The following is a 71603-nucleotide window of genomic DNA, read 5'->3' as shown; positions in this document are numbered from 1 at the left end:
AGAAATTTAAAGTGGCTAGCTCCACCAACTTACAATGCAAGAGTACCTGATGGGGAGGGGGAGAAAATCAGTCATAGGAGGAATGTGCATACTATACACACACAAATACACAAACAGACAGTGCCGCAAGCTGGGATTCAACTCTGCAAAGGCTACTGATACCAGTGGGCTGACTCAGTTTCATGCACCCGAATCCCTGTCTGTAAGGCAGTCCCACCATTCCGGGGATAAAGAGCAAGAAAAGGGCACAGCCAGCAAAAGCCCTGGCTGCAACAACCACCAAACCAGGAATAATCAACAATCACTGACTCTAAACAGATAAAAAAAGATGGGTGGTGGTGGGGGGGGGGGGGTGGTGGAAGGGAGGCTAGCTAGGTGATAAGTGAAGCCAGGTGGGTGGGAAAAGTAAAGTGCTGGAGAGGAAGGAATCTGATAAGAGAGGAGAGGAGAGTGGATCACATTAGAAAGGGAAGGAGGAGAGGGGATCCGGGGAGGTGATAGGCAGGTGAGAAGAGGCAAGAGGCTAGAATGGGGAATAGAAGAGAGGGGAGGGGACACTGCCTAACAAATCATAAACTCAATTTAGTATTAGTAGCCAGAGGCTGCAAGTAACTGGGAGACAGTTAAATACAGGTCCAGTGCAGAGCACGAGATGAGAACCAGCTTTGAACTGACACCACAGACAATTAGGAGACAGTTAGATAAAGCTAGAGTGCAGAGCATGAGGTGAGAAGCAGCTTAGAACTGACACTACAAGCAATGAAGAGACAAATAAATACAGATCCAGTGCAGAGCACGAGGTGAGAAACAGCTCCCAATCGTTTTTAGTAACAATTCCCTAGAGAAATAAGGTCAAAGGCCGCTTTAGCACATCAACTCTGATAACCTTTTATTCATCTGCTGGAAATAGCCAGTTTGACATTACCACCCTCTCATTTCCCACTAGCCCACCAGGGCCCCTGTTCCCCATGCTCCCTTCAGTGTCAGAGGATGGGAACAGGAGCCCAATTATTCCATGGTGACCAACTGATCCTAACAGAGTCTTTTACCGTACCCTTCCAGCCATTCCCTATGTACTTGTTTAAATACCTTCAAAACATTGTCGTTTCTTCTGCACACTAGTGTGGGCACATGGCCAAGTGGTCATGAAGGTCGTGAGTTTGAGCCCCAGCCGAGGCAACGTGTTGTGTCCTTGAGCAAGGCACTTAATCACACATTGCTCTGCGACGACACTGGTGCCAAGCTGTATGGGTCCTAATGCCCTTCCCTTGGACAACATCGGTGTCGTGGAGAGGGGAGACTTGCAACATGGGCAACTGCCTGTCTTCCATACAACCTTGCCCAGGCCTGCGCCCTGGAGAGTGAAGACTTTCCAGGCACAGACCCATGGTCTCGCAAGACTGACGAATGCCTTTACTTTATTACCATGTACCATTTCATGGGCAATCAAGGTCTTCCCACCACCATGATTATTCAGAGGTAGTTTGCCATTGGATGGTGATCCCAGCCATTATCAATACTCTTCATAGAATGACTGCCTGGTGTCAGTGGTCGCATAACCAGGATCTGTGATATGCACCAGCTGCTCATATGACCATCCACCACCTGTTCCATGGCTTCGGGGGGGGGGGGGGTGGAAGATGTCCCATGCCAGGGAAAAGACTGTGGCTACTCACCATATTTATGCTCCCTGGTGATTTTACAATTGTCTGTAAGAACACTCAGGTTCCAAAACTCCAGAGGATGAAAATCCTGGTCTATTCAGTCTCTCCAGTTCACCCAAGCCCTCCAGTCCCAGTAACATTCTCATAAATCTTACTTGCACCCTTTCCAATTTAGTGATATCATCCCTGTAACACTATCTTCTGATTCACTTAAGAAAAAAAAAATGACTACTCTGTAGCATCTAAATAGATGAATTAGGAACATTAAAGGGAATGGCTGAGGGGTAGGAGGAGATACGTCTCAGCCAAAGAAAATATAAGGCCCTCGTCCTTTCCGCGAGCCTGCAGGTCACCCTTGGCAATGCGTAGCATCTGCTGAGTCCCCTGATCAGGGTCACATGAAACTGTGGGACCAGGAGGTGGATGGTTGTGTGGGCAACCAGCATGCATCACATCCTGAATGTGTGACCACTGACCCCAGGCAGACAATCTCTGGAGTGCACTGATAATGAACTGGGGTCACCTGTCTCGTAAAGACACTGCCCAGAAGAGAATGGCAGACCGCTTCTGTAGAAAAATTTGCCAACAGCCATGGTCATGATCGCCCACATCATAGCACCTAATGAACAAATGGGAACAGATAATTGTTAGGAAAAGCTTCCCATCCAACTTCAAAAGGGAATATTTGCAAACAACAGACTAAATGCCTACAAGAAAACGAATCTCAGGTTAGTATATGGTGACACATCTGTACTTCACTTTGACAAAACATTGGCAACATAAGTCTACACTACTGCTATTCTCACAGTCTATGAGCAAAGTCCAATCCATCACTGCATCCATAGTAACAGCTGCTCAATAAGTGCTGACAGTCCCACCACAGAGTGATGCAGTACCAAAAACAGGCCACTCGGCCCCAAATGCAAACCCTTCTGACTATCTACACCCATCTCTCTTCTTGAGTTCCACTTGTGTTCTATGCAACTTTTCAACTTTTACTTTCATTCTAAACATAGTTCGCTCCATCATGGACACTAGCCTCCATAGTATCTAGGACCTCTTCAAGGAATGATGCCTCAAAAAGGCAGCATCATAAAGGGCCCACTTCATCCAAGACATCCCTTGTTCTCAATTCACAGCTTTGTTTCTCTCTATTACGTATTGAATTGCAAACTTAAAAGTTCATAACATGTGCCAGTGATATTAAACCTGATTCTGAATTCAGGAACAAACTGAGATTAGCCAAGAGGCTTCCAGGCAAACTCAGCATTATAGTTCATGAACCAGACACACAACAAAGAAACATTAAATCTCCCTCCATAGACTGCGCCTGACTTGCTGTGCACTTTGAACGTCCAGAGAATTTGCCGCTTTAAAAGGTTTTTCTTTAGCATCGAGGTCATATGAGTCAAGCATTGTTTTCAGATTCTGGACAGCGTAAACAAAGAAAGATTGCATCAGGAAAGCGGGGCATTTCACCCACAAATAGTAAGTGACCTATTACAAAAGGTTCGCTTGCGGCAAGCACGCAAAGCTATTAACTAGTCAGGCTTTTTCAGCTCTGAAAAGTTACTGCAACCTGAAAATTCTAACATTTTCTCACTTCACCCCCACCCAAACCAAACTCCCTCCGTCTCAGCGAGAATTGTTAGCACCCCCCCCCCATAAATTGTTGGGCAGAGATGGGTGGATGCGTTTAAAGAGAACTTTAGGAATGGGAGTGCTCAGAGGATGGGGGAGGAAAAGAGTAACAGTGTGTGTGGAAGCGTGGTGGAGCGGAAGGCCAACACTGTGTTGCGTTCTCAAGGACAGCATCTTTGATCAGAACAGCTTCCTGATTTTTTTCCAGTCCGGGACAGTTTGGAAGGAAACTTATTCCACTGTCAACTCAAGGCCACGGTGGAGTTAGATGGCACAGGCTCTGCCAAGGTGACACCTGTCAACACTTGCAATCACACCTCGGTGCCTACGCAGAGCTTGCACATTTCCTGCGGGTATTGCAGCTTATCCCCACATCCACAGTTCCTCAAACTTACCATGAGCCCAATGAACCATCAAAAAAGTGTTATCATTTTATTTTCTTAAACAACCTGGAGCCTATTCCTTCTCACAGCAAAATCCCAACACTCATTTCCATAAGACATGGGAACAGAATTAGGCTCTTTGGGACAATGAGTTTGCTCCATCTTTCGATAATGGCTGATATCTTTTTCCTTCCAACCACATTTTCCTGCCACCTCCACATAATCTTCAATACCCTTATTAGTTAAGAACCTATCAGTCTCCACTTTAAATATACTCAATGACTCGGCCTCCACAGCCGTCTGTGGCAATGAATTCCACAGATTCACCACTCTCTGGCTATTTCAGGAACATCTTTTTCCTCTCTGCCACTGCACTTCTAAATGGTCCATGAATTCAGGAAGACAACCTTGTTATTCATCCTCTGCACCATTTAAGTTTTTGTAGCTAAACTTTATGTCTTGCACTACATTGCTGTGAAAGAACAAATTTCAAGACATATGTCAGTGATAATAAACCCGACTTCGCTGGGCTCCGACTCCACTACTGACCCTCACACCCACTAGAGACCACGGCATCCTTTCCTCCCCACTAACCTCATGTCTCAGCACTACAGGTCTGACCCCGACACACACTCTCTCTCCACCGTCCCTACACCATGACTAGTCTCAGTGCATATCCCACCAACATCACCCCTCCAGTCCATCGGCACTGTTGAGCTCCGTTCTCATTCGATCACCCTCCCCTCCTACCACCAGAAACACAGTACCAATGGGTTGCTCCTCCCCTCCCTCCACTCAGTACCGCAGACTCCCCATCCCCTGAGTTCTCTACTTCTTCTTTCCCCTCACTCACTCGGTACCTCCCTGCCTTATGCCCGATTAACATGTCGGGGCTCGGGCCTCCCTTTCCCCTCACTTACTCGGGACGGCGGGACTCCAGGCCTCCCTTTCCCCTCACTCGGGACGGCGAAGCTCCAGGCCTCCCTTTCCCCTCCCTCCCTCACTCACTCACTCGGGACGACGGGGCTCTGGGCCTCCCTTTCCCCTCACTCGGGACGGCGAAGCTCCAGGCCTCCCTTTCCCCTCCCTCAATCACTCACTCACTCGGGACGGTGGGGCTCTGGGCCTCCCTTTCCCCTTACTTACTCACTCGGGACGGCGGGGCTCCGGGCCTCCCTTCCCCCTCACTCACTCGGGACGGCGGGATTCCAGGCCCCCCTTTCCCCTCACTCACTCACTCGGTACGGCGGGGCTCCGGGCCCTCTTTTCTCTCTCTTTCTCTTGGCGTCCCTCTTCCACCCGCGAACCTGACTCAACAAAACCAAAATGGCGCCGGGGGCCCGCCCTCCGACCCCGGAAGCAGACGCCGCCTGACCTTCTCACAGACTCCTCCCCCATCATAACGCCGAAAAAAATCCACTCACCGCCCTCGGGAAGGCTGAAGCGTGTCAGCGAGGAAGTAAATTAAACTTCCTCCCGGTACCCGTTACCCAACGCTCTTCCCCCCCGCCCCCTTCCCCGGCTCTCTGAGGGGCTTCTTTACCTCAGGCCCCGCCCCTCCACAAGATGGCGGCCTCCACCGCCTCCCCTCGCGGGTGCCTACAGCCCTCCTCCTCCATTTACCTTCACTCCGCCTCCACCGCAGTCACTCCCTCTGGCTCCTCCTCTTTCACCCGCCCGCTACTCTTTGCTACCGCAACTTCCCCTCCTCTGATTCCCGGGCTTGAAGGCCGCTCGCCGCCGACTGGGACCCTCTTGCGCCGCTGGGGCGGAAGTGACGTCGGTCTGGAACCGTTATTCGCCCCCCCCAGAAAAAAACGTAGCCTAATGTACCACGATTTTATCTTACATCCTGAAACCTTCTTACTATTTGAAATGCTATTTGGGCTGCGGTTCGGGCGCTTGCGCGATGGAAAATATCCCATCCCATTTATTAGATTAAACAGTTCAGAGTGGCGGGAAAACAAACAAAATGGCTGCGGCCAGAGGCGGAGGGAAGGTGTTCCGGCGTTTTCCCCGCTCGGCATGTGCGGGAAGGGCTGGCATTTGGGCGTCCGGGGCGTACGGTAGGGAAGGAGACGGCGTTGTCTTTTATGATTAACATAAAAGAAGAGTAGAGGTAGTGGAGTGAGGGAGTATAGTGGGAGGAAAGAAGCTCCCAGTCATTACTGCAAGATGGCGGCGGCGCGGATCGGGCGGGCGCAATCGACGCAGGAACGAAGGGTGGAGAGTAAATCTTGTGGTTCTCCGGCTGATGTGGGGCGGGCGAGCTTGTACTGCAGATAAATGAATTATTGTTGTCACATCTACCAAGTTACAGTGAAAAAGCTTGCCCTCAATAATAAAAAATTAGTTCATTGAACCATGTATTGAGTTGGTACAGGGTAACACAATGACAACGCAGAAAAAAGCATAAGATTCACAAATTAATGGAGGAACTCGGTCAGGCAGCGTCTCTAAAAGAATAAACGATGTTTCATATCGAGACAATCAGGAAGGGTTTAATGTGTTGTATTTAATATAAAGATAGTACAGTTTATTCTTGTAAATATTTTATTATGAATAATGTTAATTTCTTTTGAAAGAAGTGTGTAACAGCTACACAGTCCATTGCAGCCAGGCGATAAAGAGCTGAAAGAATAAAGAGGTCGATTATAAGATCATGAGTTCATCGGGTTTATTATCGCTGTAGAGTATATAGCGCTACTGCACAGACGCAGGCCCTTCAGCCCATCTGGACTGTGCCAAACTTATTCTACCTACTCCCATCGATCCACATCAGGACTATAGCCCTCCATACCTGTCCCGTCCTAGTACTTACCCAAACTTCTCGTAAACTTTGCAAATGAACCTGTGCCAACCATTTCTACTGGCACTGCCCTCTGAGTAACAAAATTGCTCCTCAGGGTCCCCTTAAATACTTAACAAACATGCCCTCTTCGGATTGCTACCAACAGGCAGGAGGTACAGGAGCCTGATGACGCACACTCAAGTGATCCAGGAATGGCTTCTTCCCCTCTGCCATCAGATTCCTAAATGGGATTGAACCCATGAAAACTTTGTCGCTACCTTTTTGCACTACTCATTTACCTTCAAATAATTTTAAATATATGTGTATATACACAGTTGCAAGAAAATATTTGTGAACCTTTGGAATTACCTGGTTTTCTGAATTCATTACTCATAAAGTGCGGTCTGATTTTCATTGAAGTCCCAATAATAGACAAGCACAATCTGCCTAAACTGACAACACACAAACAATTGTACTTCTCATCAATACTGAGCACACCATTAAATCAATCACAGTCTGGGTCAAAATAAAACTCTGGGGTTATGCCTTTTGCAAAAGCTATCTGGAGTCAGGTGTTCGAATCACCGAGATGAGATTGCAGATGTGGGTTGTAGAGGTGCCCTGCCCTGTAAGACACACAAAGTCAGGTTACTGACAGAGCCTGCCCTTCTCAAGAAAGATCTGCTTATGTGCACCGTGCCTTGATCATAACAACTTTCAGAGGACCTTGGAAGAATTGTAGAGATGCATGAAGCTGGAAAAAGCTTCGAAAGCATTTCTAAAGACCTGAGTGTTCATCAGTCCACAGCAAGAGAAACTGTGTACAAATGTTGGATATTCAGTATTGTTGCTGCTCTCCTTAGGAGTGGGCATCCTGCAAAGATCGCACCAAGAGCACAATGTGCAATGCTGATGGAGGTGAAAAATGACCCAAGGGTAACAGCGAAAGACCTGCAGAAATCCAGAACTTGCTGAAGTCTCTTCATGTGTACATTATAAGAAGAACACTGAACAAGAATGATGTTCTTGGAAGGAAACCACTGCTCTACAAAAAAAACATTGCTAAAGACCACCTGGATGTTCCACAGCACTTCTGGGACAATGTTCAATGGCAGATCAGACAAAAGTTGAACTTTTTGGCGGAAATGCACACCACTACGTTTGGAGAAAAAAGAGTCATTGCACACCAAATATTAAAAAAACCTCATCCCCACTGTGAAGCATGGTGGAAGGAGCATCATGGTTTGGGGCTGCTTTGCTGCCTTAGGGTTTGGACAGCTTGCAATCATTGAGAGAACAATGAATTCAAATTTGTATCAAGACATTTTATAGAGGAATGTCTGGGTAGCAGTCTGTCACCTGAAGCACAATAGAAGCTGCATGATGCAACAAGACAATGATCCAAAACACAAGAGTAAATCAACAACAGAGTGGTTTAAAAAGAAGAAAATTTGTGTTTTGGAATGGCTAAGTTGGAGTACAGACCTTCCCAATTGATGAACTGAAACAGTTTTGTATTGAGAAATGGTCTAAAGTTCCTCCTCACTTGTGCAAGTCTGTTCAGCAGCTACTGGAAATGTTTGGTGGAGATTATTGCTGCTAAAGGAGGTTCTTCCAGTTATTAAACACAAGGGTTCACATCCTTTTTCCAGCCTGGACTGTGAATGATTAAACAATGTGCTCAATTAAGATATGAAATTGTTTGTGTACTTTTAGGCAGATTGCGTTTTTAGTACTTCAGTACGTGATTGTACTTTTAGTTTAGGCAAATTGTGTTGTCTATTATTGTGACTTAGATGAAGGTCAGACCACATTTTATGTGTAATTAATGCAGAAAACCAGGTAATTGCAAAGGGTTCACAAACTGTGTATATATACTGTTATTGCAATATACAGCTGCCGTATAACAAATTTCACGACATATGCCAGTGATATTAAGTCTGATTCTGAAACCTTTCACCTTTAACCCAGGATCTCTTGCGTCTGCTTGCATTTACCAACCTATTCCCCTCATCATTTTATCAAATCTCCCTTCCTCCTCCTGTGCTCTAGAGAATAAAGTCCTGTTCAAGTTTGCCCCCTAAAGGCTGATTTATACTTGTGTGTCAACTCGACACCGTAACCTACGTAAGAGACCTATGCGCGTTGTGAGCATTTATACTTGTGTGTCTGCATCGCTCTGCAATTTGCGAACATCACGCATGCGCACACACCTGTCCGTGCAAGGCTTCATGGACATGGTAGTCTTTCTCAGGGTAAACAAGAAGTGAGCATCTTTTTTCGTAAAAGCGAAATGTGTCCTCCATAATTTCGGAGGTCTGTAAAGCTTTATGGAAAGCATTGCAGCCAGAGTTCCTTCCCTGCCCTTCAGTCACCGAATGGGAAGCTATTGCAGTGTAGGAGGAAAAGTGATGCTACCAAGTGGACCAATCACAGTTGTTCGATCTGTGTTGCCGCGATGCGTAGTTACATTTTGGGAGAGGTGCGCGTCAGGCTACAGCGTAGGGATCCGCATAGGCACTGCGTAGGGTTCGCGGCCTCACTGCACCCACGGCATCGAGTTGACACAGAAGTATAAATCAGCCTTATCTCAGGCCCTCAAGACCTAACAACATCCTTGTTAACATTCTTTTTGTGATGACATGAAGTTCATTGTTTTGCATCAGGGCAAAGCCATAAAATTACCATAAATTACAAAATAAATAAATATTGTATCGCCAGCAAAGTCACCAGAGAGACACTGAAGCTAGTGGAGATAGGAGTGTTTCGTTCAACAAAATGAGACACTAATGGAGGAAGAGTACACTGGAGAGGATGCTTCCAATTGTGCGAGAGACTGGGACCAGAGTACTGTGCAAAATGTCATACACACATTTGTCAACATGGAGCGGAGTGCAAGTTTGTAAATCCGGCGGGAGCAAAAGATGTTGGGAATGGTGAGAGTGGTGCTGTGGGACAGGTGGCAGAGAAGGAGTGCCAGGGACGGGGAGAGGGGGGTGGCATGGGTGTAGTTGATCATTACAGAATGCCTCTCTTCCCCTTTTCCCAACCATGACTCCCCTCTTCCTGCCCCCTTCCCACTCTCAGTCCACAATGGAACTTTTTATGAAGGGCTATCTTATAGAAGTGTTTAACGTGTACGGTAACAGTCTTTTCCCTGGGTAGACAAGTCCTAAATGATGGGGCGTAGGGTTAGCGCAGGGGCTCTCAACCTGGGTCCATGGACCCCTTAGTTAATGGTAGGGGTCCATGCCATAGAAAAGGTTGGGAGCCCATGATTTAGGGTGAGCTATAGCTAGGTGCCAAAGACTTTTACACAGTACTGCAGTAATTTTATATATTGCTACAAAAAAACACAACCTTGGACTCACTTTACACCGCATGCTGTCGGAGCAGTGCTGCCAGGATAATGAAGGACACAACCTACCCAGCCAACACACATTTTGTCCCTCTTCCCTCTGGGAGAAGGCTCGGGAGCTTGAAGACTCGTATGGCCAGATTTGAGAACAGCTTCTTTCCAACTGTGATAAGACTGCTGAACGGATCCTGACCCGGATCTGGGCCGTACCCTTCAAATATCCGGACCCGCCTCTCGGTTTTTTTGCACTACCTTACTTTCCCTTTTCTATTTTCTAGTTATGATTTATAATTTAAATTTTTAATATTTACTATCGATTTGTACTCCAGAGAGCACGAAGAGCAGAATCAAATATCGCTGTGATGATTGTACGCTCTAGTATCAATTGTTTGGCGACAATAAAGTATAAATTAGATTTCATGATATATGTGAGTGATGATAAACCTGATTTTGATATGGGTCTCTATTGTGGACTGAGAGTGGGAAGGTTCCTCTCCTTACAGGCAGCCACTAAACAAAGAGACCCCAAAAGAACCCATTAAAAATAAAGAAATGCTAAAATATGCAGAGAGAGAGAGAAAAAAGCACGAATCGTGTGAACAATAAAAGGAAGCAAATAGCATTCAGAACTGAAGTTTTACGAAAGACGTGAAGCCAGGTACCACTGCCGTCGGAGCAGGCCACCGCCCCAGTTCAGCTCTCCGTTTCTAAACTCCCCCAACATAGGAAGCATCCTCTCCAAATCCACTCGGTCAACATTCGATAGGTTTCAATGAGATTCCCCCTCACTACGATAAGACTTCCATTCCCGGAACACAAAACACAAAAAGGTTTTCCAAAACACGGGTACAATCCCTATAAACTAAAAAGACCTACCAACAAGCTGAGACAAACAAGTTGGTCCGACACAGAAACTGAAGCTGGAGGAATGGGCTATAGTTCAGCCCGTCTTTCTTCCACAATTCTTCTTGATGTTGCTCACCCCATTCCTGATAAGCCTGAACAGCTCTCTGCATTTACACCCTTCCTCTCCCACATGATATTTCCGCAGATATATCCTTTCAACACAAGTGGTCTAAAAGCATTTTTTGGATACATACAGTAGATCTTAGCTTCCTCCCGACTATTAACATATTGTGCCATGTGGTATGGCTTGGGCGATCATGGTGACTATGTTTGCTTTTGGTAAATTTTTCCTCCAGAAGTACAGTATTTTGCAGTTGCTTTCTGCTGGGCAGTGTCTTTACCAGGCAGGTGACCCCAGTCATCGTCAACGCTCTTCAGAGATTGTCTGCCTGGGGTCAGTGGTCACATATCCAGGTGATTCTGCACCAGCTGCTCATGCGACCATCCACCACCGACTCCCATGGTTTCACGTGCCCCTGATCCGGTGGGGAGGGAGAAGGATAAGCAGGTGCTACACCTTGCCCAAGGGTGGCCTGTGGGGAAAGAGAGGGAGAGAAGAAGGTTTACACCTTCTTTGGTAGAGACGCATCTCCACCCCGCCAGCCATCCCAACCTTAAGCACATTATCCACCCATTCTGCAGGCTTCTTTGAACTAATGAGGTGATTCTTCCCGTGAGATGGCAACGTGTTAGGACTTTTGCCTTATGTCTTTTCTTTAATGTCTTCTTCATACTCGCAGATCAATGTGATACATTAAGAACTTGGGGTACTGCGGATCTACTCCATCAGGCTTGTTGGTGGAGGAGCCCACTTGTTGCGGCCGTGTTACTGCCTACTACAGGAAGGTATCGGAGTCGGTGCGCGAAGGCAGTGTGCTGTCTGACTGTGAGTGATCGGCCTGCATATTTATCATGCGATTGCAAGACCCTGTTGGGCAATCGATAATGTAAAATGCTGCAAGTCCGTTTCCCTTGCCTATTGGCACGACAGGCAGCGAGGGAGCTGCACGGCCTTGGCTGTGGCGAGGATTAGGCCTCAAGCTGTGGGCTTGCCTGTTGCTGCAGTCCAGGAAAGGGATGCCTGAGGCGGTGTAGCTCGGCATCCATGCTGCGTTGGGAGCTGGCCCCACCTGTTGGTGCTGCCCTCCAGTGTTCAATCGGTGGAATGACAAGCTAGCTCGCATGCACGCATACGTACATTCGTCTGCGGACTTTTGAGAACTGCTTGTTCTGTCTGATAACACCCACACACCATCGATTTACAGGACATATCAATTAGGAAATAGGGATATATTATATTTTTTGTGTGACTGTATGTTTATGAGCTGTGTATGACTGTTGGTACTGTGTTTTTCACCTTGCCCCGGAGGGACACTGTTTTGTTCGGGTGTATTGATGGCTATTCATGTATGGTTGAATGATCATTACTCTTGAACCTGAACTAAGCAACTGAAGAGTCAGCATGTCCTTTTGAACCAACCCATTGTCTTATACGGCATCTGTCTCTGAACAGCGATAATGCAGGTGTTGTGGGTTTCCACAGGCACAGCGTCTGCTCGTGGGCTGCTCGTGGGACCACCAGACTCAAAAATGGTCACTTTCCCCAAGCAGTAAGGCTGGTCAACACCTCCACCACCACTTCATCATTTCCAGCCAGTCATCTTATGTAAAGCCTAGCCTCATTTTATAGAGTTAGAAAAGTACAGCACAGAAACAGGCCCTTTGGCCCATCTAGTCCAAAATTGCCGACTCCTACTCCCATTGACCTTCACCGGGACCATAGGCCTCCATACCCCTACCTTCCGTGTATCCATCCAAACTTTGCTTAAACGTTGAAATCAAGCTCACATGCACTACTTGTGCTGGCAGCTCGTTCTCACAACCCACTGAGTGAAGATGTTCCCCTTAAACTTTTCACCTTTCACCCTTAACCCTTGACCTCTAGTTGTAGCCCCACTCAACCTCAGTGGAAAAAACCTGCTTGCATTTACCCTATCTATACACCTCATAATTTTGTAGATCCCTATCAAATCTCCACTCATTCTTCTACATTTCCCCGATTGACGGAGGTTGAAGTCAATGAGAGCGGCAGCCGGGCGGGTGTTTGGCGCAGTCTGCCTGCGTTTGACCGGTCTTCCTCGCCCTCTGGCTAGCTGCTGTCAGAGGAAAGTCCATGTGGGATCCACATGGCCAGGATTGACTGGTGAGGCCATGGACTCGTTCTGGGGGACTTTGAGCTTCACGTTGCCTGTGCTTTTGAATTCCGATTACCCTTTTGTTGTTACTTGAAACAGTTTGATCGGGGTGATCGATGCGGACCGGGGCTCTTCGGCAGAGAGTGGCCTGCAGAGGACGAGCGGCCCTAGTGATGCCTGGTTTGAAGTTTGATATTCCACATGATGTTGCTTGTTTTTTGCCGTTTGTGCAATTTGTTCTCTTTTCGTGCGTTCGGTGTTTGATGTTTTCTTGAAAGAGTCCCTCGGAGTTTCTTCATTTCTGTGGGAAGGCGAATCGCAGCGTTGTGCTCTGTATACGTACACTGGTAATGAGTATACTCTGAATCGCCGATGAAGGTCAGCGTGTCAAACGCCGTTTAAACGGCCCTGTCCGCGCGTGACACTGCTTTCACTTGTCATCACGGCTCAGTACGGCAACTGCTCTGCCCGCAACCGCGAGAAACAGCGCGGGGTTGTGGACCCAGCCCAACACATGATGGGATCCAGCTCCCCACTCCATGGACTCTGTCTGCACTTCTTGCTGTCTCGGTAAAGCAGCCAGTGTAATCAAAAACCCCACCCACCCCAGACGTTCTCTCTTCTCCCCCCTCCCATCGGGCAGAAGATGCAAAAGCCTGAAAGTACATCCCACCAGGCTGAAGGACAGCTTCTACCCCACCATTATCAGACCCTTGACCTCACAATCTACCTCATCTTGATCTTGACCTTCATCATATACCTTCATTGTACTTTCTCTGCAGCTGTTACACTTTATTCTGCACTCTGTTATCATTTGACCTTGTTCTATCTCAGTGCAATGTGTAATGGTTTGCTCTGTATGAGCAGTATGCAGGACCGGCTTTTCATTGTGTCTCTGTACATGTGAACGACAATAAACCCATTTACTAAAGGCAATGTAAACGACCCTCCATTATGTTATAGTCCCCTGTGCCCGACCAGTCAGAATCTGAATTGGGTTTAATATCACCGGCATATGTCCTGAAATTTGTCGTTATGTGGCAGCAGTACATTGTAATACATGATAAAAACTGTAAATACATATATTAAAATGTTAAATTGAACAAGTAGTGCGAAAAAAGTAGTGAGGTAGTGTTCATGGGTTTAATGTCCATTCAGAAATCGAATGGCAGAGGGGCAGAAGCTGTTCCTGAATCGTTGAGTGTGTGTCTTCAGGCTCCGCTCCTTGAAGACGTCTTGGGTCATTCAAAGGGTCTTTTTAAACACTGAGGCAAAGATTTTGTGGATGAAATATTGTGTTCATTCAGAATGAGTGCCTGACTTCAGAATCTCCCCGCTCAATGTGACAAGACCTTTTGCTTCTTACCGAGTACTTTGTACAGCAAAGGCAGCATGCATATGCGGACTTGTGCAGAGAGCTGGTTGGCCGACCGGGGAAGAGCAAGATCCCCTAAGTTCCCCCTCTACCTGACTCTTTACCCCTCTGCTAACTCTCTCCCCTCTCTCCCCTTCCCCTAACTTCCCACTCTCTCCTTTATCCCTAAGGGGGCAGGGAAAGTCCCATCTCAGTCCGATCTGTCTACTCCCCCAGGGAGAATGAAGAAACAAGGGGAGGGAGCGGTCAGACGAAGGCTTGGGACTTGCTGCAGTGGCAGAGGTGGGAAGCCTGTCTCAGCCGCTCCTGGGGCATTACAGTGTGGTCTAAAGCCCTCGTGAAGGGCATCTTGGTCTCCCTCCACCTCACCCTGTCAGTTCCGGCCACAGCACTGCCTCTCAGTTTAACCCCTTCCTCGTCCTTCAGCAGTTTTTTGTCTCTTGTCCCTATTCCCCCGCTCCCTCCCCACATCTGTCCCTCTCCTTCTCTCTTCCTCCCCAGCCCCTCACCTCCCCAACGCTCACACACCTACCGTCTCCCCTCAACCCCCTCTGCCAAAGCTCTAGATTCTCCCCTCCCTGTCTCCACCCACATTCCACCCTTTCATCCCTCTCCTCAATTCCCTTCTCCCCTTTCCTGCCCTCCCACTCTACCTGTACACCCCTCCTCTTCCTCCCTTCCCTCCCCCTAACTTGCTCTTCATTCCTCCCTCCTCTTCCCTTCCCTCTCACCCTTCTCCTCATTCATCCTTCTCCAAATTCTCTCCCCTCCCCAACTCCCTCTCTTCATTCCTCCCTTCCCTCCCCCAACTCTCTCTCACCCCCAAATTCTTTCCCCTCCTCCACCCACTCTCTCCTCTCTTCCCCCACTCTCCCCTAACCTCCCCTTCCCTACTCTCTCCCCCACTCTTTCCCCAACTTCCCCCTCTCTCCTCCTCCCATTTCTCTCCCTCCTCCCCAACTTTCCCTTCTCTCCTCCTCTCCCCCACTCCCCTGTCTCTCTCTGTTCTCCCCTCTCACCTCTTTCCCTAACATTCCCCCCACTCTCTCCCCTACCCTCTCCTAATGCAAGGAGTATTATGAACAGAGTGGATGAGCTTATAGTGTGGATCAGTACTTGGATCTATGATGTTGTGGCCATTACAGAGACTTGGATGGCTCAGGGGCAGGAATGGTTACTCAGAATGCCAGGTTGTTTCAGAAAGGACAGGGAGGGAGGCAAAAGGTAGGGGCGTGGCACTGCTGTTCAGAGATAGTGTCACGGTTGCAGAAAAGGAGGAAGTCATGGAGGGATTGTCCACGGAGTCTCTGTGGGTGGAAGTTAGGAACAGGAAGGGGTCAATAACTCTATTGGCTGTTTTTTATAGACCACCCAATAGTGGCCGGCTGGTGGCACAGTGAGATCCACACTGGACTCTGGAGCGAAGGCTCCCAAGTTCAAATCCAGGTCGGGCCACCCCGAGCACGCTTTCCATCCGTGCCGGGCTAAGTGTCGAGCTGGCCACTCGGCTTCGTAAAAAATACAAGGGTCGAGTCAGGAACGTTCATAACGTGACCCGGTTAATCCTGACACCACGCCAGACAAGAATGGCTGTATGTCTGGTATGACATGCTTAAAAAACCCCAATAGTAACAGGGATATCGAGGAGCAGATAGGGAGACAGATTCTGGAAAGGTGTGATAATAACAGGGTTGTCGTGGTGGGAGATTTTAATTTCCCAAATATCGATTGGCATGTCCTCAGAGTGAGGGGTTTAGATGGGGTGGAGTTTGTTAGGTGTGTTCAAGAAGGTTTCTTGACACAATATGTAGATAAGCCTACAGAGGAGAGGCTGTACCTGATCTGGTATTGGGAAATGAACCTGGTCAGGTGTCAGATCTCTCATCTGTCAGTGGGAGAGCATTTTGGAAATAGTGATCACAATTCTATCTCCTTTACTACAGCATTGGAGAGGGAAAGGAACAGACAAGTTAGGAAAGTGTTTAACTGGAGTAAGGGGAATTATGAGGCTATCAGGCAGGAACTTGAAAGCATAAATTGGGAACAGATACTCTCTGGGAAATGTACAGGAAAAAATATGGCAAATATTCAGGGGATATTTGCGTGGAGTTCTGCATAGGTACATTCCAATGAGACGGAGAGGATGGTAGGGTACAGGAACCATGGTGAACAAAGGCTGTTGTAAATCTAGTCAAGAAGAAAAGAAGAGCTTACGAAAGGTTCAAAAAGCTAGATAATGATAGAAATCTAGAAAATTATAAGGCTAGCAGGAAAGAGCTTACAAATGAAATTAGGAGAGCCAGAAGGGGCCATGAGAAGGCCTTGGCAGACAGGATTAAGGAAAACTCCAAGGCATTCTACAAGTACGTGAAGAGCAAAAGGGTGTGCTATTCAATGGAGAATCTGCCCTTTCGATTGGTTTTGGCCACGTTTCTCTCGCTCACGGCCCAAACGAGATATCGTTGCCCCACTTTATGTACTTTGAGGCAGAGAATCAGCTTTAATGAGATCATAACTTTCCCCTTTATTGTTCGCATCACTTGAGGTTGGACTTAAGCCATAGGCAATTGACTGTGGTCGTTAATCCATATTGAAAATGGCAGAGGCAGACCAAACAATAAAGGCCATAAGACCCTAAGGTGTAGGAGCAGAATTTGGTCATTTAGCCCATTGAGTCTGCTGTGGTGTATCTGAATTATGGATTTACAGTATGCCAGTACTAGGCAACCCAGCATCAGCCAATGTGTCTGATGTGTGAAAAGGTATTTTTCAAATGAGGCAATGAAACCATCCAGGCTCCTTGAACTTCTGAACTCTGATAAAGCAAACAAGAACTTGGCTTATTTTCAGAAACAGAAAACACTTCAAAACATGTTTTCTAGCATTTCACAACAAAACAGCAATGGTTCGCGTGCTTCATTCAACATGTCATTGCTCATTACTAAATCTGGAAAGCCCCATACAATTGGGGAGGAACTGATTCTGCCAGCAGTAAGGGAGATTCTGAGTACAGTTTTGCCCAGGTCACCAGACCATGTAATTAAAGAGATTCCTCTCAGCGACAACTCTATTCAAAGATGAATAGATGAAATGTTGGAGAATAAGGCAGACACGTTGTGCAACATACTTAGGACAACAGAATTTGCGCTGCACTTGGATGAGTCGACTTTGCCAGCTAACAAATCTTTGCTTCTTGGTTACGTTCACTTCATAAAAGAAGAATTATTATTTGCGATGGGATCAGAAACAGATACGACAGGGGGATCAATATTCAGGTTGTTGAGCTAGTTTTCAAAGAGAAGGACATTCTGCTCACCAACATTCTGTGCAACAGATGGGGCACCATCAATGACAGGACCCCACCGTGTGGGTTATTACTTCCTTGAGAAAAAGGTGCACCCAATCTATTTTCCATTCACATGTAATTCACAGACAACATCTTCTCTTAAAAAAAACCCTAAGTGATCAGCTTCACTAAATACTGTTATCCCAGTGGTGAATAAAATCAAGTCCATGCTCTCCGTTCTTGACTCCTTTTAGAACTTTCTATTGAGAACAATGAATAGTTTGAATACTTGTGGTTGCACACTAGTGTGGGCACATGGCCAAGTAGTTAAGGCATTGGACTGGTGACCTGAAGGTCGTGAGTTCGAGCCCCAGCCGAGGGAACGTGTTGTGTCCTTGAGCAAGGCACTTAACCACACATTGCTCTGCGACGACACTGGTGCCAAGCTGTATGGGTCCTAATGCCCTTCCCTTGGACGACATTGGTGTTGTGGAGAGGGGAGACTTGCAGCATGGGCAACTGCTGGTCTTCCATACAACCTTGCCCAGGCCTGCGCCCTGGAGAGTGAAGACTTTCCAGGCGCAGATACGTGGTGTCGCAAGACGAACGGATGCCTTTATGTTGCACACAGAAGTCAGGTGGCTCACAAAGGCAAAAATGCATTTTTGGAAACTGTAATAAAATTCTTTAGAGACCTGAAGGCTTCATTCAATAATCAACTCAAGAATATTAGGCATAACATTGGTTATTTGATTTGAATTGAATTGATTTATTTCTTACTTCCTTTACATACATGAGGAGTAAAAATCCTTATGTTACATCTCCAGCTAAGTGTGCCAGGTGCAATCATAGTAATTTATAATAAATAGAACAGTCAATGTAATATAGCGTACACTCAGATCAGCATGACTTCATCGGCCTGGATGAAACTCTGGTGTTGAATGTGAACTGTAGTCCAAGAACAGCATTCTTCTTCTCCAGATGTGCAAGGACGGTATTATTCGCAAAGTTTAATGAAATCAGTGAGGTGATTATCATCAAAATCCAGTCAGCCATCTCTACGTTTTTGTCCAAGTTAACCCAGGTCATGTTCTCTTCTCACCTGGCATCAGGTAGTAGGTACAGGAACCTCAGGACTCGCACCACCAGGTTCAAGAACAGTTACAACCCCTCAACCATCAGGCTCTTAAATAAAAGGGGATTTAATTAAATAAAGGCATCCGTTAGTCTTGCGAGACCATGGATCTGCGCCTGGAAAGTCTTCACTCTCCAGGGCGCAGGCCTGGGCAAGGTTGTATGGAAGACCAGCAGTTGCCCATGCTGCAAGTCTCCCCTCTCTACGACACTGATGTTGTCCAAGGGAAGGGCATTAGGACCCATACAGCTTGGCACCAGTGTCGTCACAGAGCAATGTGTGGTTAAGTGCCTTGCTCAAGGACACAACACATTGCCTCGGCTGGGTTGCCAGTCCAATGCCTTAACCACTTGGCCACATGCCCACACTAAAAGGGGATAACTACACTCAAATCAACACACAGGAAATGTTGGAGGAACTCTGCAGGTCAGGCTGCATCTATGGAAATGAATGGATAGTCGACGTTTCGGGCTGAGACCCTTCTTCAGGACTCAACTTCACTTGTCCCATCCACTGAGAAGTCTCCACAACCACTGGTCCCACTTTCAAGGGCTCTTTATCTCATGTTCTCGATATTTATTGCTATTTATTTACATTTGCAAAGTTTGTTGACTTCCACACTTGATCTTTCATTTTATAGTTACTATTCTATAGATTTGCTGTGTATACCCACAAGAAGATGAACCTCAGGGTTGTATGTGGAGACATATATGTACTTTGATAATAAAATTTACTTTGAACTTTGATTTAAGTGCAACTTTGGCTGTCCCAACCTTTTCCAATGTCCAAGCCTCTCTGAGTTGGAAGACAATACCAAATCATGATCTTCTGGTATACTACGTCTGTCTGGCTGAGCTGCATAGCAACATGTCTGAGGGGTTTCAGGACCTTCTGTCGATCCAAATTCCAGACTGGGTAATAAATCCATTCCTGAACACTTGTGATGAGGAATGAACTAAAAGGATGGAGGAAGAACTGATCTCATTTCAAAAGCTGAAGCCAAGGTTCAAAAAAATCACCTCGAGACTTTTCGTTGCCGAAATAAATCTCTGAATACTATCCTGCACTGTGGAAAAAGGTCAAGATTTTCTTTATAGTCTTTGCAACGTCAAATTTAGTGGAGCGCGATTTCAGTGCAGCCACCCAAAGCAATGAAACGGACTGCAAATTACTGAATGTGGGAACCTGAGACTCAGTTATAGCAGAGGAACAGGCCCTTTGGCCCATCCAGTCCGTGCCAAACCTACTCCCATAGCCTCCCATACTCCTCCCATCCATGTACCTAACAAAACTCCTCTCAAGTGTTGAAATTGAGCTCGCATGCACCACTTGTGCTGGCAGCTCATTCCACACTCTCACCACCCTCTGAGTGAAGAAGTTTCCCCTCACGTTCCCCTTTAACATTTCACCTTTGGGTGACATCCACCCAGATTCTGAGAAGCCGATATCTCTGCACCAAGCCCATCCATCTCATTGATAGGTAAAAAACCAATGAAGCAGTAGGTAGGGGGATGACTAATGTACAGACTAAAACTGTTTTTACTGTAATTAAATAAAGATAGAATTTTATTTCTGCTTTAAAGAGATTTCAACAATTCTTGCAATTATTTGTTGCTGCTATGAATTTGCGTTTCTCATTTCTTTTCTCTGTGCATCGTAATTCAAAGTTCTTTATAGTTTCTATTTTGCGGCTGGAAAGGGAGAAGGGTTGCTGGGGAGGTCTGGGAGCCAAGGGGACATTAACCCTAAAAATTTCGGGAACCACCGCCCTAACTCTCTCTCCTCCCACTCTTTCCCATTCCACAAACACTCTTGCCCCCACTCCTCTCTCTCCCCTTCCCCTAACTCTCATCCCCTCTTCCCTCACTTTCTCCTCTTCCCCAAACTCTGTCTTCCTCCTAACCCCTGTCCCACCCTCTCCCCACTCTCCCCCATTCGTCGAACACACCCAACCCTCTCCTCTAACTCCCTTGCCTTCCCCTAACTCTCTCACTATGCCTGCCCAACCCAACCTGTTCTGCACAGTTGCTCAGTGGCCTTGCACTGTCTTTTCTGTTTGAGTCTCCACCTTCTGCGCGGGATCTCCCCGTTCTCGCAGCGAGGGAGGGTTCTTCATCGTCTGCAGAGTCCCCTCCAGCCCTTGGACGATCTGCTCTGGGTCCCGGTGGCCAGACGGGAGGTTCTGCTCCGCGTTTCGAAGGCGGTGCATCATCGTGGTGGCACGGATAGCCTTCTGCAACGGAGAAAAACACGGAGTGAAATTCCCTCTACTCCGTCCCTTCACACACTCCCGGGGTCAGACACAGACTGAAGCTCCTCCACATCGTCCCATCACACACTCCCGGGATCAGACACAGAGTGAAGCTCCCTCCACACCGTCCCATCACACACTCCCGGGGTCGGACACAGAGTGAATCTCCCTCCACACCATCCCATCACACACTCCCGGGGTCAGACACAGAGTGAAACTCCCTCTACACCGTCCCATCACACACTTCCGGGGTCAGACACAGAGTGAAACTCCCTCCACACCATCCCATCACACACTCCCGGGGTCAGACACAGACTGAAGCTCCTCCACACCGTCCCATCACACACTTCCGGGGTCAGACACAGAGTGAAGCTCCCTCCGCACCGTCCCATCACACACTCCCGGGGTCGGACACAGAGTGAATCTCCCTCCACACCATCCCATCACACACTCCCGGGGTCAGACACAGACTGAAGCTCCTCCACACCGTCCCATCACACACTTCCGGGGTCAGACACAGAGTGAAGCTCCCTCCGCACCGTCCCATCACACACTTCCGGGGTCGGACACAGAGTGAATCTCCCTCCACACCATCCCATCACACACTCCCGGGGTCAGACACAGAGTGAAACTCCCTCCACACCGTCCCATCACACACTTCCGGGGTCAGACACAGAGTGAAGCTCCCTCCGCACCGTCCCATCACACACTCCCAGGGTCAGACACAGAGTGAAGCTCCCTCCACACTGTACCATCACACACTCCCGGGGTCAGACACAGAGTGAAGCTCCCTCCACACCGCCCCATCGCACACTCCCGGGGTCAGACACAGAGTGAAGCTCACTCCACACCGTCCCATCACACACTTCCGGGGTCAGACACAGAGTGAAGCTCCCTCCGCACCGTCCCATCACACACTCCCAGGGTCAGACACAGAGTGAAGCTCCCTCCACACTGTACCATCACACACTCCCGGGGTCAGACACAGAGTGAAGCTCCCTCCACACCGCCCCATCGCACACTCCCGGGGTCAGACACAGAGTGAAGCTCACTCCACACTGTCCCATCACACACTCCCGGGGTCAGACACTGAGTGAAACTCCTCTATACTGTCCCATCACACACTCCCCCGTGACATGGATTTGTGAAAGGAAAATCATGTCTGATGAATCTCATAGAATTTTTGAGGATGTAACTAGTAGAGTGGATAGGGGAGAACCAGTGGATGTGGTATATTTGGATTTTCAAAAGGCTTTTGACAAGGTCCCATACAGGAGATTAGTGTGCAAACTTAAAGCACACGGTACTGGGGGTAAGGTATTGATGTGGATAGAGAATTGGTTGGCAGACAGGAAGCAAAGAGTGGGAATAAAACGGGACCTTTTCAGAATGGCAGGCAATGACTAGTGGGGTCCCGCAGGGCTCAGTGCTGGGACCCCAGTTGTTTACAATAGAAATGATTTAGACAAGGGAATTAAATGCAGCATCTCCAAGTTTGCGGATGACACGAAGCTGGGCGGCAGTGTTAGCTGTGAGGAGGATGCTAAGAGGATGCAGGGTGACTTGGATAGGTTAGGTGAGTGGGCAATTTCATGGCAGATGCAATTTAATGTGGATAAATGTGAGGTTATCCACTTTGGTGGCAAAAACAGGAAAACAGGTTATTATCTGAATGGTGGCCGATTAGGAAAAGGGGAGGTGCAACGAGACCTGGGTGTCATTGTACACCAGTCATTGAAAGTGGGTATGCAGGTACAGCAGGCAGTGAAAAAGGCGAATGGTATGCTGGCATTCATAGCAGGAGGATTCGAGTACAGGAGCAGAGAGGTACTTCTGCAGTTGTGCAAGGCCTTGGTGAGACCACTCCTGGAGTACTGTGTGCAGTTTTGGTCCCCTAATCTGAGGAAAGACATCCTTGCCATAGAGGGAGTACAAAGAAGGTTCACTAGATTGATTCCTGGGATGGCAGGACTTTCATATGATGAAAGACTGGATTGACTAGGCTTATACTCGTTGGAATTTAGAAGATTGAGGGGGCATCTTATTGAAACATATAAAATCCTAAAGGGATTGGACAGGCTAGATGCAGGAAGATTGTTCCCGATGTTGGGGAAGTCCAGAACGAGGGGTCACAGTTTGAGGATAAAGGGGAGGCCTTTTATGACCAAGATTAGGAAAAACTTCTTCACACAGAGAGTGGTGAATCTGTGGAATTCTCTGCCACAGGAAACAGTTGAGGCCAGTTCATTGGTTATATTTAAGAGGGAGGTAGATATGGCCCTTGTGGCTAAAGGGATCAGGGGGTATGGAGAGAAGGCAGGTACAGGGTTCTGAGTTGGATGATCAGCCATGATCATACTGAATGGCGGTGCAGGCTCGAAGGGCTGAATGGCCTACTCCTGCACCTATTTTCTATGTTTTCTATGTTAACACTGGCGCCAGGGTGTATCCCAGACATCATTGCAGGCGTACAGTAAAGAACAAACTGCTGCCGAAATCCAGCGGGGTCAAGCAGCCTCTGAAGAGGAGAGGGAGCCTGACCTCCGTCCCTCACCGTGCACAGCAGCTGCTCCACCTGCTGAGTTTCACCTACAGTTTGTTCTTTACTCTGGACCCCACCATCTGTAATTTCTGATGTCTCAGCTGCTAAATTTGCTGAAATTTATCTTAAACACACACAAAAAAATAGTCATCACAAAGTGAGAACGCCGAGGGCTAAAAGGAAAGAGGTGGTATGATGAGAAAGGTGGTTAGCTGCAGTACACCGCCTCTCCACCAGGAGGCATCGGCAGCGCAGTCTGATCCCAGGAGGCACAACGGAGAATGAAGATGGCGCTAACCTGGAGAAACACAGGCTGGAGGAACTCTGCGGACCGGGCAGCATCTATGGAGGGAAATGGGCAGGTGACGTTTCAGGTAGGGAAACTGGCCCTTCAGCCCGAATAGTCCATGCTGATCAGGATGTCCCATCTGAGCTTGCCCGGGCTTGGTCCGTATCTCTCTGAACCTTTCCCTTCCATGTGCCCGTCTGGGTACCAGTTCCACCCGGGTCAAAAGTCAGCAATGGCTAATCTGGGGTGGGGGTGGGGGGCATAATTTTCAGGTGATTGGAGGAAATTGTAGTGGGGAATGTCAGAGGTAGACTTTCTTCTACACATGTGGATTGGTGTGTACAACGACCTGCGGAGGGCGGAGGAAAAGGCAGAAACATTCGAGACTCTTTGACGGGCACGTGAATGATAGAAAAATGGAGGGCACTGAGGGAGCGAAAGGTTGCATCGACCTTTGAGTAGGTTCGCAAAGGATTATTGTTTGATTCAGCCCGCCGGGCTCTGTGATCTGGGGCACTGAGCAGGTGACAATGACAATGCCCCCCTCCCCGCTATCCGCCGGTTGATACAGACCTTCCACTTTGCTTTGGCGAAGTTTTTCTTAATTTGGGTGCAGACGCCGAGCTTGAGGTTCTTTTCCAGTGCTGCGTTCCCGGCGATCCTGCAACAGCAAGAACACAGAATGGTACAGGCTCTTCGGCCCATGGTGCTATGCTGACACTTTACCCTACTCCAATTATCCATTTATCCCTTCCTTCCCACATCAGCCTCCATTTTACCATCCATGTGCCTTCCGGTGTAAGGTGGCACGATAAAGGTTGGGTGACAACTTACTGGCGGTTCATAAAGCAAGAACTAAGATTAAATAGCTTATTAATAACACTTTTCTTTTTTTTTGGCATGTGCATGTGTGCGAGTCTGTGCGTGTGTGTCTGCGTGTCCGTGCGTGCGTCCGCGATGATCTCTTCCTCATGGCTTTTTTTTACAAGGCGCGGAACGAAAGAGAGAGACTGTGTGGCACGCCACTTCTCACACAGACATTTTCGTAGTATTTTCCCTTTATTTTACCAGGTCGAGTTGCGATCTCAACACTCAACCCGGCACGGATGGAAAGCGTACTCGGGAGCGGACCCGGCTGGGTTTGAACCCGGGAACCTCCGCTCCCAGGTCCGGCACCAATGTCGTTGCGTTAATAATAACACTTACTCTGTGGCCCTCTGTGGTGAGCTATCACTGTAAACAATGAAGAGGCGAGTGGAGGTGAAGGTTGAGCTGTCAGTCAGAGTGAGGCATGTCCAAGGAGGAGAGTTCAGAGTGAGGTCGAGGCATGTTCGAGATAGGGACGGAGTTGGATTGAGGGAATTGGACAGAAGTTGGAATGAGTGAATTGGACAGGAGTTGGAATGAGCGAATCGGACAGGAGTCAGTGCGGGGGAGTTTAGGAAACCCTCCCCTCCCCGCTAAACTGGGCGTGGGGTTCAATCCATCAAAGCGAGCTGATTTGGAAAGTTCGAGTGTGAGCTGGGACGTGGTGGTGGCCATGGGCTGGGTGGCGAGGTACAGGCACAGAGCGTATCGCAGCGGCGGGCCGCGGGTCCTAGTGTGGGGCACGACGTGGGGTTTGGGCAATTTAAATACTGGCCCAGGTGGACCGAAAAGACAATGTGTCGGGACTGGAGGCGAGGGTCGGACCAATTCCACTTGCCCTTCTGTGACATTTACCCCTCTCTCCTCAGTGCTGAGGCTGTGAGGCTGCTCCGGGCTCCGTGTCTGTGAGCTTTGCAGCGATGTGTCCCGTTGTGTGGTGAACTGAGACTGAGGCTTTGGGCCTACACCAGGCTGCTCTGGGCTCTGTGTCTGTGAGCTTTGCAGCGATGTGTTTCCGTTGTGTGGTGAACTGAGACTGAGGCTTTGGGCCTACACCAGGCCGCCCCTGGCTCCCGGTCCATGGACTCAATTTGGTTTGGAAAGCTGTCCCTCGCTTCGACTGTTTGCATGATTTGTGTTTTTTTCTCTTTCTTTGCGCATTGGGGGCTGGTCTTTCTTTTAAATTGGGTTCTTTCGGGTTTCTTGCTGCTTAGAAACAGATGAAACTCAAGGTTGTATAATTTATACATACTTTGGTAATAAATGTACTTTGAATCCTGTCGGTCTCTTAAATAACGTATCTCTAATGCACCTTCCTCTACCACCGCCCCTGGCAGCGTGTTACACAGACCCAGCACTCCGCGTATAAAACCTACCTCTGACTTTCCTCCAGTCTCCCTAAAATTGTGCCTCCTCCTATTAGTCATTGCTGCCCTGGGAAAAAGGGAGGGGGAGAGGAAGGGGAAGGGGAGAGGAAGGGGAAGGGGCGAGGGGGGAGGGGAGAGGGGAGGGTGTGTGAGGGAGGGAGTGAGGAAGGAGAGGGGAGGGTGTGTAATGGAGGGAGGGAAGGGGAGGGGAGAGAGGGGGCGTGTGTGAGGGATGGATGGAGAGGGATGAAGGGGGGAAGATGTGCGTGAGGGAGGGAGTATGTGTGTGTGAGCGAAGGGGATGGAGGGAGGAGAGGAGAAGTGGGGTGTTTGTGGGGGAGAGGGGAGAGGGTATGTGTGTGTGAGCGAGGGGGTAGAGGGAGGAGAGGAGAGGTGGGATGTTTGTGGGGATGGGGGAGGGGAGGGGAGAGGGAGGGGGTATGTGTGTGTGAGCGAGGGGGATGGAGGGAGGAGAGGAGAGGTGAGGTGTTTGTGGGGGAGGGGGAGAGGAGAGGGAGGGGAGAGGGAGGGGAGAGGCAGGGGAGAGGCAGGGGGTATGTGTGTGTGAGTGAGGGGGTGGAGGGAGGAGAGGAGAGATGGGGTGTTTGTGGGGGAGGGGGAGGGGAGGGGGTATGTGTGTGTGAGCGAGGGGGTGGAGGGAGGAGAGGAGAGGTGGGGTGTTTGTGGGGAAGGGGGGAGGGGAGGGGAGAGAGAGGGGGTATGTGTGTGTGAGTGAGGGGGATGGAGGGAGGAGAGGAGAAGTGGGGTGTTTGTGGGGGAGGGGGAGAGGGAAGAGGGGAGGGGAGAGGGTATGTGTGTGTGAGTGAGGGGGTGGAGGGAGGAGAGGAGAGATGGGGTGTTTGTGGGGGAGGGGGAGGGGAGAGGGGAGAGGGAGGGGGTATGTGTGTGTGAGCGAGGGGGATGGAGGGAGGAGAGGAGAGGTGAGGTGTTTGTGGGGGAGGGGGAGGGGAGAGGGAGGGGGTATGTGCGTGTGAGCGAGGGGGGTGGAGGGAGGAGAGGAGAGATGGGGTGTTTGTGGAGGAGGGGGAGAGGAGGGGAGGGGAGAGGGAGGGGAGGGGGTATGTGTGTGTGAGCGAGGGGGATGGAGGGAGGAGAGATGGGGTGTTTGTGGGGGAGAGAGGAGGGGTGTGTGTGCGGGGGGGGTGTGGGGATGAGGAAGAGCGGCAGTCACTGACACAGACTGAGGGAGAGGAAGTCTTGGTGATCCCCAGTCGGGGGCGTTCGGACCCCAGCGGACACTTACCAGATGTGAGCCAGGGCCTGAGTGGCGGTGATCCTTGCCTCCTGGTCCACCTCCATCAGCTGGCACACCAGCTCCTTGGCTGCAAGTCCGATTGCCAAAGGGTTAGTGAGGAGACACAGAGAACCAGACCACCCTCCTTCCCTCTGCTTCCTCCCCATCTCCTCCTCCCCTCGTCCCCTCCCTCCCCACCCCTCTTGTTGAAAGCCCCTCCCACGGCACAGGTGCCCACGCCCTGCCCCTCCCCGCTCTCTTGCATGTGTCGCCCTCCAGTTGAGAAGCCCCGCCCCTTTCCTCTGACTCTGCCCACCCCTCCCCGCCTGTGAGCCCACCAGAGGTCAGCCGCAGGGTCCTCCTGCCCCCCCTCTCTCACCGGCTGCCGAGATGTCCTCCCAGTACGGCGCGTCAAAGTCGAAGTCTCCGTCCAGGATCTTGCGGAATATGGCCCGGTTGTGGCTGTCGTTCTCCTCGTCGTCTGAATCGTCGTAGAAGGGAGGGTTCCCCGACAGCCTGAAGCCACATGAGGAGTGGGGCAATAAACAGGGCTTCCTAATTACACCCCTGTCCCTCAGTCCCCTCAGTAGTGAGGATGGGGGCAATGAGGGAGTGTTGTGCTGTGGGAGGGGTGGCGAGGAGGGAGCTCTCTGGTGTGGGGACGGGGGTGCAGTGAGGAGGGAACTCGTGCTGTGGGAGGGTCGGTGAGGAGGGAGCTGTTTGGTGTGGGGGCGGCAAGGAGGGAGCTCTGAGCTGAGAGAGGCAGGGTGAGGAGAGAGTGCATTCAGAGAATCATGGGAGGCATGCAAGGGGAGAGGGTCCCGTCTTACTCCTGACCTGTAGATAGGGAAGAGGTAATGTGGCGAATGTGGAGTGCATGGACTAACTCCACCCGGGTAAATGGGCAATGTTCGGTCTCACTCCTGACCTGTAGGTGGAGGAGAGTTAATGTGGCGGATGTGGAGTGCATGGACTAACTCCACCTGGGTAAATGGGGAGTGTCCGGTCTCACTCCTGACCTGCAGATGAGGGAGAGTTAATGTGGCGGATGTGGAGTGCATCGACCAACCCCACCCAGGGCAAGCAGAGATTGTCCCTGTGTGCAGGGGGAGGTACATCAGGAAATGAGTCACTCGCCCCAGAAACCCCACCCACTGTTGCGCCCCCTTGGTGTCCGTGCGCCCTTGTTGGTGGTGAGTCAGAGGGCGGGAAGTGTCCCTATTTGTGAGGTCTTCCTGTGCGCATGGGGAAGGCCAACGAAGGGACTTTCAGACCCTGCCTGACGCTGCATGTGGTCAAATGGCTGGGGGGGGGTGGTCGGTTTTGGAACCACATACTCACAGGATGTACATGATGACACCCACTGCCCAGCAGTCCACGGGACGTCCGTACCGATGACGGGCCACCACCTCCGGAGCTGTCGGCACGGGGGAAGGAGGCAAACGGAGGTTAGCATGCGTCGGCCCGGGTTTGGGAAGGGTGAGCTGTTTGGGTTGGTGGGCGAGGTGGGTGGGTCCCTGCCTGAGGAGGGGGGACGCAGGGTGGTGACAGGGGCAGATACATCCTCGTGCTGCTCCCGAAGGGACCAGAACCCCCTCCCACACAACACAGGCAGGAGCCCTGGGGAGCTCTGAGCTCTCATGCCAGTCTCAAGCTTTCCTGCTCTGACTGTGCAGTGTGTGTCTGCCTGTATCGATTGTAACACTGTGTGTGCCTGCCTGTGTCGATTGTAACACTGTGTCTGCCTGTTTTGAATATGACTATGTGTGTCTGCCTGTGTCGATTGTAACTGTGTGTCTGCCTGTTTCAACTGTGACTATATGCCTGCTGTGTCGACTGTAACTATGTGTGTGACTGCCTGTGTCAATTGTAACACTGTGTGTGCCTGCCTGTGTCGATTATAACACCGTGTGTGTCTGCCTGTGTCGATTGTAACTGTGTGTCTGACTGTGTCAATTGTGACTATATGCCTGCTGTGTCGATTGTAGCTGCGAGTGTAACTGCCTGTGTTGATTGTAACTCTGTGTCTGCCTGTTTCAATTGTGACTGTGTGCCTGCTGTGTCCATTGTAACTCTGTGTGTCTGCCTGTGTCGATTGTAACTGGGTGTGGGTTTGTGTTGAGAGAGACTGCACCTGAGATTATGTGTGTGAAAAGATGTTTGTGATGTGGTTGACAGATGGAGTGTGTAAATCTGTGAGAAATTCTGTCTGTGAGAGAGTGTGTGTGAGATTATGTCAGTGAGAGTGTGATTGTGTATGAGCAAGTGTGAGCGAAGTCAAGATGGCGCTAAACGGCCACTCCTTTGCTTGCTTCTTGGGAAACAGCTCTATCTCTATCTCTGATTTCTCTCTTTTCCTTTTCGTGGTTCTTTTGAAGACCCTGACCTGCAGTTACACGCTGACTTCGGTTCTCTGTGGGAATGGGACCTGCTCTCGGGGCCTCACGAACGGCCGCTTTTTGATATCCCAAGCATGTGGCCTGGAAGACAAGCGCACCTTCAGGGTTCCGGTTTTTTGTGGCTCTGGAGACGGGCTGATTCCCGGCCGGTGTCGCAGGAGAACAGGAACATTGGGAGCAGTGGGTTAGCGGTCGCGGGTTGTGGGTGTGGAAAGCTGTGCCTTTCTGATGCCAACTCGCCGAGCACAGAGTTCGGAAAGAGCGATGCATCGTAAATCAGCCAGTGGATGTTACATCTCCCCTCTCACTGTGAAACGGGGACACCTCTTTTTCCTTTATTAGGGAGAGAGAGAGCCCGTGGTATGTCGAATTACCGGGTGAACGAGTAGTTTTCGGTGCACTGCAAGTCTGTGTCTTTATTAATGCTTTGCTGCACGCTAGAGTGCTCGGTGGGGGTGGGGGGTTGCTGATGCTTTTTTGTTGGTGGGGGTGGGGAGGGGTCATTGCCTTGTTGCTGCTTGTGTGTGGGAGTGGGGAGCTGGGGGGCTTTGGGGTTCGAACATTTAACTGTAATTCGTTCTTTGGGGCACTCCTCTGTGTTCATGGATGTTTGTGAAGAAGAATTTCAGGATGTAAATTGTATACATTTCTCTGACATTAAATATACCTATTGAACCTATTGTGTGTGTGTTTGTGAGATACAGAAAGAATTGTGTGTGTGAGTGAGGGAGTGTCTGTGTGTGAGCGTGTGTGAGTGAGCGTGTGTGAGCGTGTCTGAGTGAGTGTCTGAGTGAGTGTCTGAGTGAGGGTGTTTGCTGGCTGAGGATCTGCAGCCTCTCCGACACGACAGCCACCCACCCAGGTACTCCGGGGTCCCGCACGGGTCGGTGAGCGTGCCGCTCTCGAAGCGCGCCAGGTGGAAGTCACCGATGACCACCTTGGAAGGGTTCTTAGTGCTGTGATACATCACGTTCTCCAGCTGGAACAGAGAGAGAGAAGATTATCAGCTCGCAGTCAACACCCCGGACGCCTGTCCGAGTACTGATATATTCACATCCCCCCCCGCCCCCCCCCCCACAAGGGAGATGGGACTGACAGATATCGATCAGGATACAGATCTCCCCCTGAAAGAGGGGGACTGAGAGACACCGGTCAGTGTACAGATCTCCCTCTGAGAGAGAGGGACTGAGACACACCGGTCAGTGTACAGATCTCCCTCTGAGGGACACCGGTCAGTGTACAGATCTCCCCCTGAGAGAGAGGGACTGAGAGACACCAGTCAGTGTACAGATCTCCCTCTGAGAGACACCGGTCAGTGTACAGATCTCCCCCTGAGAGAGGGGGACTGAGAAGCACCAGACAGTGTACAGATCTCCCCGAGAGACACCGGTCAGTGTACAGATCTCCCCCCGAGAGAGAGGGACTGAGAGACACAGGTCAGTGTACAGATCTCCCTCTGAGAGACACCGGTCAGTGTACAGATCTCCCCCCTGAGAGGGACTGAGAGACACCGGTCAGTGTACAGATCTCCCTCTGAGAGAGAGGGACTGAGACACACCGGTCAGTGTACAGATCTCCCTCTGAGGGACACCGGTCAGTGTACAGATCTCCCCCTGAGAGAGAGGACTGAGAGACACCAGTCAGTGTACAGATCTCCCTCTGAGAGACACCGGTCAGTGTACAGATCTCCCCCTGAGAGAGGGGGACTGAGAAGCACCAGACAGTGTACAGATCTCCCCGAGAGACACCGGTCAGTGTACAGATCTCCCCCCGAGAGAGAGGGACTGAGAGACACAGGTCAGTGTACAGATCTCCCTCTGAGAGACACCGGTCAGTGTACAGATCTCCCCCCTGAGAGGGACTGAGAGACACCGGTCAATGTACAGATCTCCCCGAGAGACACCGGTCAGTGTACAGATCTCCCCCCTGAGAGGGACTGAGAGACACCGGTCAATGTACAGATCTCCCCGAGAGACACCGGTCAGTGTACAGATCTCCCCCTGAGAGAGAGGGACTGAGAGACACCGGTCAGTGTACAGATCTCCCCCTGAGAGAGGGGGACTGAGAAGCACCGGTCAGTGTACAGATCTCCCCGAGAGACACCGGTCAGTGTACAGATCTCCCCCTGAGAGAGAGGGACTGAGAGACACCGGTCAGTGTACAGATCTCCCCGAGAGAGGGGGACTGAGAAGCACCGGTCAGTGTACAGATCTCCCTGAGAGACACCGGTCAGTGTACAGATCTCCCCCTGAGAGACACCGGTCAGTGTACAGATCTCCCCCTGAGAGACACCGGTCAGTGTACAGATCTCCCCCTGAGAGAGAGAGGGACTGAGAGACACTGGTCAGTGTACAGATCTCCCTCTGACGGATACAGATACCCAGACAGTGAATAATCTCACCTTGATGTTCCTGTGAACAATCCTTAAGCCATGCAGGTAGGACACGATCTCTAGGAGCTGCCGGATGACGTCGCTGGCGTGCCTCTCCGTGTAGGAACCCTGCTCCAGGATCCAGTCGAAGAGATCACCCCCGGTGGCTCTGTGTGCGGGGAAGGGTTGGTGAAAAAGGGAGGATGGTGGGGAAATCGCCGTGGGGAGTCTGGCGGAACCGGATGGGGGGGTGGTGGCAGTGCGTCCACAGGAGAAGTCAAGCAGCTGGGATTTGGAGAAGGCGAGGGAGCGTATCTGAGACAAGTTCACGGTCAGACTTACAGTCTGAGAGTCAGAGATCACAGAAACAGGCACCTCCGTTTGGCCCATCTAGTCCATGCCGAGCCATTCTACCTCGTCCCACCGCTGAGACCCTGTGGATCCTCATGAGCAGAGTTCGGCCATTCAGCCCATCGAGTCTGCCCCACCATTCGACCCTGGCTGATTTATTTTCCCCCTCGACCCCATACTCCTGCCTTCTCCTTGACCAATCGAGAACCTACCACCCTCCGCGCAGTCTGGGTGAGACGAGAATGAGGGGTCAGGGGTTAAGGGTGGAAGGTGAAATGCTTTAGGGGGACATGAGGGGGCATGCCTTCACAGAGAGTGGTGAGAGTGTGGAACCAGCTGCCAGGGCTCGGGCTTGATTTCAACATTTAACAGAGGCTTGGGTACGTATGTGGATGGGAGGGGTGTGGAGGGGTATGGTGCCAGTGCAGGTCGATGGGAGCGGGCATGGATCATGGACTAGATGGGCCGAAGAGCCTGATTCTGTGCTCTAGTGCTCCATGACTGATCAGGTTGAAATAAGAGCATCAAGGATGCAGGAGATGCTTGCCCACTGGGAGAGGAGGGGAGAGGAGGGGCGAAGAGGGCAGTTCATTCGAACTCACAGTTCCTGGATGATGAAGTATTCGTCCCGGGTCTCAAACGTATCGATGAGTTGCAGGACGTTTGGGTGGTTCACTCTGGAAGGGATGTGACCATGAAGGAATTAACCATTTCTGTTCAGAGTACCATCCCATCACACACTCCCGGTATTAGAAACAGAGTGAAGCTCCCTCCACACCGTCCTGTCACACACTCCCGGGGTCAGACACAGAGTGAAGCTCCCTCCACACCGTCCCATCACACACTCCCGGGGTTAGACACAGAGTGAAGCTCCCTCCACACCGTCCCGTCACACACTCTCGGGGTCAGACACAGAGTGAAGCTCCCTCCACACTGTCCCATCACACACTCCCGGGGTCAGACACAGAGTGAATCTCCCTCCACACCGTCCCATCACACACTCCCGGGGTCAGACACAGAGTGAATCTCCCTCCACACCGTCCCATCACACACTCCCGGGGTCAGATATAGATTCCGGATCTCCCCACGTACATCTTCAGGATGCCGATCTCGTTCTTCGCTGCCCTCCTCACTCTGCGTCCGTCTCTCTTCTGGAACTTCTTGCAGGCGAAGAGTTTGTCAGTGGCTCTCTCCTTGGCCAGGCAGATCTCACAGAACTCCTTCCTGCGGGGGGTCGGGGGAGACGGCTGCAGTGAGCAGAATCGGGCAGCAGAGACACAGATAAACACACACACACATACAGACAGAAACAAACACACACACACATACAGACACACATGCACAGACACACACATACATACAGACATACATACAGACACACACACATATACATACAGACACACACACAGACACATGCACACAAACACACACACACACGCACACACAGACACGTACACTGACATATACGCAGACACAGACCCACACACACACACAGACCAGTGTCCCCATACACAGGGACATCACAATGACCCACGCATACTCACAGTTACACCAGGGAAGCGACAGGCAGGGTGGTGTGGGGAGACAGATGGGGAGGGAAATGGTGAAGAATCAGGGGTTTAAGGTGAGGGATGAGGGGTCAAGGTCAGCGGTGAGAGTTGAGGGGTCAGAGTGCACGGTGAATGGGTCGAGGTGAGGGATGAGACATCGGTGTGAGAGGTGAGGGGTTACAATGAGATGAGGAGGTCAGGATGAGAGCTGGTGAGTCGTGGTGAAGTGTGAGAGGTGAGAGGTGAGGGGTCACACTCACGCTCGCAGCCGCTGCCCAATGCTGTACTTGTCGGTGATGTCGGTCAAGGAGTTGTAGGAGCGGCCAGGGTGAAGGGTCAAGCAGCTGAAGGTCATGGTTGGCCTGTCTCGTGGGGGGGGGGTGGGAGAGAGAAAGAGAGAGAAAGGGAGGGTGGGGAGAGGGGGGAGAGGAAAGAGAGGGGTGAGGAGGGGTTGGAGAGAGGCATTAGGCCTGATGACAACTTGTACCCCCCTCCCCTCTCCCCATTCTTCTCCACATCTCACTCTCTGCCCCCTTTGGCCCCTTTCCCTCCTCTCCTCCTTTCTCTACCATCACCTGCACCTCTCCTCTCCTTCATTTCTCCCCCGCCCCTCTGCTCCCTCCCTCTCCATTTCACCTCCTCCCTCCCTGCACGAACAGGACATCCACAGCCACTGTGATACCCGGCTGTGCTCTGGGAGAGGGGGGAGGAGGCAGAATCTCTGGGTTGGGGGGGGGGGAACACAGCCTTCCTTCAGTCGGACATCCCACCGGCAACCTCTCTCCCCCCACAAAAAGCAACTCACAGCCTCTCATCAGCACCTGTGAGCCTGGGAGCTCGTAGCTTGTACAATCGGCCACCCCAGCTTCAGAAGGCAGCCAGCCTCGCGTAAGCGTTCCAGTAATTTTCCAGATATCCGGCGAGCCTTGGAGAAACAAATTCCGGAGGTTCTGAGGAAGAACAGTTCAAGCAGGGGGCTAAGCCGATCCTCGTTCAGGAATTGGTGGGTTTAATCACCCCTCCTCCTCCTGCACACACAGTCACACGCACCGCGTACCTGATTTTGCTGTGAGATTATCAGAACTGTGTAGAAATGTGGGGCAGGGAGCGCTCGGTGCGATGTGAAGCAGCCTGTCTGGTGAAGGAAGGTGTGTGTTCTGGAGGAAGATGTGATATGACAGTGGCTGCGATGAGAGGATGAGAGAGAGACAGTGAGAGATTGAGACAGACAGAGACAGAGAGAGAAAGAGAGAATGAGAGATGGGGAGAGAGAGAATTCAAGAGAGAGGAGACAGATACACAGAGGCACAGACAGAGAAAGAGAGACAGAGAGGGAAAGAGACAGAGGGAGAGAGAGAGAAACAGAGACAGAGCAGAAAGGAAGAAAGACATGCACAGAGGAAGGCAGAGGGACAGAGAGAGAGAAAAAAAGAGCCAGAAAGAAAAAGAGGAGAAGGAGAGAGAGAGAGAGAAAGTATCAGGGAACAAGTGAGAGAGAGGGAGACAGTGTGTGTGTTGTTGGTTGGGAGAGAGGCTATTACGGAGAGAGAGGGTGTCAGTGATTGGGACAGAGAGACGATGTCTGGGTGGGAGAGACAGAGCGAGAGGGAGGGGAGAGTGTGTGTGTGTGTGTATGTCAGGGTGAGGAAGCAAGAGAGGTGTCGTGGTGGGGCAAGAATACAGAAAGGTGGTGAGCCAAGGTCTATAGTTGGGAGGGAGGAGGCTTCACTCTGTGTCTGACCCCGGGAGTGTGTGATGGGACGGTGTGGAGGGAGTTTCACTCTGTGTCTGACCCCGGGAGTGTGTGATGGGACGGTGTGGAGGGAGTTTCACTCTGTGTCTGACCCCGGGAGTGTGTGATGGGACGGTGTGGAGGGAGCTTCACTCTGTGTCTGACCCCGGGAGTGTGTGATGGGATGGCGTGGAGGGAGTTTCACTCTGTGCCTGACCCCGGGAGTGTGTGATGGGACGGTGTGGAGGGAGTTTCACTCTGTGTCTGACCCCGGGAGTGTGTGATGGGACGGTGTGGAGGGAGCTTCACTCTGTGTCTGACCCCGGGAGTGTGTGATGGGACGGCGTGGAGGGAGCTTCACTCTGTGTCTGACCCTGGGAGTGTGTGATTTGGCGGTGTGGAGGGAGTTTCACTCTGTGTCTGACCCTGGGAGTGTGTGATGGGATGGTGTGGAGGGAGCTTCACTCTGTGTCTGACCCTGGGAGTGTGTGATGGGACGGTGTGGAGGGAGTTTCACTCTGTGTCTGACCCCGGGAGTGTGTGATTCGGTGGTGTGGAAGGAGCTTCACTCTGTGTCAGACCCCGGTGAGATCTGTTATTGTTTTGAGCAGATTGAGTACATCAAGTCTCTCTGGGAAACATAAAAGTCTCTGCTGTGACAGATGCACATTTCCTGGTGACAGATGGCGGCTGATCCTTCTTGATTCGCCTCTGCCCTTCTCTAAACCGTCTCCACTCAGTGGCAACTGTTGTCACTCCGGAAAACACACACTCGCTCTCTGCCACAATCTATAGCATGTGCGTCCCTTGCACAACCTCTCACAGACTCAATCTCTCGCACACTCATAATCCGCCTTGCACTGGCGCAGTCCTGCTGTGCACCCTCAAACGCGAGTCTATTTCGCACTGTCACAGCCCGTCCCTCTCACACCTTCCTTGCACTGTCACCCTTGCACACACGACTTTCCACGTAGTTCAGCTGTTCTCGTACTGAGTCTCTCTCTCTCACTCACACAGAGCAGAGTACAGGCCCTTCGGCCCACAATGTTGTCCCAAACTATACTCTGCTCCAGGATCAATTTACCCTGACCCTCCCACATTGCTCACAATACTTACTTACTGAGATACAGCCCTTCGAGCTGCGTCGCCCAGCGACCCCCTCCGCCCAATTTAATCCCAGCCTAGTCACAGGACGATTTACAACGACCAACTAACCCACCAACCAGTGCGCCTTTGGAACGGTGGAACACCCGGAGGAAACCCACGCGGTCACGGGGAGAACGTACAAACTCTTCACAGGCAGCAGCAGGAATTGAACCCTGGTCACTGGTAAAGCGTTGTGCTCACCACAGCGCTACCATGTAACACCCTTCGTCCATCTATCCAAGAGTCTGTTAAGTGTTCCTAATGTATCTGTCTCCAGTGCCACGCACTTACTGTTCATTCACTATGTGCCGGGCCGTACGACGTGGGCAACCATGGTCTTTCGACTACGATTGCTCCTGGCAAATTTTTCTACAGAAGTGGTTTGCCATTGCCGCCTTCTGGGTAGTGTCTTCACAAGACAGGCGGACCCCCCACCCCCCCACCCCGGCCCCAGCCATTATCAATGCTCTTCAGAGTTTGTCTGCCTGGCGTCAGTGACCGCATAACCAGGACTTGCAATCTGCACCGGCTGCTCCCATGGCCTCACGTGACCCTGATCTGGAGGCTAAGCGGGTGCTACACCTTGCCCCAGGGTGACCTGCAGGCTCGTGGAGGGAAGGAGCGCCCTTACACCTCCTTTGGTAGAGACGTATCTCCACCCCGTCGCCCACTTACTATTGTGTGTAAAAGGAAACCTTTCTTTCTTTATCTTTTTATTAATTTTCAAGTTCATAAACATAAAAACAGTGATACAAAGATAATGGAATTACCTTATTGTTATTAAACATATACAAAAAAGGACTACAAATAGTATAAGTGTAATAGATTTCCGAACTCTTGCTCGATATAATCATAGAAGAAAAGATAAAAAGAAAAGAACCCTCCCCCAAAAAAAACAAAAAAAAACTAATGGCTAGACCCAAAAAAAGGCAAACAGAACAAAACAGGGCTGAACCAATACATTAGATCGAATACGTTCATTAACGTCGTCAGCTCCACTCCTCTGTTCATATATTCTAAGTTAATAAAAAGGATGCGGAAAAGATCAAACTACATCAAATGAAAATGTTGGTAAAGGAAACCTCTGACATCTTCCCCAAGCAATCCTCCAATCGCTAACATTTTTTAAGCCAAGGACCGTTACCATTGACCGAGGGGTCCGTGTACCCCAGGTTGGGAACCCCTGACTTAAACACATGTCCTTTGGTGTCAGTCCTTTCTACCTTGGGGAAGTCTCTGGTTGTGCACTCGAACTGTGCCTCTTACCATCTTGTACACCGCCATCATCACCTCTCATCCTCCTTGGCTCCAGAGAGAAAAGCCTGAGCTTTTAGGGATTTGGATCAATTTGGAATCGAGATAGATCAATGGGCCTGTTTCTGTGCGGTGCTGTTTGATGTTCCAACACCGATTCACCACCTCAGACCGCAGAATCACTAAAGCGTATGCTCGCACACACTGTTATCACATGCAGGTATTCAGGCACCTTGTGATATACGCATTAGAAGTTGGAGACTGACAGGTACACACACTAAACACATCTCTCACACTTGAACACAGAATTAGGCAGAATCTAACACACACAACGCTGGAGGAACTTTGCGAGCCAGGCAGTGTCCACGGAAAAGAGAAAACAGGCCGCATTTTGGGCCGAGGACCACGCAGGAATTGGATTCACGGTATCTTCAGATTCCTCGTGTTTATCAAATGCTCTCAGACGCGCATTTTACACCCAGCTTGCATTAAGGAGACACATGCACAGTAGTAAAGCATCACATACATGGTCCATACACACAGCCATGTACGCAAGCCAACATGCATTATGCATTCACGCAACACTTAATCACGGACAGAAGGGGAAGACCCTTCTGCTTGTTGACTTCAGGAAGGGTAGGACAAGGGGACACAAACTGATCCTCATAGAGGGGTCAGAGAGCAGTTTCAAGTTCCCTGGTATCAGTATCTCTGAGGACCTAACCTGGGTGCAATGTATTGATGCAGCTTAAAGGCAGAACAGCGGCTATATTTCAGCAGGCGTTCAAGGAGATTTGGATTGTCAACTGAAAACTGCACGGGATCGAAGTAGGTTGCAGAATCATGGGTACCAGCCTCCATAGTATCCAAGACATCTTCAAGGAGCGCTGTCTCAGAAAGGCGTCCATCATTGAGGACCCCCACCACCCTCTTCTCCTGGTTACAGTCGGGAAGGAGGTACAGAAGCCTGAAGGCACACACTCAAGAGATTCAAGCACAGCTTCTTCCCCTCTGCCATCCAAACTCCTAAATGGCCATTGAACCCGTGAAGACTACCTTACACTTTTAAAAAACATTTCTGTTATTTTGCACGACTTATTTTGACTATTGAATAGATATATATTTACTGTATTTCAGCTTTTTTCCTCTATTTATCCTGTATTGCTTTGTACTGCTACCATAAAGTTAACAAATTTCATGACCTACGCCAGTGATATGAAACCTGATTCTTGTAATCACACAACAGACAGACACATACACACACACACACACACACACACGGGAACACGTCTGGTGTCACAATCACGTACACACTGGTCTTCCACCCAGTGAGACAGTCTCATCAGCCATCTCACTGTCAGCCACACATTCACGTCCCCACCCATGTCCAACAGCCAGACCCATCCACACGGTCACAGCCCAGTATGTGATCACTGACAGTCACTGGGTCAGACTGACAAACCTGTAATACTGCAATAGTTAAGCAGACTGTCTTATTTACAGTCAGAGCTATGCACAACCGTACAGCATGCTTAATACCTGTACAACAGTTATATTGATGGCTGTATTGCACGCCTGGCGATTGTACCACACACAACTGAGCCGGCAACTCTGTGTGCCTGACGACTGTACTGGGCACAGCCGCGTTAATGTCTGTACTATATACCTGCCGACTGTCCTGCGTGCCTACCGACTGTACTGTGCACAGCTGTGCTGATGGCTGTACTACGGGCCGCCATGCCAGCGAATGTACCGCGCACTGGACGACTGTACCGTGCACAGCCGCACCAACAACCGTACCGCGTGTTCGACAGCCCAAGTGAGACAGGACTAACACTGAGATAATTCAATACTTTATTATCAGCAGTGACACGCTCGGTCAAAGGACAGGCCTGGCCCTCCCCTCACTCCTCACCCTCGGGAGGGAGGATGATCTTGTCCGGGTTGAAGTAGTTCATGCTAATGGCTGGGAGCCCCTCGGCTTCTCTTTGCTTCAGCTGCCGTTCGGCCTCCCTCCTGGCCCACTGCCGCATCCTGAGGGTGGGGAGAGAGAGGGAGAAGATTCTTTAGTGCTGACAGGGTGGGAGGGTTGGCGGTGGTGGTGGGAGAGCGGCGGCTTACGGTTCGAGCGCCTGGAGGTGAGCACTGACGGCGGAGGAGGCTCGGGAAGGAGGGTGCGCCCGATTGACCATATAAAGGACCGGGGAAATCCACTCAATCCCTCCGTCACACCTTCTGGGTGGACAGGAGAGACCCTCAACCCAGGGAGTGGCTATCTGGGAGTTGCGGGTGGGGGTGGGAGCAATGATTATGTGGGAGGAATGGCAGGGAGGGGACAACAGTGGGGAGGGGGCACTGACAGCGGGGGGAATAGCGGAGGGGGCACTGGCAACGGGGGGGAGTAATAGTTGAGGGAGTCGGAGGGGGGCATCGGGGAGGGGGGGAGAGTAACTTGCCTAGAGAGGGACAACAGGGAGCAGGAGGGGTGGGAAGCTGCTGGGGAGATATCGGGCTGTGCAGGGAGAGCAGAGATGCAGAGACACATTACAGCAATATCAGGATATAAAAATACCACCTCAGGAAGCTATTTCAGGAAGCTGAATACATTATCAGCCAAACACAGAGACCTATCATCTCCTGGGGAATGTGTCCGCAGTTCCTGTTGGAACGGCAACAGATACTGGGAAAAGAGGCAGGGAGCGTCTCCGTGATTCTCTCCACCTCACCCCCCCCCCCCGTCTTTGTGAAGCCTTTCCCTCCCTTACACCTGGCCATCACCATGGCCCTCGCCCTCCCCTACACCCCCCCCCAGTCTCAGTAACCACCACTCACTGTCTGTGACCCCCCCTTCCTACCCTACATCCCTCCCCAACTCCATAACCCCCTCACCCCCTACACCTCTTCCTGACTCCATATCCCCCTCCCTCTCCATGCCCCCCTGTCTCTGTGACCCTCTCCCTACCCTAAACCCCATCCAGACTCCATATCCCCCTCCCTCCCCTATGCCCTTCGCCCTCTGTGAACCCCCCCCCTGCCCATCCCTCCACCCTTCCCTGTCTCAGTGACGCTCTCCCCGCTGCAGAGAAATAGCTAATTAATATCAGCGGGGAGACAATTAGTGAGAGGACATCAGGGAAGAGAAGTTACTGAAATGGTGTGAGGGATCCGGATTAATGCCTGTGGGGGGGGGTGGTGTTTGGGCAGAAGTTGGGAGTGAGGGGCTAGAGGGAGTGAAAAGGCGAGTGGGGAGAAGGAACAGAAGGGGGGTTAGCGAGGGGAGGGTTCGTAGGCAAGGGAGGGGATGGTGAGGGAGGGGGTGAGGGGTAGAAAGGGGGAAAAGCAGTTTCAGGAGTTGCTGGATAAACACTTGGCCCAGGCGAGTGGGGAGAGTCCGATCACACTCCTGACTTGTAGATGGGAGTAGGTAATGTGACTGATGCAGCGTGCGTGGATTAACTCTACCCAGGTAAGTGGGAAGTGTCCGGTCACACTCCTGACACAAGTGAAGAGATTCCGTCACCCGCCGGACTTGTGGATATGTTGGAGATGGGATAATGTGGCCGATGTGGAGTGCATGCACTGGTCAAATGGAGTTACGTCACACCCCTGACCCACGGACAGGCGAAAGGCCTTGGACAAGAACACGTGAACGGAAAGGACAGAAGAGGAACGGTGTTTAATCACATAGCACTCCAGCCTCACAGACAATTCATGCATTGGCACAACTAGGGCAAGAACTAGGCCAGGGATGACCCCTGCACATTTACAAACCGATAGCTCAGGAGACAAACTGCAGGGTGTCCTAACCACGAACAGGCTGGCACATCAGGGGACTGCACCCCGAATAATATCCAGTACCGGTTATACAGTGACAGACCCGTCCCCACCGGTACCGTACCCCGGTGTTATACACTGATAGACCCGTCCCCACCGGTACCGTACCCCAGTGTTACACAGTGACAGACCCGTCCCCACCGGTACCGTACCCCGGTGTTACACAGTGACAGACCCGTCCCCACCGGTACCGTACCCCGGTGTTACACACTGACAGACCCGTCCCCACTGGTATCACACCCCGGTGTTACACAGTGACAGACCCGTCCCCACCGGTACCGTACCCCGGTGTTATACACTGACAGACCCGTCCCCACCGGTACCGTACCCCGGTGTTATACAGTGACAGACCCGTCCCCACCGGTACCGTACCCCGGTGTTACACAGTGACAGACCCGTCCCCACCGGTACCGTACCCCGGTGTTATACACTGACAGACCCGTCCCCACCGGTACCGTACCCCGGTGTTATACATGGATAGACCCGTCCCCACCGGTACCGTACCCCAGTGTTACACAGTGACAGACCCGTCCCCACCGGTACCGTACCCCGGTGTTACACACTGACAGACCCATCCCCACCGGTACCGAACCCCGGTGTTACACAGTGACAGACCCGTCCCCACTGGTATCACACCCCGGTGCTACACAGCGACAGACCCGTCCCCACCGGTACCGTACCCCGGTGTTACACAGTGACAGACCCGTCCCTACCGGTACCGTACCCCAGTGTTACACACTGACAGACCCGTCCCTACCGGTACCGTACCCCTGTGTTACACACTGACAGACCCATCCCCACTGGTACCGTACCCTGGTGTTACACAGTGACAGACCCCTCCCCACCGGTACCGTACCCCGGGGTCACACAGTGACAGACCCGTCCCCACCGGTACCGTACCCCGGTGTTACACAGTGACAGACCCATCCCCACCGGTACCGTACCCCAGTGTTACACACTGACAGACCCGTCCCCACCGGTACCGTACCTGTGTTACAGTGACAGACCAGTCCCCACCGGTACCGTACCCCTGTGTTACACACTGACAGACCCGTCCCCACCGGTACCGTACCCCGGTGTTACACAGTGACAGACCCGTCCCCACCGGTACCGTCTCCCGGTGTTACACACTGACAGACCCATCCCCACCGGTACCGTACCCCTGTGTTACACACTGACAGACCCGTCCCCACCGGTACCGTACCCTGGTGCTACACAGTGACCCAATGTTATAAAGGGTAGGTGGGGTCTGATGCTTTTCCCTGTATTATTGGTAGAAATGTTCTGGATAGCAGCTCTGTCCGACTGAATCCGGCACACCTGGTTACCTAATGAGGGAGCAGCTTCTTTTTCTGGGAGACGGTGATTGAGGTCATCGCTATTTTTATATCCATGACTTAACGCTGTGAAGCCTTGTCTCAGCAAACAAGCACATGCACAGTGACAGACCCTACCAACTGTGACCGGCAACTGTTGTCTTACAGAGAGCAGCAGATGGAGTGCCATTGAGTGCGCGATCTGGTGCGGGACTGCAAAATGGAGGCGTGCATCAGGCCGTACTGGGCTGAGGAGGGACCAACGGGCTGCGGGAGTGGATGACGACCAGGGAGCTCAGTGCCGCAGGACTGGGCGGCGGCGAATATTCCTGGCAGGAAGAGGGAGCAATGTGCTGCAGGAGGAGGTGGTGAGCAGTGGGAGGAGGCGGTGAGGAGCGGGCACCTCGTGGTGGGAGGGGGTGGTGAGGAGTGGGCACCTCATGGTGGGAGGGGGTGGTGAGGAGTGGGCACCTCATGGTGGGAGGGGGTGGTGAGGAGAGATCCCCTGTGGACACTTGGTGAGAAGGGAGCGCCTCACCTCGGGACAGTCAGTGAGGCAGTGGACGTCGGGATGGAGAACGAGCATCACCTACCCTCGGTCCGGCAAGTAGTGGACGAAGGCAGAGCCTATAACGATGGCCACGGAGACGCCGCAGAAGAACACCAGCCTCATGTTCCACACATCCACCACAGGGTCCGCGCTGAAGCCGTGGTACTCCGGGTTCTGTGACGGGAAGCAGTGGACGTCAGACAGCAGGGAGAAGAGATCAATACAGAGACAGAAACACTCACAACACGCTGGAGGAAATCAGATCAGGCAGCATCCGCGGAAACAATCAGTCAATGTTTTGGGCCGGAACCCTTCATCAGGACTGAAGAGGGAAGGGGCAGAGGCCCTATAAAGAAGGTGGGGGGAGGGTGGGAAGGAGAGGGCTGGTAGGTGCCAGGTGAAAAGCCAGTGAGGGGAAAGATAAAGGGGTGGGGGAGGGGATAGGCAGGAAAGGTGGGATAGGCACAGCTTTCCCAGTTCAGGCTTGACCCAGGGAGATGGAGAATGGCCACGGTAATCCCAATTTGTGAGTCTGATCCAGGGATGAGGAGAGGGAGCAGCTCACTTGGAGAGACCGGAACACATAGGAGCAGAATTAGGCCATTCAGCCCATTGATTCCATTCCACCATTCCATCACGGCTGATGTATTATCCCTCTCGACCCCATTCTCCTGCCTTCTCCCCGTAACCTTTGACGCCCTGACTGATCAAGAACCTATCAACATCCACTTTAAATATACCCAGTGACTTTGCCTTCATAGCCATTCCTGGCAATGATTTCCACAGATTCGCCACCATCTGGCTAAAGGTATTCATCTCTGTTCTAAAGGGACGTCCTAGTGTGGAAACATCCTCTCCATGTCCGATCCATCTTGGCCTTTCAATATTCGGTAGGTTTCAAGGAGATCCCCCCCGGTTCTTCTAAACACCAGCAAGTACAGGCCCCGAGCTATCAACCACTAACCCTTAAATGAAGCCTGGAATCATTCTTGTGAACCTCCACTGGACCCTGGCAGGTGTCAGCCCAAAACTGCGCACAGTACTCCAAGTGCGGTCTGACCAGAGCCTTATAAAGCCTCAGCATTACATTCTAGCTTTTATATTCTAGTCTTCTCGAAATGAATGCCAACATTGCATTTGCCTTCCTGCAAGTTAACCTTCAGGGAATCCTGCACGAGAACTCCCAAGTCCATTTGCACCCCTGATTTCTCCCTGTTTAGAAAACAGTCTGCACTTTTATTCCTTCTGGGAAAGTGCACAGCCATACACTTCGCGACACGGTATTCCATCTGCCGGTTCTCCCAATCTGCAGACTCAATGCTACCTGCCCATTCGCCTATCTTTGCATCACCCACAAAGCCGTCAATTCCATCATCCAGATCTTAGCGTTAGATCCCGGGGGAGGCAGTGGATTGGACTCCCATGGTTGGAAGCAGAAGGTGGTGGTTGAGGGCTGTTTCCTGGGCTGGAGGCCTGTGTCTGGTACATGGGGGTCAGGGTTGGGACCTTTACTACTTGCCGCTAAGATCAAGGATTTAGACGTGAATGCTCAAAGCAGGGTGAGTTAGTCTGCAGATGCTGCCAAAAGAGTGGTGATAGGCAGTGGAGAAGATCGTGGAAAATTACAGGGGTTTACCAGCTGAGGACTTTGGAGGCAAACAGCTTTCAAAACCAAAATAAATTTATTATCAAAGTCTACACTCAGTGGCCACTTTATTAAGTACACCTGCTCATTAATGCAAATATCTAATCAGCCAATCACGTTCCAGCAACTCAACGCATAAAAGCACGCAGACATGATCAAGAGGTTCAGTTGTTGTTCACACCAAACATCAGAATGGGGGAAGAAATGTGATCTAAGTGACTTTGTGGAATGATTCTTGGTGCCAGATGGGGTGGTTTGAGCATCTCAGAAACTGCTGATCTCCTGAGTTTCCAGAGTTTACAGAAGAATGGAGTGAAAAACAAAATAAATATCCAGTGAGCGGCGGTTCTGTGGGCGAAAACACCCTGTTAATAAGAGAGGTCAGAGGAGGAATGGTACACGCTGACAGGAAGGCGACAGTAACTCTGATAACCATGGGTTACAACAGTAACGTGCAGACAAGCACCTCTGAACGTACACATCAAAACTTGAAGTGGATGTGCTACAGCAGCAGAAAACCACAAACATATACTCAGTGGCCACTTTTTTCGATACAGGAGATAACTGATAAAGTAGCCACTTAGTGTATATCACTATATACTACCTTCAGATAAAGAAATAAATAAAATTTATGATAAACTATACAAAGACTGACAAACAACCAATGTGCAAAAGACAACATCTACAAATAATTTTCAAAAAGTAAATAAATAATAGAGACCACGAGTTGTAAAGTTCTGAGAATGAGTCCGCATGCTATTGAAGTGTTAGTCCACAGTTGAAGTGAGTGACGTTATCTACACTGCCTCAGGAGCCTGATGGTTGAGGGGTGACAACTGTCCCTGAACCTGGCGGTGTCTGACCTAAGACTCCTGTAGTTCTGACACGAATGCTTCTCCTCCGCAACCCCCCCCCCCCCCGCTTACCCCGGCATAAGTAATGGAGGAGCGTTCAGGGTGGGATGGGCAACCTCGATGTCATGTATTGAGAGCACACATTAGCCCCTGGGTATACGGAGGAATGGGAGGGGAGACCCCCATCACCCTCAGATTTGGAACAATTTGCAGCCAGACTTATGGAGGAGGGGTGGAGAAATTGGCTTCCGCTCTCCCATGGAGGGAGAAAACATTCCCCCCCCCCTTACATACTCTCCACAAAGAATTTAACTCCCTCGTCTTAATTTCACCACCTGCGTACCGTGACAGGGTCCTGAATTACCCCAATGAACTGTGCTCGATTACCCCTATGAACTGTGCTTTTGAAAAGAGAGAGAGAGAGAGTTATTTAACACCAACATCTTGTTTTTAAGAGAGAGAGAAATGAAGACTGCTCACAGTTTGTTTATACTTTCCCAAGGACATCGCCTGCTTGTACGTTCTTAAAGACAGAGAAGGGAGGAGCTGTTTGAATGACAGTTGGTACTCAGTACGGGGAGATAAATAGGTCAGATGATAGACCTGAGACATGTGATTTTGGACACTGAATGAGCTTTGTTGTGCTCACAGAAAAATTGGGTTTTTGGCGGATCGATCAGCGGCTCTCGCAGTGTGGAGAGGGTGTGACCGGTGGGGAGTTATTGTGCGTCCAACCCTCGCCTGGGTTGATAGCTCCACCACAGAAGAACGGTCCCCTTTTGTTGTGGTCACAGTCGGTGACTTCTAAAGGAATTTGGAGGACAACGGGAAGATTGACGGTGTCAGCTCACCTGAAGACTCAAATCTCTCCCTCTCTCTCTCCATCACTACTCATCTCAATACCACAAACTGAACTGAACTTTACTCATCATCATAAGACTATCTAGTTACCCCCAGACTTGAAGAAGCTTGGTTTTCATATATTTCCACACTTACTGATATACTTATTTATATATAATCATTGCTAATCTGTTTTGATTTATCTGCATGTATATTACTGTATTGCGTAGTTACTAATAAATACCATTAGTTAATAGTAATACTGGACTCCAAAGTGTTTTCCATTTCTGCTGGTTCTTTAACCCGTCACGGGGTACGTGACAGTACTGAGGAAGCTCACCAACATCTTGACTCCCTCTAAGGAAGGGTAAGGAAATTTGGCACCTGCCCAATGAACCTCACCAACTTTTTACAGGCACACCATCTTCACCGAAAGGCAGCTGTTCTGAGACTGCAAGAAGCTGTGAACCAGCCTGCCCCTCCATGGACTCTGTCTACACTGTCTACTTCCTACCGGCTCCAGACACTCTCCCCTCTCCTCTCTCTCATCGGCCAGAAGATACAAACGCCTGACAGCGCACACCACCAGGCTGAAGAACAGCTCCTATTTTCCAGATCGAAGGCTATTGACGCACCGACGATGCCTCCTTGTACGGTGACGAAACCCTTGCATGTAAATGGCCAAGATCGGAGAACAACTCAACCATCACCCACCTGAGCTACACGCTTTCCACACGATTTCCTATTCACTTTGAACATTTGGCGATAACGAACCAATTAGCAACTGAGTGTGCCTGCAGGAAAATTAATCTCAGGGTCATATGTGCTGACATACACGTACTTCGATAACAAGTATACCTTGAACTTTGAACACCCCCAGCCTCACTGATAGCAGACAGACACTGGAGCAGAATTAGGCCATTTGGCCCATCGAGTCTGCTCAGCCATTCCGTTTTGGCGGATTTATCATTCCTCTCAACACCATTCCCCTGCCTTCTTCCCATAACTTTTGATGGACCTACTAATCAAGAACCTATCAACCTCTGTTTTAAATGACTTGGCCTCCACTGCTGTCCGTGGCAATGAATTCCACAGATTCACCACCCTCTGGCTATAGAAATTCCTCCTCATCCCTGTTCTAAAGTGGCATCCTTGCATTCTGAGGCTGTGCCCTCTGCTCCTAGGCTTCCGACTATAGGAATCATCCCCTCCCTGTCCACTCTATCCAGCCCTTTCAATATTTGATAGGTTTCTAAGAGATCACCGGTCATTCTAAACTCCAGCAAGTACAGGCCCAGAGCCATCAAACAATCCCATGTTAACCCTTTCATTCCCAGTATAATCTTCATGAACTTCCTCTGGACCCTCCCCTCCCCATCCTTTCTTATAAAAGGAGCCCAACACTAAACAGAAAGAAAATACAAACAAGAGAAAATCTGCAGATGCTGGAAATCCAAGCAACACATGCAAAATGTGGGAAGAACTCAACAGGCCAGGCAGCATTTATGGAAAAGAGTACAGCTGATGTTTTGGACTGAGTCCCCTTGGAAGGACTTAACCCTTTAATTCTCGGACTCATTCTTGTGAACCATCTCTGGACCCTCTCCAATTTCAGCACATTCTTTCTTAGATAAGCAGCCCAAAACTGCTCACAATACTCCAAGTGTGGTCTGACCGGTGCCTTACAAAGCCTCAACACCACATCCTCGCTTTTATATTCTAGTCCTCTTGAAATTAATGCTAACATCGCATTTGCCTTCCATTTGACCAACTCAACCTGCAAGTTAACCTTTGGGGAATCTTTCAATTCTAAAACAAATAAAAGTTTTCTCCAATCAGAAACCATGGATGAACAGAGAAGTTCGCTTACTGCTCAAAGCCAGAGATTCAGCCTTCAGGTCTGGAGACCGGGAGACTTACAGCTCAGCCAGGGCCAACCTGAGGAGGGGAATCTCTCAGGCTAAACACATATACAAACAGAGAATCGTGGATCATTTCAACTCCTCGGACTCCCGGTGCATGTGGCACGGCATACAGGTCATTACAGACTTCAAACCACCTAGTACTGTGCCCCCTTCCAGCTCTGCTTCCCTCCCTGATGAGCTCAATTACCTCTACACTCGCTTTGACCGAGAGAACAAGGAGGTCACCCTCAAAGCAGATCTCCCACCTGCTGAACTGCCTCTCTCACTTTCCACCTCCGATGTCTGTGCCACCCTGAGCAGGGTGAGTGTACGGAAGGCAGCTGGTCCGGATGGAATACCTGGCCGTGTGTAGGGCAGTTGGCCGGGGTCTTCACGGACATTTTTAATCCGTCCCTGGCCCAGGCAGTTGTCCCTACAAGCTTCAAGATCACCACCATCGTGCCAGTGTCGAAGCATTCCACTGCCACGGGCCTGAATGACTTCCGCCCAGTTGCACTCACCCCCATCATTGCAAAGTGCTTTGAGAGACTGGTTCTATCACATCTGAAATCCTGTCTGCCCTCAACCTTGGACCCCCATCAATTTGTCTATCGCACCAACAGGTCAACAGAGGACGCCATCTCCACGGCACTTCACTCTGCCCTGACCCATCTGGACAGCCCCAGCTCTTATGTCAGAATGCTGTCCATTGACTTTAGTTCGGCATTCAATACTGTGATCCCCTCCAAGCTGATCACCAAACTTCGCCAGCTTGGTATCAGATCATGCCTCTGCAATTGGACCTTGGAGTTTCTGACTAACAGACCCCAATCAGTTAAGTTAGACAACCTCTCCTCCTCCACTCTCACCCTGAACACCGGCGTGCCTCAAGGCTGTGTGCTGAGCCCTCTTCTGTACTCCCTTTTCACCTATGACTGTGTTCCTGTACATGGTTCTAACTCCATAATCAAGTTCGCAGACGACACCACGGTGGTTGGTCTGATCAGAGGGGATGACGAGACGGCCTACAGGGACGAGGTCCAGCACCTGGCCGCGTGGTGTGCTGACAACAACCTGGCCCTTAACACCCAGAAGACCAAAGAGATCATTGTGGACTTCAGGCATGCCAGGAGTCACACTCATGTCCCCATCTACATCAACGGAGCTGTAGTGGAGCGTGTATCAAGCTTCAAATTCCTTGCTGTCCACATTTCCGAGGATCTCACCTGGTCCCTGAACTCCTCCATCCAGATCAAAAAGGCACAATAGCGCCTTTATTTCCTGTGGAGCATCAAGAAAGCTCACCTCTGCCCCAGGATACTGACGGACTTTTACCGCTGTACCATTGAGAGCATACTCACCAACTGCATCTCAGTGTGGTATGGCAATTGTCCCGTATCAGACCGCAAAGCGCTCCAGCAGGTGGTGAAAACTGCCCAGCAGATTATCAGCACCCAATTGCCCACCATTGAGAACACACCCTCTCCATGAACTGTTTGTTCTTCTGCCATCAGGCAAACGTTACAGGAGCATCAAAACTAAAACCACAAGGCTACTAAACAGCTTCCTCCCACAGGCAGTCAGGCTGCTAAATAACTGCTCCACCTGACTCTGCTTTGGACACTTTTAACTTGCACTGGACACTTATAACTTGATTTTAACTGACATGTGGCTGTTGTGCTTTACTATTTATTGTTAAGTTTACTATTTAGTGTTGCGTTTGTTATGTTATGATTACACTGTTCCTGGGAAATGCTGTCTCATTCCGCCCTGCAGAGCTGATGTACGGTTAGAATGACAACAAAGTTTTTTGAATCTTGAATCTACCATAAACGCTGCCTGGGCAGGGTGAAGAGCATTATCAAGGATGCATCTCACCCTAACCATGGACTTTTTACTCTCCTCCCATCCGGCAGGTGCTACAGGAGCCTCTGCTCCCACACCAGCAGGCACAGGAAGAGCTTCTTCCCTGAGGCTGTGACCCTGCTGAACCTCACATCACAGCGCTAAGCAGTATTGCACCCATATTGTACTGTCTCAGTACTTTTATATTTGTGTGCTGTAGCACTTACTTTTTATTCGTAGTTATTTTGTAAATAACACTATTCTTTCCATTTCTGGTTAGATGCTAACTGCATTTCATTGGCTTTGTATCTGTGCTCGGCAAAATGACAATAAAGTTGAACCTAATCTAATCTATTGGCTTGTGTTTTTTGGCCCTCATGGGTTCGTAGATGGCATTTATTTTGATACATTTGTTTATGGGGTTTTCAGAAGAGAACGCCTCTAAAAATTCTCTGCCTGCTTCGTGTTTGCCTGTGCCAGAACCTCTGCAGTGTCCCAGTCCAAGTGCTGTTCTTCTTGGCTTCTTCCCCTTTGTCATCTGATTTCTGAATCGTCCAAGAACACGACATCGTTATTTCTCCCCTGCAATGTTTTACTAGTCTGTGACAGCAATTTCGCCGCCTTTACACTGCACAGCAGCCACAATTCAAAAAACTTCACAACACACGTCAGTGATAACCAGATTCTGGATCTCACCGAAACCGACCGAATACTGAAAGGCCTAATCAAACACACTAATGATGGATCCCTTCCACTCTGTTCACAGAGTTTAATCTGCAACTCTGGTTGCTACTGCCTTCTCCATTCCTGCGCCAGTCCGACACCCTCGGCTGCCCCTGCTGCTGGGGTGAAGCCCAACAGAATCTGGAGGAAAAACACTTTGGGTTCCCCTTCAACGAACAACTGAATTCTCCAACACGAGGTCAACTGTTCCCCCTGTGTCCCAGTCGTCTTTGCCTCTGACCCAGCAACGAACTATGGCTCCCCACCACATTTCAAGACAACAAGCTGCAGCCCCATTACCCCAGTTTCCTCTGCACCCCACACCCCCAGAAGGGGTGGAGAAAATGGCATTGTCCTCCATATGTGCAACTATCCATCCCCTACCTGGATCACACCATTTTTGTCAGTGTTCCTGATCTGCAGTATGTGATGGGACGGCGTGGAGGGAGCTTCACTCCTTGTCTGACCCTGGGAGTGTGTGATGGGACAATGTGGAGGACAGTGTGGAGACACATGGGATTTTGAACCTCTAATCATGCTCCAGCTTTTGACATCTTTCTATGCCCCAATCCCAGGGTCCGACACTGAATAAAGCTCCCTCCACACTATCCCATCACACACTCCCGGTGTCAGACACAGAGTGAAACTCCCTCCACACTATCCCATCACACACTCCCGGGGTCAGACACAGAGTGAAGCTCCCTCCACACCGTCCCATCACACACTCCCGGGGTCAGACACAGAGTGAATCTCCCTCCACACCGTCCCATCACACACTCCCGGGGTCAGACACAGAGTGAAGCTCCCTCCACACCGTCCCATCACACACTCCCGGGGTCAGACACAGAGTGAAGCTCCCTCCACACCGTCCCATCACACACTCGCGGGGTCAGACACAGAGTGAAGCTCCCTCCACACCGTCCGATCACACACTCCCGGGGTCAGACACAGAGTGAAACTCCCTCCACACCGTCCCATCACACACTCCCGGGGTCAGACACAGAGTGAAGCTCCCTCCACACCGTCCCATCACACACTCCCGGGGTCAGACACAGAGTGAAGCTCCCTCCACACCGTCCCATCACACACTCCCGGGGTCAGACACAGGGTGAAGCTCCCTCCGCACCGTCCCATCACACACTCCCGGGGTCAGACACAGAGTGAAGCTCCCTCCACACTGTCCCATCACACACTCCCGGGGTCAGACACAGAGTGAAACTCCCTCCGCACCGTCCCATCACACACTCCCGGGGTCAGACACAGAGTGAAACTCCCTCCACACCGTCCCATCACACACTCCCGGGGTCAGACGCAGAGTGAAACTCCCTCCACACCGTCCCATCACACACTCCCGGGGTCAGACACAGAGTGAAACTCCCTCCACACCGTCCCATCACACACTCCCGGGGTCAGACGCAGAGTGAATCTCCCTCCACACCGTCACATCACACACTCCCGGGGTCAGACACAGGGTGAAGCTCCCTCCGCACCGTCCCATCACACACTCCCGGGGTCAGACGCAGAGTGAATCTCCCTCCACACCGTCACATCACACACTCCCGGGGTCAGACACAGAGTGAAGTCCCCCAGCTCCCTTCCACCCCGGAACGTGCAGCTGGCGCCTCCTCACCTTATCAAACAGGTTGACCTCGCGATGCGGAGCGTCTCCATGCCCGACACCAAGGACGGGCTCCTGGACTACGGTGGAGGATGCAGCCTCATCGCGAGGAGAGTGTCCGAGGGCCCGGCGGGGAACCAAGGCCTGCACCTCAGCCCCAGTCCTGCAATAGCAGCTCCCCAGCCGCCTCAACAGGGCAACACTCCTCGCCGCCATCTTCCCCTGACGCGCCGCTTTTCGTCACGCCCTCAATCTGACTGACATCCCTGCTCTCCAATCTACTGGCTCTGCCCGCCCCCTCCTCGCTCAGCTGCTCAATGACAGACAGGCCCACTCTCCAATCCACATCGCGGCAAGACTTCCGACCCCACTATAACCTCTGATAGACAGCCCCGATCACCAATGGCCGCCGGGACCCGTCGCGACATTTCTCCTCCTATTCCCGCCTCCCTCCCTGCTATACATCCAATGGACGCCTTCGCTTTGTATCATGACTGTGTGATAGACAACGCGCTTCTCCCAATAGACGACTCGGCAGTACTCCGTGGAGGCAGTCTTCTCTGACAGACAGCCCCGCTGTCCAATCGTCGGCAAAATCTGTCGCTGCTCTGCCTCCGGACCCGCCCTTTGGTCGCTCTTCATTGGCCGCCCGTGGCACCGAACCCTGGCCCCGCCGTTCCAATGACAGATACCCGCTCTGTCCAATTGAAGCCGTGATCCTCTGACTGACAGATCCCCGCTCCAATCGGTTGATGGACCTTGAGAGACGTCAAGTCAAAGTCAAAAACACCAGCTGTTCTGCAGGTGGTGGAACTCAGGGTAACGCACACAAAATGCTGGAGGAACTCAGCGGGTTAGGCAACGTCTACTGATATGAATAAACAGTTTTATTCCGGCATCTTCCCCCTTCATTTCCAGTTCTCGGCCCGAAATGTCAACTGGTTATTAATTTCCAGGGATGATGCCTGACCTGCGGAGTTCCTCCAATGTCAAAGTCAAAATTATTGTCAAAGTATATAGAACAGAGATGCGGTGAAATTACTTTAGTCAGAGGGTGATAAAGTTGTGAAATTTGTTGCCATGATCGGCTGTGGAGGCCAAGTCATTGGGTGCATTTAAGGCAGAGGTTCTTGATTAGCCAGGGCATCAACGGGTGTGGGGAGAAGGCAGGGGAGTGGGGATGACTGGAAGAATTGGATCAGCCCATGATTGAATGGCGGAGCACACTCGATGAGCCGAATGGCCTACTTCTGCTCCTATATCTTATGGTCTTAGAGGTCACGCTGAAATTCTTTCATTGCAGACTTCTGCAGAAAATAAATAAATACACTATTTTACGTAAAGAAAAAATGACAAACAGCCAACGTGGAAAGACGTTTTATGATTTTTTTAAAAAAAATACTGAACTCATAAGTTGTAAGGAATCCGTGAAAGCGAGCCATCAGTACAAAGTTCTGGTGTGTTGATGATTCAGGTTCAGGAGCCTGATGGTTGAGGGGTAATGCCTCCCGAAGCTGGTGGTGTGGGTCCCGCGGCTCCTGTACCTTCTTCCTGATGGCAGCAGCGAGAAGCGAGCATGACCTGGGCGGTGGGAGTCCCGATGACGGATGCTGCTTTCCTGTGGCAGGGCTCCACGGAGATGTCCTGAACGGCGGGGCAGATATCCCAACTCTTGGCCCTTCCCAAAAGGCAAGAGACCTGCAGAAGATTGACATTGGAGCTGTGCATGCTGAGGGTTGTTCCCCAAGCACACAGCTCAGCTCAGTTACAGATACACGGTGAGATTGCAGGGTCTAGGACACATGCCACGACGACCAGACTCAAAAACAATTTCCTTCCCCTAACAGTAAAGCTGACAGGCACCTTTGCCCTCTAACACCCCTCCCGCATCACAACCACCACTACTTTACCATTTCCTGTCAGCCACCTTGTGTACTGACGCTCCTAACCTATGTACATAAGCTATCTCGTGTATTTATATTGATTGTGTTTTTTTAAAATCTTATTGCATTTTATCGTGCTGCAGTAAAAGTAATTTTGTTCCCCTTACACTCGTGCACTGGAAATGATATTAAATAATCTTGAATCTTAAAAGTGCCATTTCAAAGCAGACACAGCAACGGCTCTAGTGTGCGCAGATTCACCATGCCATCCAAAACTTAGACAGACTGCTGGAGCGGGGAGTATCCTGACCGGCTGCCTCACGGAAAATCCTACAAACCGTCGTGAACACAGAGTAAGGTAGCACAGAAAAGGCTTTCCCCGTCACAGGCAAAGCCCTGCCTGCCACTGAGCACATCTACAAGGAGCAGCACTCTTCATCAAAAAAACCCCACCATCCAGTCCGTCCTCTCTTCACCCCGCTACCATCTGGGAGGTGGTACCGGAGCATGGGCTCTCACACCACCAGGTTCAGGAGCAGTTCCTGCCCTGCAACCAACAGGCTCTTGAAGCAAAGAGCATAACTTCACTGTTCCCACAAACCATGATCTCTCCTTCAAGGAGTCTTCATCTCATGTTCTCGATATTTATTTGTTACTGTTATTTCTTCCTTTTTGCATTTGCGCCGGTCGTTGTCTTTTCGCTCTCTGGTTGAACGCCCTGGTTGGTGCAGATTTTCATCGACTCTATTCTGTTAGGGATTTACTAAGTATGCCCACAAAGAAATGAATCTCGGGGTTGTATATGGTGACATATATGTATTTTGATAATAAATTCACTTTGAACTTTTGAACTTTGAACAACATGCTTGCCCCTCATTACATCAAGTTATTAGTCATTAGACCCAATTTACATCGGTGGTGCGCAAGTGGAACAGGTCAAAAGCTTTAAGTTCCTCGGGGTCAATATCACAAATGACCTGACTTGGTCCAACCAAGCAGAGTTCACTCCCAAGAAGGTCCACCAGCGCCTTTACTTCCTGAGAAAACTAAAGAAATTTGGCCTGTCCCCTAAAACCCTCACTAATTTTTATAGATGCACCGTAGAAAGCATTCTTCTAGGGTGCACCACAACCTGGTATGGAAGTTGTCCTGTCCAAGACTGGAAGAAGCTGCAGAAGATCGTGAACACAGCGCAGCACATCACACAAACCAATCTTCCGTCCTTGTACTCACTTTACACCGCATGCTGTCGGAGCAGTGCTGCCAGGATAATCAAGAACACGACCCACCCAGCCAACACACTTTTCGTCCCTCTTCCCTCCGGGAGAAGGCTCAGGAGCTTGAAGACTCGTACGGCCAGATTTGAGAACAGCTTCTTTCCAACTGTGATAAGACTGCTGAACGGATCCTGACCTGGATCTGGGCCGTACCCTCCAAATATCCGGACCTGCCTCTCGGTTTTTTTGCACTACCTTACTTCCCATTTTTCTATTTTCTATTTATGATTTATAATTTAAATTTTTAATATTTACTATCGATTTGTAATCCAGGGAGCGGGAAGCGCAGAATCAAATATCGCTGTGATGATTGAACGTTCTAGTATCAATTGTTTGGCGACAATAAAGTATAAAGTATCATTAGAAAGTTTTTGTTAAGAACAGGCCATTCGGCCCAACAAAGCTTGCCATCGGTTGGGGTGTTAGGAATAAGAGCCTGGCAGTGGTAGTGCAGCCGTTTAAATCACTGGTTAGGCTGCATTAGGATTGGCCATCAGATATTTGCATTGATGAGGTGTACAGGTGTCCCTGGCTAAGTGGCCATCGAGTGTATGTCGTAAGTAGTTCAGATGGCCAGGACTTTCCACATCCCTGTCGACCATAAGGCACAGGAGCAGAATTAGGCCATCAAGCCTATCGATAAAATGCTCCACCATTTTATCAGCTGATCCATTTTTCCTCTCAGCCCCAACCTCCTGCCTTCTCCCGGTAACCTCCGCCTTAAATACACCCAATGACCTGGCCTCCACAGCTGCCTGTGGCAACAAATTCCACAAATTCACCACCTTCTGGCTAAAGAAATTCCTCCTCGTCTCCATTCTAGGTAGATGTCCTTCTGTTCTGAGCTGTACCCTTTGGTCCAAGACTCTCCCCCACCCCACTATAGGAAACATCCTCTCCACATCTACTCTATCTAGACCTTTCAACATTCAGTAGGTTTCAATGAAATCCCCTCTTCATTCTTCTAAACTCCAGCGAGCACAGGCCCAGAGCCATCAAATACTCCTCAGATAACTTTTTCATTCCCTCAGTCATCTTTGTGAACCATCTCTAAACCTTCTGCAACGTCAGCAAATCCCTTCTCAGATGATGGGTCCTGAACTGCTCACAATACTCCAAGTGAGGCCTCACCAATGCTTTATAAAGCTTCAGCAGTACATCCCTGCTTTTATATTCTAGTCCTCTCAAAATAGATGCTAACATTGCATTTGCCTTCCTCACCACTGACTCAACCAGCAAGTTAACCTTCAGAGAATCCTGCAAGACGTCTCTCAAGACCCTTTGCATCATGGATTTATGAATTTTCTCTCTATTTAGAAAATAGTCTGCACTTTTATTTCTTCTACCACAGTGCATGACCATGCACTTCCCAACATTGTATTCCATCTGCCATTTCTTTGCCCATTCTCCCAATCTGTGTAAGTCCTTCTGCAGACTCTCTGCTTCCTCAACACTACCTGCCCGCACACCCATCTTCATATCGTCTGCCAACTAGGCCACAAAACCATCATTTCCGTTATCAAAATCGTTGTAAAAAGAAGAGGCCCCGACAGTGACCACTGTGGCACGCCGCTCGTCACCGGCAGCCAATCAAAAATGGCTCCCTTTGTTCTCTGGTACTCTGTCTGCCAGAGAAAGCAGGATCTCCCAGTGGCCACACATTTTAATTCCACATCCCATTCCCATTCTGATATGTCTATCCACGGCCTCCTCTACTGTAAAGATGAAGCCACACTCAGGTTGGAGGAACAACACCTTATATTCCGTCTGGGTAGCTTCCAACCTGATGGCATGAACATTGACTTCTCTAACTTCCGCTAATGCCCCACCTCCCCCTCGTACCCCATCCGTTATTTATTTATATACACACATTCTTTCTCTATCTCTCTCTCCTTTTTCTCCCTCTGTCCCTTTCACTATACCCCTTGCCCATCCTCTGGGTTTTCCCCCCCTCCCCCTTTTCCTTCTTCCCGGACCTCCTGTCCCATGATCCTCTCATATCCCTTTTGCCAATCACCTGTCCAGCTCTTGGCTCCATCCCTCCCCCTCCTGTCTTCTCCTATCATTTTGGATCTCCCCCTCCCCCTTCTACTTTCAAATCTCTTACTCACTCTTCCTTCAGTTAGTCCTGACGAAGGGTCTCGGCCTGAAACGTCGACTGTACCTCCTCCTGGAGATGCTGCCTGGCCTGCTGAGTTCACCAGCAACTTTGATGTGTGTTGCTTGACTTTCCAGCATCTGCAGAATTCCTCGTGTTTGCCCTTTATTCCCACTTGTTTGCTCAAACAATTCCAGAAGATTTGCGAGGCAAGGTTTCCCCTTAAGGAAACCATGCTGATGTTGTCCTATTTTATCATGTGGCTGCAAGTACCTCGAAACCTCATCCTTACCAACATCTTCCCAACCACTGAGATCACAGGCGAACTGGTCGATAACTTCCTTTCTTCTGTCTCCCTCCCTCCTCAAAGAGTGAACTGACATTTGCAATTTTCTAGTGTTCTGGAACCATTCCAGAATCTAGTGTTTTTTAAAAAATCATTACTAATGCCCATACAGTCTCTTTAGCCACCTCCTTCAGAACCCTGGGGTGTAGTCCATCCGGTCCAGGTGACTTATCTGCCTTCAGACCTTCTCCCGGGTAATAGCAACTGCGCTCTCTTCTGCCCCTTGACACCCTCGAGCTTCCGGCATACTGCTAGTGTCTTCCACAGTGAAGATTGATGCAAAATACTAAATTAGTTCATCCACCATTTCTTTGTCCCATGTTACTATCTCTCCAGCATCATTTTCCAGTGCTCTCACCTCTCTTTTACTCTTTATATATCCGGAAAAAAAATAATTTTTGGTATTCTCTTTGATATTATTGGCTAGCTTACCTTCATGGTTCAATTTCTTCCCTCCTTATGGCTTTGGTTACCTTCTGTTGATTTTTGAAAGCTTCCCAATCCTCTAACTTCTCACTAATTTTTGCTCTATTTTGTCCTCTTTTGTTTTTATGTTGGCTTTGATTTTCCTTCTCAGCCACGGTTGTGTCACCCTGCCTTTAGAATACTAATTCTTCTTTGGGGTGTAGCTATCCTGTGCCTTCCCAATTGCTCCAGAAACTCCAGCCTTTGCTGCTCTGCCATCATCCCTGCCAGTGTTCTTTTCCAATCAACTTTGCCCAGCTCCTCTCTCGTGCCTCTGTTATTGCCTTTGCTCCATTGTAATACTGATACATCTGACTTTAGTTTCTCCCTTTCAAACTGCAGGATGAATTCTATCACTGCCTCCGAAGGGTCCCTATACCTTAAGCTCCCTAATCATATCCAGTTCATTATACCACAACATCCAATCCAGAATACCCTTTCCCCTAGTGGGCTCCAAAAATCCATCTCATAGGCTTTCTACAAATTCTCTCCCTTGGGATCCAAAATGAGCACCAACATGATTTTCCCAATCAACCTATTTATTGAAATCCACTGTGACCATCATAACTTTGCCCTTTTGACATGCCTGTTCTATCTCTGCTGTAATCTGTAGTCCACATCCTGGCTATTGTTTGGAGGCCTGTACATAATTCCTGTCAAGATCTTTTTATCCTTGCAGTTCCTGAACTCTACTCACAAGGATTCTAAATCTTCTGATCCTAGGTCACCTTTTCCTAAGGATTTTTAGACTAGATTAGATTATGAGGACACTCAGTCCTCGTTTATTGTCATTTAGAAATGCATGCATTAAGAAAGATACAATGTTCCTCCAGTATGATATCACAGAAACACAGGACGGACCAAGACTAAAACTGACAAAAAACACATAATTATAACATATAGTTACAACAGTGCAAAGCAATACATAATTTGATAAAGAGCAGACCATGGACATGGTAAAAAAAAATTGATTTCATTTTTTTACCAACAGAGCATCCCATCCCCTCTGCTTACCTGCCTGTCCTTTCAATACAATGGATGTTGAGCTCCCAACTATGATCTTTATTTTCAGTCACAACTCAGTGATGCCCGCAACGTCACACCTACTGATCTCTAACTGTGCTACAAGTTCGTCTACCTTATTCTGTATACTGCATGCGTTGAAATATTTGCCACCCTTTTTGGTTTTGTCCCCATGTTACACTTCAGCTCATCCTACCGATGGCAATTTTGCCCTATCATCTGCCTGTCCTTCCTGCGCCATCATTTGCTTCCCATTCCCTTGCCAAATTAGGTTAAATTTTCTCCAAGAGTTCTAGCAAGCCTGCTGGTTCCCCCTTGGGTTCTGGCGTAACCCACTCCTTTTGTGCAGGTCATGCCTTCCCCAGAAGAGATCCCAAATGCTCCAAAAATCTGAATCCCTGCCCCCTGCACCAGTTCCTCGGCCATTCATTCATCTACCAAATCATCCTGTTCTTACCCTCGCTGGCACGTGGCACAGGCGGCAATCCAGAGATGATTACCCTTGAGGTTCTAGTTTTCAGCTTTCTACCCGATTCCCTACATTCCCTTTCTCACTTCTCCTACCTAAGTCAGTGGTGCCAATATGTACCAAGACTTCTGGCTGCTCACCCTCCTTCTTTGGAATGCCATGGACCCGATCCAAGACATCCCTGGCACCTGGGAGGCTGCATACCATCTGGTGGCTCTATCGTGAGCACATAAACTCCTGTTTACTCCCGTAACCATGGAATCCCCTACCACCTCCTCCTCTCCCTCCTTCCTTTCCAGCCACAGTGACAGACTGGCTGCAGCTTCCCTGTTAGGTTCTGAGCCCTCATTGGAATGCAAAATGGTATACTTAATTATTGAGGGCAACGGCCACAGGGTACCCTGCACTGAGTGCCCGTTTCCCTCCCCTCTTCCTGACAGTCACCTGCCTCCTGCAACTTCAGGGTGACTACCACCCTGGAGCTCTCACCTCCTCGGGACCCTGTATGAGCTGAAGTACTCCCTACCAGTCACAGAGTGTGTCCTACCCTCATACACCGAGATTCCTCTGTCCCTCCACACTCCCTACCATTCAGTGTGTGTCCTAGCCTCGTACACCGAGATCCCTCTGTCCCCCGACACTCCCCACCATTCAGAGTGTGTCCTACCCTCGTACACCGAGATCCCTCTGTCCCTCCACACTCCCTACCATTGACAGAGTGTGTCCTACCCTCGTACACCGAGATCCCTCTGTCCCCCAACACTCCTCACCATTCAGTGTGTGTCCTACCCTCGTACACCGAGATCCCTCTGTCCCCCAACACTCCCCACCATTCAGTGTGTGTCCTACCCTCGTACACCGAGATCCCTTTGTCCCTCGACACTCTCCACCATTCAGTCCTACCCTCGTACACCGAGATCCCTCTGTCCCCCAACACTCCTCACCATTCAGTGTGTGTCCTACCCTCGTACACCGAGATCCCTCTGTCCCCCAACACTCCCCACCATTCAGTGTGTGTCCTACCCTCGTACACCGAGATCCCTCTGTCCCTCCACACTCCCTACCATTGACAGAGTGTGTCCTACCCTCGTACACCGAGATCCCTCTGTCCCCCAACACTCCTCACCATTCAGTGTGTGTCCTACCCTCGTACACCGAGATCCCTCTGTCCCCCAACACTCCCCACCATTCAGTGTGTGTCCTACCCTCGTACACCGAGATCCCTTTGTCCCTCCACACTCCCTACCATTGACAGAGTGTGTCCTACCCTTGTACACCAAGATCCCTCTGTCCCCCAACACTCCCCACTGTTCACAGTGTGTGTCCTACCCTCGTACACCAAGATCCCTCTGTCCCTGAACACTCCCCACTATTCAGTGTGTGTCCTACCCTCGTACACCGAGATCCCTCTGTCCCTCGACACTCCCCACCATTCAGTGTGTGTCCTACCCTCATACACCGAGATCCCTCTGTCCCTCCACACTCCCTACCATTGACAGAGTGTGTCCTACCCTCGTACACCGAGATCCCTCTGTCCCCCAACACTCCTCACCATTCAGTGTGTGTCCTACCCTCGTACACCGAGATCCCTCTGTCCCCCAACACTCCCCACCATTCAGTGTGTGTCCTACCCTCGTACACCGAGATCCCTTTGTCCCTCGACACTCTCCACCATTCAGTGTGTGTCCTATCCTCGTACACTGAGATCCCTCTGTCCCTTGACACTCCCCACCATTCACAGTGTGTCCTACCCTCGTACACCGAGATCCCTCTGTCCCTCGACACTCCCCACCATTCAGTGTGTGTCCTACCCTTGTACACTGAGATCCCTCTGTCCCTCGACACTCCCCACCATTCACAGAGTGTGTCCTACCCTCGTACACCGAGATCCCTCTGTCCCTCGACACTCCCTACCATTGACAGAGTGTGTCCTACCCTCGTACACTGAGATCCCTCTATCCCCCAACACTCCTCACCATTCAATGTGTGTCCTACCCTCGTACACCGAGATCCCTCTGTCCCTCAACACTCCCCACCATTCAGTGTGTCCTATCCTCGTACACTGAGATCCCTCTGTCCCTCGACACTCCCTACCATTGACAGAGTGTGTCCTACCCTTTTACACCGAGATCCCTCTGTCCCCCAACACTCCTCACCATTCAATGTGTGTCCTACCCTCGTACACCGAGATCCCTCTGTCCCCCAACACTCCTCACCATTCAATGTGTGTCCTACCTTCGTACACCGAGATCCCTCTGTCCCTCGACACTCTCTACCATTCAGTGTGTGTCCTACCCCCATATACCGAGACCCCTCTGTCCCTCGACACTCCCCACCATTCACAGTGTGTGTCCTACCCTCGTACACTGAGGTCCCTCTGTCCCTCGACACTCCCCACCATTCACAGTGTGTCCTACCCTAGTACACCGAGGTCCCTCTGTCCCTCGACACTCCCCACCATTCACAGTGTGTCCTACCCTCGTACACCGAGGTCCCTCTGTCCCTCGACACTCTCCACCATTCAGATTGTGTTCTACCCTTGTACACTGTATCAAATTTATCTTGATACAACGCAGACTCGGCCCTTCCGCCCTTCGAGCCGTGCTGCCCAGCAACTCCTAATTTAACCCTAACCTAACCACGGGACAATTTACAATGACCAATTAACCTACCAACTGGTACATCTTTGGACTGTGGGAGGAAACTGGAGCACCCAGGAAACCCACACAGTCATGGGAAGAACATACGAGCTCCTTACAGACAGCAGTGGGTATTGAACCTGGGTCTGTGGTACTCTAAGGCATTGTGCTAACCACTACACTACCGTGAAACACCCTACACCTGTGGAGATTAACCCGCAGGTTAGAGCACACTTGGAGTATTGTGTTCAGTTCTGGTCGTATCTTTGTAGAAAGGCTGTGGAAGGTTTTGAGAAGATTTATGAAGGTGCTGTCTGGATTAAACAGATGTCTTATCCAGAGAGGCGGAGCAAACGTGGACTTTTCTCTCTGGAACGATTTATATAGAGAAAAGAGGCACTGATAGACAGGGCAGTCAGCATTCTTTTCCTCTGGACAGCAATCGCTAATGAGAGGGGGTGGAATTTCAAGGTGATTGGAGGAGAGTTTGGCAGGGATCTAGTGCTTTTCCGGCGTAAATGGCGAATAAATTCTTCTTGGGCTTCCAGCCAGGTATCGATTATAACCGAATTTTCGACAATGAACTCCACCATCTCCATCAGGGACAATGTCTGGTCCGGTGGTATTTATACCCCCATCATCCGTCCCACTTGATTGGTCGGTCCTCAACCAATCAGGTTTCAGCTGTCCCACCTTGTTTACAATTGAATTTCAGTTCTCACTGAGAGCAGAATCTTCATCTTTGCTAAAAGCATTTTCCTCTCATTTTATTTGAATGGCTTCCTTAACCAGTTGGTCCCAAAAGCCACTAGCGCAGAGCAGTAGTTTTGTGCCGTCAAAATCAACCCAATGGTCATTGTGAATGCAATGTTCTGCCTCCGCTGATTAAGTAACCCAAACCCCGTGTTCCTTGATATGGGTTTTCACTGTCTGGCCGATATACGCCGTTCCCCATTCACAGGGAGTCCTGTGAACGCCACCCGTCCTGGGTCCCAGGTCATCTTTGACCCAAAGAAGATGGGATTTGAGCTTCCTAATGGGTTTGTGGAAGGTATCAATCTGCTATCTCTTCAGGATCCTGGCGACCCTTCCAGAAACCGTGGAAGTACAGGGAAGACGGGAGGTAGTGATGCATTAAGGAGCACAGGACAGGAGGCGTATCCGTTTGGGTTACCCGGACAAATCAGCGGTGGTGGAGCATTGCGTTCACAATGGCCATAGGATTGACTTAGACTGTACAAAACTATTGAGACTCTGGGACCGCCTGGTGAAGAATTTTAACAGAGTGAGACTCTCAGATAGGCACATGGATGAAAAAAAAATGGAGGGCGATGAACGAGGGAAGGATTAGCTTGATCTTGGAGTACGTTAAAGCACTGGCATCACATCATGTACCAAAGGGTCAACTTCAAAGTACATTTATTATTAAAGCATGCACACAGTGGTGTGCAAAAGTTTGGGCACCCCTGGTCAACATTTCTGTTACTGTGGACAGCTAAGTGAGTAAAAGATGAACTGATTTCCAAATGGCATAAAGTTAAAGATGACACATTTCTTTAATATTTTGTGCAATAAAACTTTTTTATTTCCATCTTTTACAGTTTCAAAATAACAAAAAAGGAAAATGGCCCGAAGCAAAAGTTTGGGCACACTGCGTGGTCAGTACTTAGTAACACCCCCTTTGGCCAGTATCACAGCTTGTAAACGCTTTCTGCAGTCAGCTAAGAGTCTTTCAATTCTTGCTTGGGGGATTTTCGCCCATTCTTCCCTGCAAAAGGCTTCTAGTTCTGTGAGATTCTTGGGCCGTCTTGCATACACTGCTCTTTTGAGGTCTATCCACAGATTCTCAATGATGTTTAGGTCGGGGGACTGTGAGGGCCAAGGCAAAACCTTCAGCCTGTGCCTCTTGAGGTAGTCCATTGTGGAATTTGAGGTGTGTTTAGGTTCATTATCCTGTTGTAGAAGCCATCCTCTTTCCATCTCCGGCTTTTTTACAGACGGTGTGATGTTTGCTTCCAGAATTTGCTGGTAATTAATTGAATTCATTCTTCCCTCTACCAGTGAAATGCTCCCCGTGCCACTGGCTGCAACACAAGCCCAAAGCATGATCGATCCATCCCCGTGCTTAACAGTTGGAGAGGTGTTCTTTTCATTAAATTCTGCACCCTTTTTTCCCCAAACATACCTTTGCTCATTGCAGCCAAGAAGTTCTATTTTAACTTCATCAGTCCACAGGACTTATTTCCAAAATGCATCAGGCTTGTTTAGATGTCCCTTTGAACCTTTTGAAAGAACTTATTGCAGCCAAAAAGTTCTATTCAAAAGGTTCGAAGGAACATTAAACAAGCCTGAAAAGAGGATGGCTGATAATGAACCTAAACACACCTCAGAATCCACAATGGACTACCTCAGAGGCACAAGCTGAAGGTTTTGCCATGGCCCTCACAGTCCCCTGACCTGAACATCATCGAGAATCTGTGGATAGACCTCAAAAGAGCAGTGCATGCAAGACGGCCCAAGAAGCTCACAGAACTAGAAGCCTTTTGCAGGGAAGAATGGACAAAAATCCCCCAAACAAGAATTGAAAGACTCTTAGCTGGCTACAGAAAGTGTTTACAAGCTGTGATACTTGCCAAAGGGGGTGTTACTAAGTACTGAGCATGCAGTGTGCCCAAACTTTTGCTTCAGGCCATTTTCCTTTTTTGTTATTTTGAAACTGTAAAAAATGGAAATAAAAAAAAGGTTTTCTTGCTTAAAATATTAAAGAAATATGTCATCTTTAACTTCATGCCTTTTGGAAATCAATTCATCTTTTACTGGCTTAGCTGTTCACAGTAACAGAAATTTTGATCGGGGTGCCCAAACTTTTGCACGCCACTGTACACATTACAGAACCTTGAGATCCTTCTCCTTACAGGCCCCCACAAGGCAAACAAACCCCAAAAGAACCCCATCAAAAAAAGACCGTCAAACACCCAATATGCAGAGAGAGAGGGAAAAAAAGAACAAATCGTGCAAAGGATAAAAGCAGGCAGACAGTATTTACAACAAAGGTGGGTCCTCAGACACGAAGCTCGGAGCAGGCCACAGCCTCGGCCACGGCGGAGAGCAGTGTGAACGGCGTGGAGCAGCAGGCAGACCTGGCCAGACCATCGCCTCGGGTCGCGACACCCTGCCTTTTCAATCCATCTGGTCCTCGCTCTGAGACCTGGGCCCAGACCCTGCCACCACGTTACATTCTGCAATCGACCTTTCCAAATCGGCCCGGCGCTTAGATTGATCAAACCTCGCCCTCGATTTGGGCTTACAGACCCCGAATCTCCACTGCTCTTCACGCCCAGACTCCGTCTCGAATGGCACTAGATCTCGCTCCAACTACTTCTCTTCGAACATGCCTGGGCTCACAGCCGAGCGTTTCGAGCCAGGACACTACCTCTCCATTGTCTGCGGTGATCGTTTACACAAATTTTTACAGAAAAGGTGCTATTAATAAAGTATTGAGTTCAATTTCTTGCTTTGAAAACCCCCAGTCAGTTGTCACTCGCCCTCAGCGGTGCCATTGTCCACCAGAAATCCTGATAATATCCCGAAACACGTGACTAAACCTCCACAGTTTTCACTCTGAGTGAAGGGATTTCTCCACACTGCTGTTCTGAGGAGCTGACCCCTCATTGTGAGATTGGAACCCCTGTTCTTCATCTTCACCGCTGGTGCAACAATAGTTAGTTTACAGATATTGACACAACATGTCTCCTGCGATTGGAATGCTTTATTCCTAAATCATGGGATTACATAACATATTGAATATTTCTGAATGATTATTCTTTAAACATTAAACACCAAAGATCTTCATCTTATGGTGAGACTCTGAGACAATTCCTGGAGGTTGTTGACCCTTAGATTGACTCCTGGAGAAACACAAATCACCCCGTGGGTTTCAGGTTGGCGAAAAAGACCAGTTTCCCACCAAACCCGCCCCCACTCAACACCGTCCCAGGGTCAGATACAGAGCGTAGCCCCCTCCACACTGTCCCATCACACAGTCCCAGGGTCAGGCACACTGTCCCATCACACACTCCCAGGGTCAGACACAGTGATCCATTACACACTCCCAGGGTCAGACACAGCGTCCCATCACACACTCCCGGGGTTCAGACATACCATCCCATCACACACTCCCGGGGTCAGACACAGCGTCGCATCACACACCCCTGGGGGTCGGACACTGCGACCCATCACACACCCCCAGGGATCGGACACACCGTCCCATCACACACTCCCAGGGTCGGACACACTGTTCCATTACACACTCCCAGGGTCAGACACAGCGTCCCATCACACACCCCTGGGGGTCGGACACAGCGTCCCATCACACACTCCCCAAGGGCCAGACACAGCGTCCCATCACACACTCCCAGGGTTCAGACACAGCATCCCATCGCACACTCCCGGGGTCAGACACAGCATCCCATCACACACTCCCGGGGGTCGGACAATGCATCCCATCACACACCCCCGGGGATCGGACACACCATCCCATCACACACTCCCAGGGTCAGACACAGCGTCCCATCACACACTCCCGGGGTCAGACACAGCATCCTATCACACACCCCCGGGGGTCGGACACAGCATCCCATCACACACCCCTGGGGGTCAGACACAGTGTCCCATCACACACTCCCGGTGTCGGACACAGCGTCCCATCACACACCCCCGGGGGTCGGACACAGCGTCCCATCACACACCCCTGGGGGACAGACACAGCGTCACATCACACACTCCCAGGGTCGGACACAGCGTCCATCACACACTCCCAGGGTCGAACACAGAGTCCCATCACACACTCCCCAGGGTCAGACACAGCGTCCCATCACACACTCCCGGGGTCAGACACAGCATCCCATCATACACCCCCGGGGTTCAGACACACCATCCCATCACACACTCCCGGGGTCAGACACAGCGTCCCATCACACACCCCTGGGGGTCGAACATAGCGTCCCATCACACACTCCCCAGGGGCCAGACACAGCGTCCCATCACACACTCCCAGGGTTCAGACACAGCGTCCCATCACACACTCCCAGGGTCAGACACAGTGATCCATCACACGCTCCCAGGGTCAGACACAGCATCCCATCACACACCCCCAGGGGTCAGACACACCATCCCATCACACACTCCTGGGGTCAGACACAGCGTCCCATCACACACTCCTGGGGGTCAGACACAGCGTCCCATCACACACCCCCGGGGGTCGGACACAGCGTCCATCACACACTCCCGGGGTCGAACACAGCGTCCCATCACACACTCCCCAGGGTCAGACACAGCGTCCCATCACACACTCCCAGGGGCCAGACACAGCGTCCCATCACACCGCCCCGGGGGTCTGACACAGCGTCCCAGCACACACTGCCGGGGGTTGGACACAGCATCCCATCACACACTCCCAGGGTCAGACACAGTGTCCCATCATGCACTCCCGGGGTCGGACACAGAGTCCCATCACACTGTCCCCAGGGTCAGACACAGCGTACCATCACACACTCTTGGGGTCAGACACAGCGTCCCATCACACACTCCAGGGGTCAGACACAGTGTCCCATCACACACTCCTGGGGTTGGACACTGCGTCCCATCACACACCCCCGGGGGTCGGACACACCGTCCATCACACACTCCCGTGGGTCGGACACACCATCCCATCACACACTCCCGGGGTCAGACACACTGTCCCATCACACACTCCTGGGGGTAAGACACAGTGATCCATCACACACTCCCAGGGTCAGACACAGAGTCCCATCACACACTCCCCAGGGTCGGACACAGCGTCCCATCACACACTCCCCAGGGGCCAGACACAGCGTCCCATCACACACTCCCAGGGTTCAGACACAGCGTCCCATTGCACACTCCCGGGGTCAGACACAGCGTCCCATCACACACCCCTGGGTGTCGGACACAGCGTCCCATCACACACTCCCCAGGGGCCAGACACAGCGTCCCATCACACACTCCCAGGGTTCAGACACAGTGTCCCATCGCACACTTCCGGGGGTCGGACAATGCATCCCATCACACACCCCTGGGGGTCGGACACACCATCCCATCACACACTCCCAGGGTCAGACACGGTGTCCCATCACACACTCCCGGGGTCAGACACAGCGTCCCATCACACACCCCCGGGGGCCATACACAGCGTCCCATCACACACTCCCAGGGTCGGACACAGAGTCCCATCACACACTGCCCAGATCAGACACAGCGTCCCATCACACACCCCCGGGGGTCAGACACACCATCCCATCACACACTCCTGGGGTCAGACACAGCGTCCCATCACACACTCCCGGGGTCAGACACAGCATCCCATCACACACCCCCGGGGGTCGGACACAGCATCCCATCACACACTCCCGGGGTTAGACACAGTGTCCCATCACACACCTCCGGGGTCAGACACAGAGTCCCATCACACACTCCCAGGGTCAGACACAGCGTCCCATCACACACTCCCCGGGGGGCGAGACACAGCGTCCCATCACACACTCCCAGGGTCAGACACAGCATCCCATCACACACTCCCAGGGTCGGACACACTGTCCCATCACACACTCCCAGGGTCAGACACAGCGTCCTATCACACACCCCTGGGGGTCGGACACAGCGTCCCATCACACACTCCCGGGGTCAGACACAGAGTCCCATCACACACTCCCAGGGTCAGACACAGCGTCCTACCACACACTCCCCAGGGGCCAGACACAGCGTCCCATCACACACTCCCGGGGTCAGACACAGCGTCCCATCACACTCTCCCGGGGTCAGACACAGTGATCCATCACACACTCCCAGGGTCGGACACAGCGTCCCATCACACACTCCCGGGGTCAGACACAGCGTCCCATCACAGACACCCGGGGGTCAGACACAGCGTCCCATCACACACTCCCGGGGGTTGGACACAGCGTCCCATCACACACTCCCGGGGTCAGACACAGCGTCCCATCACACACTTCCGGGATCAGACACAGAGTCCCATCACACACTCCCAGGGTCAGACACAGCGTCCCATCACACACTCCCAGGGTCGGACACAGAGTCCCATCACACACTCCCCAGGGTCAGACACAGCGTCCCATCACACACTCCCAGGGTCGGACACAGAGTCCCAGCACACACTCCCCAGGGTCAGACACAGCGTCCCATCACACACTCCCGGGGTCAGACACAGCGTCCCATCACACACTCCCCAGGGGCGAGACACAGCGTCCCATCACACACTCCCGGGGTCAGACACAGCGTCCCATCTCACACTCCCCAGGGGCCAGACACAGCGTCCCATCACACACTCCCAGGGTTCAGACAGAGCATCCCATCACACACTCCTGGGGTCGGACACTGCGTCCCATCACACACCCCCGGGGGTCGGACACACTGTCCCATCTCACACTCCTGTGGGTCGGACACACCATCCCATGACACACTGCCGGGGTCAGACACAGCGTCCCATCACACACTCCAGTGGGTCGGACACAGTGATCCATCACACACTCCCAGGGTCAGACACAGCGTCCCATCACACACCCCCGGGGGTCGGACACTGCGTCCCATCACACACTCCTGGGGGTCGGACACCGCGTCCTATCACACACTCCCGGGGGTCGGACACAGCGTCGCAACACACACCCCCGGGGTTCAGACACAGCATCCCACCACACACTCCCCAGGGGCCAGACACAGCGTCCGATCACACACTGCTGGAGGTTGGACACAGCGTCCCATCACACACTCCCGGGGTCAGACACAGCGTCTCATCACACACTCCCGGGGTCAGACACAGCATCCCATCACACACTCCCAGGGTCAGACACAGCGTCCCATCACACAATCCCGGGGTCAGACACAGAGTCCCATCACACACTCCCAGGATCAGACACAGCGTCCCATCACACACTCCCGGGGTCAGACACAGAGTCCCATCACACACTCCCAGGGTCAGACACTGCGTCCTACCACACATTCCCCAGGGGCCAGACACAGCGTCCCATCACACACTCCCGGGGTCAGACACAGTGTCCCATCACACACTCCCAGGGTCAGACACAGCATCCCATCACACACCCCTGGGGGTCGGACACACCGTCCCATCAC

The 71603-nt window shown here is 50.8% G+C and overlaps 3 protein-coding genes across 10 annotated transcripts in view; all 3 read right to left on the bottom strand.

The window, feature by feature from the left end:
• The window catches only part of uba1 (ubiquitin-like modifier activating enzyme 1), a 66926-nt gene extending 61522 nt beyond the window's left edge, over positions 1 to 5404 (bottom strand). The window contains exon 1 of one of the 6 annotated variants that reach the window (XM_072246755.1): positions 5312 to 5404. The gene's annotated coding sequence lies outside the window, so the exon portion shown is untranslated. Of the gene's footprint in view, positions 1 to 4834; positions 5033 to 5311 lie in introns of those variants that run through there. The other 5 variants (XM_072246750.1, XM_072246754.1, XM_072246752.1 and 2 more) reach the window with 5 other exon arrangements.
• A 15270-nt stretch (positions 5405 to 20674) lies between these two features.
• Positions 20675 to 34963, bottom strand: LOC140189852 (caM kinase-like vesicle-associated protein). Of its 3 annotated transcripts, none has more exons than XM_072246164.1 (11): positions 34798 to 34963; positions 34237 to 34338; positions 33519 to 33650; positions 33029 to 33103; positions 32106 to 32244; positions 30563 to 30683; positions 28647 to 28722; positions 27685 to 27821; positions 27315 to 27393; positions 24390 to 24477; positions 20675 to 20967 (listed from the first exon to the last, which is right to left on the bottom strand). In XM_072246164.1, exons 2-11 carry the CDS (start codon positions 34329 to 34331, stop codon positions 20764 to 20766), a joined length of 1146 nt encoding a protein of 381 aa, XP_072102265.1. In that variant the 5' UTR covers positions 34332 to 34338; positions 34798 to 34963; the 3' UTR covers positions 20675 to 20763. The 3 variants fall into 3 exon arrangements, with proteins under 3 accessions (XP_072102265.1, XP_072102266.1, XP_072102264.1); XM_072246165.1 differs by having other exon boundaries at positions 34237 to 34342; positions 34782 to 34883; XM_072246163.1 differs by having other exon boundaries at positions 34237 to 34342; positions 34798 to 34877.
• Positions 34964 to 39945: 4982 nt separating this feature from the next.
• ndufb11 (NADH:ubiquinone oxidoreductase subunit B11) lies at positions 39946 to 53495 on the bottom strand. Its single transcript, XM_072246612.1, has 3 exons — positions 53250 to 53495; positions 43852 to 43982; positions 39946 to 40142 (listed from the first exon to the last, which is right to left on the bottom strand). Exons 1-3 carry the CDS (start codon positions 53451 to 53453, stop codon positions 40013 to 40015), a joined length of 465 nt encoding a protein of 154 aa, XP_072102713.1. The 5' UTR covers positions 53454 to 53495; the 3' UTR covers positions 39946 to 40012.
• Positions 53496 to 71603: the final 18108 nt, after the last annotated feature.

Source organism: Mobula birostris, chromosome 29 (assembly GCF_030028105.1).
Source record: "Mobula birostris isolate sMobBir1 chromosome 29, sMobBir1.hap1, whole genome shotgun sequence".
Taxonomy (NCBI): Eukaryota; Metazoa; Chordata; class Chondrichthyes; order Myliobatiformes; family Myliobatidae; genus Mobula; species Mobula birostris.
This window is presented reverse-complemented; position numbering and strand designations above follow the sequence as displayed.

Bases quoted from the DNA above. Each gene is read 5' to 3' on its own strand.
- LOC140189852 (XM_072246165.1), bottom strand. The intron at 30,684-32,105 runs GTGAGATTATTC...TCTCTGTTCCAG, and splicing joins TTGTTCACAGGAACATCAAG to CTGGAGAACGTGATGTATCA. The intron at 28,723-30,562 runs GTGGGTGGCTGT...CCGTGCCGACAG, and splicing joins CGGGACCCCGGAGTACCTGG to CTCCGGAGGTGGTGGCCCGT.
- ndufb11 (XM_072246612.1), bottom strand. From the start codon at position 53,453: ATGGCGGCGAGGAGTGTTGCCCTGTTGAGGCGGCTGGGGAGCTGCTAT. The intron at 43,983-53,249 runs GTGAGGAGGCGC...TTCCCGTCACAG, and splicing joins AGGTCAACCTGTTTGATAAG to AACCCGGAGTACCACGGCTT. The intron at 40,143-43,851 runs GTAGGTGATGCT...CCCCACCCTCAG, and splicing joins CACTACTTGCCGGACCGAGG to GATGCGGCAGTGGGCCAGGA.